The 52,032-nt window shown below is 20.7% G+C and overlaps 8 protein-coding genes across 8 annotated transcripts; 4 read left to right on the top strand and 4 right to left on the bottom strand.

Annotated features, from left to right (window-relative positions):
- Window positions 1–797: 797 nt before the first annotated feature.
- SRAE_0000048600 (Reverse transcriptase domain-containing protein) lies at window positions 798–1,710 on the top strand (the record flags this gene model as incomplete). The annotated part of the gene is made up of 2 exons (XM_024646382.1): window positions 798–1,071; window positions 1,268–1,710. The coding sequence occupies 2 exons, from the start codon at window positions 798–800 to the stop codon at window positions 1,708–1,710; spliced, it is 717 nt and encodes a 238-aa protein (XP_024500569.1).
- A 48-nt stretch (window positions 1,711–1,758) lies between these two features.
- Window positions 1,759–2,798, top strand: SRAE_0000048500 (Hypothetical protein; the record flags this gene model as incomplete). Its single annotated transcript, XM_024646381.1, has 2 exons — window positions 1,759–2,173; window positions 2,323–2,798. The coding sequence occupies 2 exons, from the start codon at window positions 1,759–1,761 to the stop codon at window positions 2,796–2,798; spliced, it is 891 nt and encodes a 296-aa protein (XP_024500568.1).
- Window positions 2,799–3,887: 1,089 nt separating this feature from the next.
- Window positions 3,888–10,139, top strand: SRAE_0000048400 (Hypothetical protein; the record flags this gene model as incomplete). The annotated part of the gene is made up of 2 exons (XM_024646380.1): window positions 3,888–4,008; window positions 9,541–10,139. The coding sequence occupies 2 exons, from the start codon at window positions 3,888–3,890 to the stop codon at window positions 10,137–10,139; spliced, it is 720 nt and encodes a 239-aa protein (XP_024500567.1).
- Window positions 10,140–10,190: 51 nt separating this feature from the next.
- Window positions 10,191–13,403, top strand: SRAE_0000048300 (Reverse transcriptase domain and Integrase,catalytic core domain and Ribonuclease H-like domain and Retroviral aspartyl protease domain and Aspartic peptidase domain-containing protein; the record flags this gene model as incomplete). The annotated part of the gene is made up of 1 exon (XM_024646379.1): window positions 10,191–13,403. The coding sequence occupies one exon, from the start codon at window positions 10,191–10,193 to the stop codon at window positions 13,401–13,403; it is 3,213 nt and encodes a 1,070-aa protein (XP_024500566.1).
- Window positions 13,404–31,982: 18,579 nt separating this feature from the next.
- On the bottom strand, window positions 31,983–32,468 carry SRAE_0000048200 (Hypothetical protein; the record flags this gene model as incomplete). Its single annotated transcript, XM_024646378.1, has 1 exon — window positions 31,983–32,468. One exon carries the CDS (start codon window positions 32,466–32,468, stop codon window positions 31,983–31,985), a length of 486 nt encoding a protein of 161 aa, XP_024500565.1.
- A 6,816-nt stretch (window positions 32,469–39,284) lies between these two features.
- SRAE_0000048100 (Astacin-like metalloendopeptidase) lies at window positions 39,285–40,568 on the bottom strand (the record flags this gene model as incomplete). The annotated part of the gene is made up of 1 exon (XM_024646377.1): window positions 39,285–40,568. The coding sequence occupies one exon, from the start codon at window positions 40,566–40,568 to the stop codon at window positions 39,285–39,287; it is 1,284 nt and encodes a 427-aa protein (XP_024500564.1).
- Window positions 40,569–41,363: 795 nt separating this feature from the next.
- On the bottom strand, window positions 41,364–41,780 carry SRAE_0000048000 (DNA helicase family and P-loop containing nucleoside triphosphate hydrolase domain-containing protein; the record flags this gene model as incomplete). Its single annotated transcript, XM_024646376.1, has 1 exon — window positions 41,364–41,780. One exon carries the CDS (start codon window positions 41,778–41,780, stop codon window positions 41,364–41,366), a length of 417 nt encoding a protein of 138 aa, XP_024500563.1.
- A 2,821-nt stretch (window positions 41,781–44,601) lies between these two features.
- Window positions 44,602–46,344, bottom strand: SRAE_0000047900 (Helitron helicase-like domain-containing protein; the record flags this gene model as incomplete). The annotated part of the gene is made up of 1 exon (XM_024646374.1): window positions 44,602–46,344. One exon carries the CDS (start codon window positions 46,342–46,344, stop codon window positions 44,602–44,604), a length of 1,743 nt encoding a protein of 580 aa, XP_024500562.1.
- Window positions 46,345–52,032: the final 5,688 nt, after the last annotated feature.

Below are 52,032 nucleotides of genomic sequence, written 5' to 3'. Positions count from 1 at the left end.
GAAATAGATGAAACCAAAATGAGCAAAAGGAAGAATAACAAAGGGCATTCTGTAGATGGAGTTTGGGTTGTAGGCGATGTGGAAAAGACGGAGTAAAGACGCGTTTTCGCTGTTCCTGTTAAAAAACGGGTCAGTGAAACGCTTCTTGAAGTCATTAAGAAGCACGTCGTACCTGGCTTGATAATTCACACTGATCTTTAGCGAGGTTACAACGGAATTGAGGATATTTTGAGATTCAAACACTATACGGTAAGCCATAGTGTAAATTTCAAAGATCCGGAAACTGTCGTCTACACGAACACTATAGAAAGAACATGGAATGGCTTCAAACTTCAAATTCTGGCACGAACGAGAACAAAGAAAGACATGGAGAAGCGTCTGTGGAAATTTGCTTTGCGCCGGGCAAATAAAAAAAAATAATGAGCCGGCTTTCTCGATGCCTTACGAGAAGTCGTTTATATTAAAAAATAATTCACTAATTTTTTTAATAATTTATTAATTTTTTTATAAATTTTTTCATTCAACCAATAAAATTTAAAAAAAGTCTTTTCTATTTTATTTTTGTTGTATAAATCAAATATTTATTAATTACTCTTTTAACTAAGAAGAAATAACTTGAAAAAAAAATTTTTTTTTTTTTTGTTTATCAGGAAGTATTAAAAAATAATAATTTTATCAATCTGATTAAAAAATTCATTTTTACATATTTTAATCAAAAAACAAAAAGGGGGGGACCAACTTTAAAGATCAACCAATACACCAAATTATTTCTCGTTATTTTAAATTGCAGCAGACAGATGATTCATGAGCAAGAAAAACTTATGAAACTCAATATACAATTAAGTTTTCATCAAGATGGGGTTGAAATAAACCACATATCCATTCAAGCAGAAGAAATCAAAAATGAAATATCTTTACTTTTTCAAAACATGCTGAGCTCAAACCGTTTTGATCTAGGCACATGCACAATTCACGCACTAAAAATGGAATTCAAGCAAAGCAAACTGTTTTCTAATCTCAGATATGACCCTAACCCTAAAATCAGAAATCAAGTACAGCTAGAAATAAATGGTATGTTAAAACATGGAAAAATACACCCTCTTGATCAATTAAATAAAATGCCAAAATATATATGTAATATAGTCCCAGTAGAAATAAAAGATTCAAAAGAATTAAGAATCACCTTCGACTTAAGAAAAGTAAATGAAATTCTAGTTGCATTTTTTTATTCATCCCCAAAATTATCTTATTATTTAATGTATTTTAGTCTTTACATTTATTTCGAAATTAGATTTAGTTCCAGCTTACATGAAGATTCCTTATTATCCAGACGACAAAGATGTCATCGGAAGACATTTTGGTAGCACAATATTTTCTATCCTACGTCTAACAATAGGAGGAAAAAATTCTAGCTTCATTTTCCAGTCAATCTTCGATAAAATTTTACAAGGCATGTCCGCCACTAGTTATCAGAATGACTGTTGGATCTTCACCCAAGGAACATTTGCACACCACAAAGAAGAAGTCTTCAAAGTATGCTATAAAATCAACCAACATTCTCTTAAAATAAATCTCAATAAATGTGATTTTGCAACGTTTGAAACAGAAATTTTAGGCCACATTATCAATTGTTCAGAAACAAAAATGTCTCTCAAGTTCACTCGAATTCTTTCTCAATTTCCAATGCCTACAAACATTCACCAACTTTAAAAATTTAGAGGTATATTTACCTTTGTAAAAAAGTATTTTTATGATACCATGAACGAAAAACGCGTCATTGATCAATACATTGGAAATACGTCAAAAATCAAAGAAAAAAATCCTACAACAATTTTCCTACAAGTACAAGAAGCTATTAAATGCATTCAAAATAAATCTCATTACACCAAACACCTAGCACATATTAATTATCAATTACCATTTTGTTTATTTGTAGATGCTTCCCTTCAAAGCACTGGAGCTGCTTTTTTTCAACCTGCTTCTATCGAAACCTTCAATGTAGCAAAACCTTTTAAGTCGACATTACATTGTGTTGCACTATATTCAAAAAAACATGAATATAAAGTAATTCCCTTCATTATAGCTTTAGAATTAAAAGCGATTTCAGATTCTCTTACCTTTTTTGGTGAATTAGTCGCCACCTGCTCCATACATATTTATACAGATCATAAAAGTTTGCTAACCATCATACGTGAATCAACATCTTTTTTTATGGTAAATACATATGGAGTATATTAAACTTTGCTCCAGCTTCCATCAATTGGATAAATGGAGAAAAGAATCACTTAGCTAACTTGCTATCCCGCGCGTATTCTTCTGTAGAAAAGAAAAGAATGAACATCAATGAAATTGATGTTAAATATCTTGAGTTACAAGATACAAAAAAAGAACATTGCTTTATTTCATTTGAATATGCTAGAAAAATATTTCAAGATGTACATTGTGACATGAATCACATTTGTCTTCAAAAAGTTTATAGTATAGTCAAACAATCTTTTATAAAAAATTATCAAAAGAAATCAAAAATAAAATCAATCCTACGATCACATAGAAACCTTATATCTAATTGCAAAATTTGTATTGAAAGAAATGATATCAAAAGAAAAAGAATTCCTGAAATGGAAGATTATCTACAATTAGAACCTTTTGAATCTATGGCAGTATATATAACATATGTGGACAACACTCCTAATATTGCTGCAATTTGCAGATTCTCTAAATATGTTATAATTAAACAGATCAAAAAAGCAAATGCGCACAATGTTACTGAATTCTTTACATATGATATCTTCGCATGATATGGCATACCTCGTAGAATACATTCGGATTGTGCTAAAGTCTTTCAATTCTTAGCATTTCGATCTTTATGCAAATTAAATAACATTTCTCATACCAATGTTGTTACAAATGAACATTTTTCAAATTAATCTATAGAAAAATATTTCCGTACACTTAAGTTGCAAATTTATAAACATAAAATGGTACACAATGGTACTTGAAAAAAAGCTCTTCAATAAATCGTCCTCACCTACAATTGCTTCTCTTTATCAGATTCTTAAGTTTCTCCGGCAGACATTGTATTTAGTTTCAAAGTCATACATCCAAAAACAGCGGAGTTTGCTGAAAGACTCCAACAGTCTAAAGATCTTCAGAAAACAATTATAGACATTTATCAGTTACCTTCTGCCATTGTCATAAGAGATTAGAATTCTAATAAACTTGTCAAACCAAAGAAAATTATTAACTTTAGATATATCACAGTCTCTTCGAATCCTAATGATCAAAGAAAGAATCAAATAGCTTCTCTTTACAAATTCCGCTCTGCATCAAATGGGCATTAACTGGAGCCGTGAGAGATTGCATAGCAACAAAAAAAAAAAAATTTTTTTATTATCTGTCAATCAACTTGGAGAAGGAAAGAGTTGAAATTTATTCCAAACTTTTAAAAAAAACGGTGATTTTACCCAATAAAATTTATATATAAGTAATGTTTTATTGTTATTTTATCATTCTTAAAAATTTTTAACTTATTAATTAATTTTTTTTATAGATATTAATAAATACTATTATGAGCGGTGAAATTTCAAGAGATTCTTTAAGATGTTCTTCAAGAAGTTCAATAAAAAATAGGAAATATAGTAATAATTATATCACTTTAGAAGACGAAATTGAAAAAGAGTAAGTTTGTTTTTTTTAATTGGTTTTTTAAATATTAATGAATTAAAAAAGATTAGAAAAGTAGAAAAAAAACTACAAAATAAAAAATTGGAAAAAGAAGACAAAGAGGAAGAAAAAAATTGTTGGTTGAAACAAAAGGAAATTTAATTGGAAAAAAAAGAGTCTATGAATCAATGATGAATAATAAACAATTTATTCTTTTTCAAAAAATGGTAAAAGAATCCATTGATGAAGGATTCCAAAAGTTAGATGGAAGAATGAACAGTATAGAGAAACAGTTAACAGATATGGAAAAAAAGATTACTCAAGCACAAACTGAAGACCCAAAAAGTAAAATCAGAAAGAAAAAAAAAGATGAAAGACGAAATATGGCATGCTGATTTCAAAAGGAGAAACATCAAGCTCACAGATACGAACTCTGAAATCATAAATGGCCTGGTAGAGGTGAAGCGGTTGATCTTTAGAGTTGGTTTTCCCTCTTTGTTTGTTGATTAAAACTACGCAAAACTAAATTTTTTTAATCATATTGATAAATTTATTATTTTTTAATACTTCCTGATAAAAAAAAATTTATTTTTCAAGTTATTTCTTCTTAATTAAAAGAGCAATTTTTAAATATTTGATTTATACAACAAAATAAATATAAAAAAAAATTTTTTTTTATTTTATTGGTTAAATGAAAAAAAAAAATAAAATATTAAAAAATTAGTGAATTATTTTCTTTATTTAAACGACTTCTCGTAAGGCATCGAGAAAGCCGGCTAATAAATTTGACTTATTTGCTCGGTGCCAGGCAAATTCCCACAGGCGCTCCTTCATAATTTTTTTTGTCTTTGACCGAGCTGGAATCATTAATTTGAATCTATTCCACGTTCCTTCCATGGTGTTAGTGTGGATGCCTTCTTAACCGTTAACACATTCTTCGGTTTCCAAAGCATCTGCTTCAAGTCGACAGAAATAGCTCAGGAATAAGCAAACAGTCTTTTTACTGACTTCACACTAACTTTTTATGGAGTTTACTGGATTTTTCCACAACCATAAATAAGTCATGTGAAGAATCTTGCGAAGCGGAAAGCACTGGCCAACAAAAAACGTTTCATTCTTGGCACTTATGCTTTTTCTGCAGCTTTTTTTGGTGCATCTGGAGAGAAAGTTTTGCTCTTCAAAAAGTAGTTGAGCTTCCATATGTAGAACAATCCATTTTCTTTTTAATTATTTTCTCGTCTTGGAGAAGCTTAAGAGCTGCCTCCTCATTGAAGCAAATGTTTCTTAAAGAATCCATTGGTGGTATTGAGGCCATTTTAAAAGCGTTTTGAGTAAATAAGTATGTTAAAGTTGTTAACAATTAAAATTTATGATCAAATGTCAATTTTCAAATTATTTTACATTTTTTTTTTTGCTTTTTTTCTCAGTTTTTTTTTTTCTTTTTTTTTTTGATTTTCCGTGTTTTTTTATGTTAGAAAAAGTAAAAAAATTTAAAAAAAATGTTTATTTAAAAAAATTATTTGAGGGAGAACCGACTCTAAAAAAGATCCTGAAGAAAAGTATGAAAAATTGAAAAAAATTTTTTTTCAAAGCAGAGCCTCCGTGACGCAATTGGTTAGCGCGTTCGGCTGTTAACCGAAAGGTTGGTGGTTCAAGCTCACCCGGGGGCGATTCAATAGTTTTTTGTAGCAAGAATAATAATATATTTTTTATAATTTAAAAAAAATTATATTTATCTTATTTTTATTTTATAGTTAAAATGTAGTAAAAATCTAATTTTATAATTTATTGTTGATATCTACCAGATTCATAAATAGAAAAAAATAAAACTAATTTAATTTTTATTAAAAATAAGAATTGGTAAAATATAAGCACTTTGGAATCCCAATAATTATTAAACAATTTATTAAATTCTACAACAAAACAAATTTTTTTGCCAAAATATTTAAATAACGAATATTAAAATTATTATTTTACTATTTTGTTTTTATAAACTTTTCTAAAGTTTCTTATATTATTGAGTAATTTCTCAATTATTAACCTCTATATTCATAATAAATTAATTTGCTTATATTAATAGTTTGGTATTAAAAAGAGAAAGAAATAAAAATGATTATTTTTTATCTTTTTGTTACTTTTATACTTAGTTTTATCGTTTCTGTTTAACTGTTTTTTATTTTATGTTATTTTTCTATGTTGATATTTCTCTGCTTTTGTTATTAAAAAATAATATATATACACTTAATAACATTATTTAAATTAATTAATATAATTTAATGTAAATGTAAAATAAAAATGATTGCTTTAAATTTTATTAAATTAAACTTTAATATAGAAAAATATAACTGTTTTGAATATTGATATCAAAATCAAAAAAAAAATTATCAAAATATTTTATTTGTATCTTTATATTTACAAAAAAAACATATAAATATATTACTTATATTATAAAAAAAAATTTACAATCTTTTGTTACTTTGATTTTTGTATAATAAATATTTTATTTCTAATTAGGCTTAATTTAATTTGTTTAAGAAAATTTTTTGATTCTTTCATAGCTTTAATGTATGGTTTATACAATTTTATAGCTTTTTCACCAATTATTTACTACTAATATAAAATTTTTAATAATGCTTATAATATACATTATTTGTTATATATTTTATATAATTATAAAAAAATTATCTTAATACTTATTTTAGAAATAATTTTATTTTATATTTAAAATAATTTTAATTTACAAAAATAAAATATTATTTTAATATTATTTTTTTTCTTAAGCTAATAACTTATTTAATAATAATATCTTATAAACTTTCCATTTCTTTGAAAAGAACAGTTTTGTTAGTTAGAAACAAGCTATGTTTACTCTTTATAAAAAAAATATATAACATATTATTAAAATTATAATAAAACTAATAAAAAAATTTTTTTTTATAAAATTATAATTATTAGATAGAATTATAAATTATTTTAAATAAATATTTTTTATTTGAATAAAAGTTATGTCTATTTAAAATTTGACTTTAAAAATTCGTTTAATGTAAACTTTAAAAATTTACTTTTAATAAATAGTTTTTTTTATAATTTTAAAAGTTACTGGTCATAACTTACAAAATTAAAGTAATTCAATAGATAATTAAAATATCTTCAGATAAATTTTTTTTCTTAACATATTTATTAAAAAAGTTTTGGCTATTTTTAACATTAATTGAAATATGATCGTGAAAATTTTAAACAAAAAAGGTTTATTTTTTTAAATTTTTAACATTAAAAATAAATTTATTGGCGAAAAAAAAGTTATATATAAATTTTAATTTAAAAAAGGTTTTGAAAATGTAATTTTTTAAAAAAAAACATTTTATAAAAATTTAAAAAAAGGAATCTTACCTGACTAACTTTAGAACTTGAAGTCTTAATTTTTTTAAATTTTAGCCATTCAATAGAAAATTAAAATACACTTGTTTATTTTTTTCATAAAATCAAATTTTCAATTTTGAACAAAATTACGTCCATTTAAATTTATTTTTGACCAAATAAGAAATTAAATATAAATCTTTACATTTTTATTATAAAAACAAATTTTTTTGTCGTTTGTTGTTTATATATAAAATTATGATTAAAACCTTTTCAAATAAAACATTTTTTTTTTGCTTTTTTGAAACTTTTTTAAATAAAGATAAAAATTTTTAATAATTAACTACATTTTTGGTATGTAGCGTGTTTTGTTCTCTAAGAAAAGTTTTTGAAAAAAAAATGTCTGAAAAAATCATATAAACTTAATTCTCGTTTGCATATATTTAAAGATTGACAATTTTTTTGTATTTTTTAACTGTATTATAATAATGTTTAAAAATTTTTTTTTTGAATTTATTAGTTAAACCATCCAGATAAATCAAATTAATTTTTTTTTAAATTTCATTTTTAATCAGATTTTTTTTAATAGAACTAGAAAATAAAATATAATTAACAATCATAAATAATTATATAAATTTGATTATAAACTTTAACCATAAACTTTTTTCGGTCAAATTATATAAACAACAATTATTATAATATATATTTTAACCTACAATTTTTAATAAATTAATCGTTTTACAATAATTTTTTATTATTGAGTGAATTCTTAATTTAATGTATCTTTTATAAAAAAAATATTATAGTAAAATATAATGTATTTTATAGCTTAGTATAAAATATAATGATTAAATTTCTTAACTTTTTTTTAGTAATCACTTATTTTTCATCACATAATTTTAGTGTCTATTTATTTTTGCTTAATGATTTAAAATATCATATAAAAAATAAATTAGTATTGATTTAAACACTGGAACATTGAAAAAATGTGTTTTAGTATTAAAAAAATAATTTTTTAATTATAAAAATTAACAATTTAGAAACAATTTAAAAACTTAAAGTATAAAAAGATGCCTATTGCAGGAATCGAACCTACGTCGCCACGGCCACAACGTGGAGTACTAACCACTATACTAAATAGGCCAATGAAAGCTAATTATATAGTAATTTAGAAAATTTTAATTTATTGTTTTTATAATTATTTTTTTAAAATGTTAAGCTTTTTACAATAACTATATTAATATATTATTTTAAGCTAACTTTTTTTTTGCATATTAGCTTTAAACTTTGATATTAAAATTAATATTTTTTAACAGCTATAAATATAAAATGTAATATTTTAAAAAATTTAAATTTTTATTGTTAGATAAAAATTATTATGCTACACTAATGTTAAAAAATTAAATGAATTTTGTTAAAAAACTGGCCGGTAGTAATTAAATTATAATAAGTATAAAAAGCTGTTTTTTGAAATTAGAACTTTAAATATATAAAAATAATGGATCCCAGGTTTCCATACACAAGCAAACTTTTATTATAAAATTTCGAAACCTTTGCTAACACAGCTAAAAAGAACAACTATACTACTATAGAAGTATTACTCTTCACTGATAAAATATACTTAAAACCTTTCTTATATACTATTTAAAACCTTAGGTGCTATAACCCATCACTCTTTAAAGTCCAAAAAGAAGAATTTTTTTTACTCTATTTTTTTTTACATTTTGAAGAGTTTCTAAAGACACTTTTTAATAACTGAAAAAAATATTAATTTTTTATATTTTATTATATTAATGGATAATAAATAAACAATATATGAAATAAAAAATTATGCGCATATAAAAAACATTTATTAATAAGATATTTTAAAATATATTTATTATATTTTTAAAAACATTATATGCAGTATAATAAAATTAATTTTTACATTAGTCTTTAATTTGTTGCATTATAAAATTTTTATTTTTTTAACTAGCTTGCTCTTATTTTTCATTTATAAAAATTAGAGTAAGAACTAGCTCTTAAAGGGATTACGTTATACCAACCCGATCCCAGTCTACATATATTCATAAAAATAATAATCATAAAATATTTAGTCATTCTCTTTTTACGTTTTTTTATATATTTATTTATTCTTCAATTTATTGTTAATTTTAGGGTAATAAATTAATTTCGACTTAGAGTTTCTACTAAACTCTGAACGCTAACTCAGAGTTTCGACTAAAACTCTGAATTTATTAGCTACAATCTTCAATTACGAGGGAGATTTAGACTTAACTGCGAATTAGACTTACTAAGACCCCGAATTTCTCAGGAACAATTCGACTTGGTACGACTCTACACAAAAAAAAATTTCGATATTACAACACAGAATTCTATAAAAAGAATTCTATTAAACAGCTATTAGTCTGGATTGGAAAGTTGACGCTACTTATACCCAACTTTTAACACTTTGGAGAACCAGTTTTCAACAAGGGCAATCAGAGACTACCAGACTTCACATACATCTCAGGAGTATAGCGAAGAGGAATACTCACATCTTGGATCTTACTGACACCAGGAGAGTGACAAAAGGCAAGGAGATCTTGCAAAAACACTACGATCTACTACAAGACATACAACCATCCACTGAACAGAGTATTCATTTAATGAGTGAAGTTACTACAGGAAGTGAAACTACTATGAGTACAAACGGGGAAAGGAAACTATCTTCTTTCTACACTAAAGACTTAGATGCTTTCAATCCTAAATTTCAAATTTCAACATACATCAGTATTCTAGAACGTGCAATGAGAAGAGATCACATAGAAGAGGAGGATGAGAAAGTAGATATATTATGTTTGAAGATGCCACCTTACATTTATGAAAGAATCTCGGACATTACTGACTATGAAAAGATGAAAGAATTTCTAGTAAAGAATTATGATTCAAAGATTACGAAAAAATCCGCGCAAGCCAAACTCAGGGTAGCAAAGGTTAACTTGAAGAACTTGGAGGAAAGTTTGAGAGAGATTGGGAAACTGGTAGAGCAGGCTAATCCTGAACTCAAAGGAGATTCTCTTTTGAACCAACAAGTTAACGACTGTACTTCTCGTCTTCATGCTGATGATAAATTATAGGAGTTTTCTGCTGATTTCTTACTTACTTCTTGGGAGCAGTACGTAAATGAAATGGCTGCAAAACAGATTCTTATAAATGATCACAGAAACCATCCTGATACAAAAAAATTTAATAATAGTAAAAGATTTAACAATACAAAGGATTCTTGCACTATACATCCACATGGGGCACACACCAACGCTGAATGCCGTTCTCAAAAGACTACAACGAATCCTAAGTTAAACACATATACTGTAGACAAAAAAAATCAAAAATTGATTTATGAAAAAGTAATACTTAAAACTATATCAAAAAAAAATCCACAACAGGTGAATATATGTCACCTAGAAGCCATGATAGATAGTGGTGCTTCACATGTCTTTATGAATGATGAACTAGCCAAAGAATTGAATTTAGAAATCTCCGAAGCTAGTGGACCACACATAACTACTGGTGGTGGAAAAATAAAGTCAAAAACAACTTCTACAGATATTCAATTGAAATTGCAGGGTAAAACTGTAACAATTGGAAGAGATGAGATTCTGATAATCAAGAGTGATATCCCTATAATCTTGGGAACCACAGGCTTGAGTAAGTTGAATTATTGCATCAAATTTGTCAATAATAGAGATAATTCTCAGGCTGCTTGTAACTTCTTAATGGGTAACGAAGAAGAACTTAATCTCAAAGAAAAACTATTAGAAAAGTATCCTCAGGGATTCTCAAAGAATAAATTTGATATTGGATGCTGCCATTTAAAGGCACCAGTTATCGAATTTCTCAACGCTGAACTTCCTAGTTTCAAGCGATATGATCCAATTCCACCAATGATTGGGGAATTATCCACACAAATTCAACAATTTGTCAATCTTCAAATATTAAAACCTTCTTATACAGTTCGTTATGTAGCAAACACGCTAGGTGTTAAGAAATCTGATGGTACAATACGAATGGTAACTGATTTTAGAAATGTAAACTCTATCATTGTGAAGGATAGGTATGTTTCTGAAAAAATTACTACTATAATGAGAGACTTACAGACTTACACTGTCTGCTCTTTACTGGATATTACCAGTGCTTATTCTCAAGTTCCCCTGGATGATAGTAATTGCGATACCTTAGGATGCCGTCTTAAAAGTGAAACTTTTTCTTATCAACGCTTACCTCAAGGGTTCTGCAATTCGCCGTCATACTTTCAGAGAATCATAGATCACTTGATAGGAAATATCAAGAACGTAATAGTATATCAAGACGATATACTAGTATTATCACCCGATATAACAAGCCATACTGTTACAATAGAAACTGTCGTGTCAATATTAGTACTTAATGGATTCAAATTGAATATCAACAAATGCCAATTTTTTAAAGAGGAATGTGAATTCCTTGGGTATAAACTGAAACCAACTGGAATTTCTCCTACTGAAAAATTCAAACTAAGGATAAAAACATATCCTGAATGCAACTTAATTGCTGATTTAAGAAAATTTCGAGGAATTTTCAACTATATCAAACATCTTATACCTAATTCTTCAGAATTAATGACCAATATCAATACCTATATAGGTAATACCCCTAAGAAAGAGGGGAGAACAAAAACAATTATACCAGAATCAATAAAGAATGACATAAAAAAAATGGTACAAGCAGCAATGGAAACCAATGGAATAAACTTTATTAATTATTCAAAACAATTTTACTTATTTTGTGATGGTAGCTCTATTGGGGCTGGAGCCACCTTGTGTCAATCAAATCTTATAATTAATACCCCTGAAGCTCACATAGATTTCAAACAATTTTATGCTGTGGCTTTTTATTCAACTTCTTGGCACCCGTATCAAAGGAACGCACCAAGTGTCCTATATGAAATAAGAGCAATTAGTTATGCGTTGTCTTATTTCTCTGAAATTATTAATAACTGTAAAATTGTTATATTAACAGATCATAGAAACTTACTGTCAATAGTCAACAGTTCTAATGACTATAGATTTTTAAAATATGCTTTTAACATAGCAAGTTATAATCCACTATTGGTGTGGATTTCTGGTACTTCAAACGGAACCGCTGATTGGTTATCGCGTCAAAATGAATCACCTTCTGAACCAGTTCCACAACAATGTCCACTTTATCAAAGGGGGGGAGACCAATTGCTCATGCAATTACAATTAAATCAAAAAAAAGAAAATAAAAACAAATTACATGAAATAGCAAAACATTATTTCGAAACCTACCATTCAAAATCAATTCATAGCAATATACAAAAAATATGGTATGTTATAAAAGGGAGGCTAGTTTCTAACAACTATAGTCCACGCGAAGCAAAAATGATACTGTCAAATATTAGAAAAATGATAGATCAGTGCGAGATATGTTTGAATGAAAATATTATTAGAAGAAGAAAACCAAAGAGCTCCTTCTTCACATATCCATTTGAAAAAGTATATACAGACTTAAGTTATTTCGAAAAAATCGCTGGTAAGCCGAATTCTGAAAAAGTCATAGTAATTTCAATTATTGATGGATTTAGCAGTTATCTTATTGCGGGAACACTGAATAATGCTTCATCAACATCAATCAATAAATTTTTCCAAGACAATTTATACAACCGTTTCGGATATCCTGCTCAAATACATAGTGACAATGCAAAATGTTATAGTGATGGGGAATTTGCAGAGACATGTAAAAAAATGGGGATAATACAAAGCTTTTCAATAAAATATTCTCATGCTACTAACCAGATGATAGAGAGATCATTCTCTACTTTACAATTAGCTATTAGGAAGACTTGTGCAGAAAACAATACTAAGCATTGGAGAGAACGTTTAACTTGGATTGTTTATCAAATAAATAATTCTTGTTTCGGCGAGGAAAGTTATTCACCAAATCAATTAATTTATTCCTATCCACATCGTACTACTGTAGAAAAAGCAGATGGAAATTTTATACAAAAAAATTTAATGGAATATCATGGAATAAAAAAAGAAATTCAAAAATTACCAACAAGAAAAATCTTGTTTAAGAATAATAACAAGAAAGGAAAATTAGGACAACAGAATAGTGTTGGAAGCACCATCGAGGTGTTGAATCCCGAATCAACACATCCTACATATAAAGTACTGCCCGAAGATTCTACTGATCTTAGAGAGTCCAAGAAAGTATCAAGTCAATGTTGTAGAAGTCCTTTAATCTATTCGAGCACGACTGGAGCTCAAATGATCATGGACACTCAACAGACTATAAAAAATCATTGTTCACCAAGAATTCTTATTGGAGAACAATCTTAGACTAGGGGGAGAGTAAGAACTAGCTCTTAAAGGGATTACGTTATACCAACCCGATCCCAGTCTACATATATTCATAAAAATAATAATCATAAAATATTTAGTCATTCTCTTTTTACGTTTTTTTTATATATTTATTTATTCTTCAATTTATTGTTAATTTTAGGGTAATAAATTAATTTCGACTATTAGTTTTAATTTTTTGATTTAGATTTACTAATATTTTTATTTTTTTTTTGGAAATTTGAAAGGTAAAAAAATAAAATTGTAAATATTTTTATTTTTATGTTTAACAATATAAAATATGAAGTTTTATTGGTTTCCAATTTCAGACCTTAGTTCACCTAAACTCAACACACATAAATATTATAAATGTTTATTTAATTCAATTCACTATCGAAAATTTAAAGCAACTTATACAATTTATTATAGCACAAAGAGATGCTACCTATAAGGCATATATACAATATTATAATTTATGCAATTAGTTACTTACAATCTTAAAAAAATATTATATCTTGTTTATAATAGTTAATACTAATGTCCATTTTTTGGGGTCTCTAAAATGCAATTACAAATAAAACTTTTTAAATAGAAAAATTAATAATACAATATTTATGCATATAGATTAAAATAAATTAATGTTAAGAAAGAACAATAACTTTATAAACAATTTCAATACATATTTATAGACTTTTATGTTATCATTATTTCGTTACATCTAAAGTACATCAACTTAAAAATAAAAGATCACCTAATATAGACTTCTATATTACTGTATATTTTTAATAAATAAAAAAATTTAATAAAAATTATTAGCAATATTTTTCAAAAATAAATTTAAAAGTTTTATATTTCTTTTATTTTATATAAAATAAATTTTTCACATTTTGATACTACTTTCATAAAAAAAAAATTAACTAACTTTATTTTTGTTATTAAAAGTGGTACTTTTTTTTATTATTTTAAGTTAATTAAATTTGTTGTATATTGAATTTTCAAATTAAAATATATTATTGCTAAATAATACACATTGAATGCTTTTATAAAATTTTTTCCAATATATCAAAAGAAAGAATTTCCATTAATATTTTCTTTATATTTCAAATAAGCTTTATTGTATTTTTTTTGTTATTATAAAAAAAATTTAAAAAGTTCAATTAAAATATAATTTTATGATAATTTATTTTTTAGAAAATAATAATTGACAAAAATGATTTGAATAAGACATATTATATACATAAAAAAACGGTTATTGTAAATTATGTAAAATGTATCTTTGTAGTAATTTTTTACATAAATTAAATACTAAAAAGATATATAAAATTTGAAAATTTATGATTTATAATTCTGTAATTTATTAATTTGAAAAAAATATTTGAATAAAAATATTAAATGTGTTTTTTTAGTTATATTCAATGTATAAAATAAGATAAATTTTCCGACAGACAGCAGCGTGGCGCAGTGGAAGCGTGCTGGGCCCATAACCCAGAGGTCGGTGGATCGAAACCATTCGCTGCTATTTCCTTCTTTGTTTCACTTTTTAAAATAAAACTATTCAAAAATACAATAAAATTTGTTAAAAAAAATTTCTTTTTTTATTTATTAAATGTCTTATTTTTATTGTTAAATAATTTTTTAAAATTCTTGTTTAAACTAATTAAAAAATGTTTTGAAATAATTTAAATTTATAAATTTTAAACATGTATCTAATATAATATTGCAATTTGTAATATTGTAAAAAATATTTAACAGAAGCAAGAAAATGAACAAGTATAGAAGAAAATACAAGAAGAAGAAAATGATAAATAATGACCAACTAATCAATGAATCTTTTTTTATAATTAACTTATTTCTATTTTAAGTTTTTCTTACTATTTATATTAAAATAAATTTTGCTTACAATATACTATGTACTTGTTGTTATTAAGTGAAAAGAAAAACATACGAAAAAATAGCTAACAAAAAAAGTTACATTAAAAGAAACTAGGCATCAAAATGATATTAAAAATATGCAGTTTGAAAAAAATTTGTTATCAAAGTAAAATATGTATTAGGAAACAAATTTAAAAAATTTTAATGTATTTATATATATTTATATAAAATTTTGTAAAAAATTATTTAATCTATAAATTTAATAAAATTTTTTCAAATCTATTAATAATTTTCCAATTTTTTTATTTTAGATAACTAATTTTATTGATACACATTAATATATTATATTTACATTCTTTACTTTGAGTTAAATAAGCGAAAAAAAAATTATGTGCATGTTAATTTATTATTTTATCAAATAGTTAAAATGTACTATTTTATTAAAATAAAATCTTATTAATAATTAAAATTTAAAAAATTTACGAGGTAGTAAAATCCGGTAAAATTTAGTAAATTTTAACAAAAGTTGTTAAATATACATTATCTAAGAAATATATATAATATTATATAAATAAAATTTTTTGTATTATATATATTTCCTATGTTATTTAACAAAAATTTATAATTGTTATTAATGTGGAGTACTGATAAGAAATACTCCAGCTTAAAGTTCAATTTATAAAACAGTAGTGTAAAATACCGTCTTTCTTTAGACATATAAACGATCTTCTTGCTACTAAGACTAGTCAGTCTTAAGTAGAATTATCAAATAAATGTTTATTAATTTACCCTAGTGCTATTTTACAACAAGTAAATAAAACGTTTACAGTAGTACATTTATTAATCTTTTTTTATTTCACAGCTCAAAAATTATACTTCTAATAATTTATATTAATTTTATTTAAAACAATAAATATAAACTGATTAAAACTTATTGAAATCTTTAAAACCTATCTAAATTGGCAAATATTGTATTATAATAATGTAAATTATTTAAATTACACTTCTAAAATTATTTAAATCTTCAAGACTTAATATTACAATGATAGATGTTTTTATTTATTGGGTTTTACATTAGTAATATCATTAAACTTTCAAAATACAATATAAGTACAATATTAACTTTAATATGGAAAATGTGATGAATTAACATAATTGAAATAAAATAACTTAACTAAATTTTTTTACTTTTATATATTCTTTAAAATAACTAAAATATTAAACTGTTAAAAAGTTACAATATCAAATTCTAAAGTTTACACAACTTTTATAGGTGCAGAAAAAGAGAGCAGATACAGTAATAATATATCACTATTGTTTAATTTTATATTAAAAAGAAAAAGATTTTAAATATTTAATTAACGTTAACTGTTTATAACATTTTAAATGTTAAAAAAAGTACTTTATTTATAATACAAATATATCAAAACTTTATAAAAACAGAATAAAATATATAAAATTAAATAAAACATTTGATATAAACATTAAATATAAGTTTATCAAAAATAAATCTAGTTTTTTTTTAAATATGGATTATTGTAAATAACTTATAATGTTAGGTTATAAATTTAAGTGTATCTTTACAAAATAATATACAATAATTGTTACAAAATACAAAAAAGTTGATTAATAAATATTTTTATATCTTTATCTAATATTTTATTTTTTTATTAACACAAAGTTTCACAAAAAAAATGTGAAAATAAATTGATTGTAACATTTGAAATACAATTTTTAGAAACTTTTAACATATACTTTATTTTTTTTTATTTAATTAGAAAAATATAGAATAATACCAATTATATTAATAATATATCACTTCAAATTAAAATAATTAATATTCATAGTAGTTTAGAAAATGTTATAATTATCTCGTTTTCTTTCTATTACTTTTATAGAAAATAAAATGATTATAAGGATTTAATGATTGTATCAAAATTCAAGATAATTACAGAGTACATAAAAGTTTGATATTAATATATCAGTATATTAAAAAAAATTGCTAAAAGAATAGCTAAATTTAAAGTAGTAGAGTTGGTTTCTTTTCGTTTTTTTTTCTATCCTTTAAAGATATAACAGAATAACAACACCAATGCTTTATATAATTTTATTAAATACTTTTTTACAAAAAACAAATATATATAATTAGTACCTAATCATGTTCCAATTTGTTTACACAAGAAGACAATGTATAACATCAATATTTATACCAAAATAAAAATCATTATTAATTGTTATCGAGTATTCAAAGTTTGGTTAATTTGCTAAATATTTAAGAAATTTATAAATATATATAATAGATTTTATCAAAAAAATTAAAAATAATTTATATAAAAAAGTTCTTATGTATGTTATATTTAATGATATTATAAATAAATATTAATTTGATTTGTCATGATGCAAAAATTATGTTAAAATATACGTTTATTATATTATTAATTGTTATATTCAAAAGTTTACACTTTAAACAGCAATTTTACAAAGTTCTGATTTTTATAAGAAACTTTGAAAATTAAAAAAATATTTTAATCTAAATATAATTTAAAAAATGTATCATTTTTAAAAGTACAAACTTTTTTTTTGTTAAATGATTATAATACATTTAATTTTATTAATCTTTTTGAAAAAATATTTTTTTAATATTGTTTAATTAAATGTAATTAACTAACTATTCTTATTTAAAAAGTACAACAATTTTTCTCCAATTTAAATTGTTTTTGATCCTTTTCTATTATTTTAGTACAGATAAAAAATCATTAACAAGCATCAATTTTTTTTTTATAAATATTAATATTTTTAATTCAGAAATTTTATTTTTTTAAATATAGCCTTTGTATTAAACAATGCCGAATTTATTTACAGGTAAATAAAAAAATAGTACTATGTTTTTTATTATATTTCGGCATCTAATATTTTAAACATTTTATTTAATAAATACAAAGTTAAAATAATTTTTTCTTTTGCAGTTTAGAGATAGAAATAAATCAAAAATAAAAGCTTTTTTCTTTCCGTAAAATTCAATTGCTTTTTAAAAATATTATTAAATTTAAAAAAAAAAATTTTGTTTGCAAAAAAAGTTTGCCGTCGGGGATATAGCTCAGTGGTAGAGCATGTGACTGCAGATCATATGGTCCCCGGTTCAATCCCGGGTGTCCCCTAATTATTGTTTTTATTTTAAAATAATATATCACAATTACATTTATCATTTCGAATTATATTCTAATATTTAAAAGTTAATACTACTCTTTTAATAATTTTTATTAAAGTTTACTCCTTCATACTTTAGTTTAAAAAAAAATTTTTTTATAAGTATCTTAAAAGATTACATAATAAAATAAAAAATTTTATTTAATATATTTTTAAATAGTAAAGTTATATTATTTAAAAAACATAAAAAAAATAAATATGTAATAATCAAAAAGTATATTAGTTGTAATTATAATATTTTTTTAACAAAGTTTTTATTCAAAAATTTTGACTAATTTAAAATTTAACATGAATTTATATTATTTTATTATTAAAAAAATAAATTAAAAAAAGGTATTAGTATCTGTTTGATAATAAATTAAACCGACTTATTATTTAAAACACATTTCTTGAGAATATCGAACAAATTTTAAACTATGGGATAAGCAATTTTACAATATCCAAATTTTATATGGTTAAATTATGCACCTAGGTGAAATATAATCTGAGGTAAAAATTAAGTATCATAGCTTCATTGTGCGCGGCAGTGAAGCATTTTGTTTCTAAGTTCATTTTTTTAATTTTCTATGTGTATTTCATTGATATGCATATGAAAGTATGACTTTATATACCTTATTTTTAACCATTTTTCATGATCTTTTTAACTAGCTACATAGAATTTAAAAATTTTTAATATAAAAAAAATTGAGTCTTAAAGTCATAAAAATTAAAGACCTCTCTTATTTTGGAAATATCAAAAATGAATTCAATATCCTTGAAAACCTTTTGATAAAATTTTTCTATATTTGATTTTGTATGGAGAAAAAAGTTATTTATAAAGCATTTTTATATATAACACTTGCATTTGCCTAATTTTTGTAAAAAAAGATATTAACACTATGTTTTAAGTTTTTAAAACTTGTTTTTAAATTTTTTTTTTGTCATTTTACGTTTTTTTTGTAACATCCTTAATGTTATATTACTCCCATATATTAAACCCTTTGTTTTTGAATTCAACGTCTGCTATTAATCTTATATTTTCTATTTTAATTAGCATTTAAAGTTTCTAAAATTTCATAATTTTGTAATGTGGTATTTAAATCTAGAATCTTCCATATTTGAAAAAGTTTAAAAAATTAGTTGGTGTTAAAACATCATTTTTAAAGTTATCTAGTATTTCTTTATTTCAATTAATGCTAATGTTTCCATTATCTCTTTGCATTGACATGTTTATTTTGCACTCTTAACGAATTACTAACTTTTTGCAATTGTTTCTATTTTTCGGAAACTAAAAGAATAATCTATATATTAAAAAATAACTGACCTATGTAATTTGCTATTTCTTTTTTGACAATTAATTGAAACCATTAGGACAAATAATTGTTTTAAATCATTTTCAAATGGTAATAAGCGTTGAGCATTAAAATAACTTTCTATTTTAATAGAAAAAATATTACAAAAATTTTTAAAATAATTTGTAACATTAAACAATAATATTTTATATGAAGAATGTTTTTTATTTTTTAAAATATACACTTTAATCATGGATAAAATTGACAAATTACTTAACAAAGATAAACTTTTTTTAATAAAATAAACTTTTTTTTGATACTTAAAAAGAATACCATTTGATATTTTTACTTTATAGCGCATATTTAAAATATTAAATAGTTTAAAAAAATATCAAAATCATTTTTAAATTTTTTTACAAAATTGCTTAATATTTAGTTTTATTATCAAGTTAAAAAAAAATCTTTTTAAAAAAGTTTAATGTTTTAATTATTTTATCAAAAAAAAATATTTATTATCACAATTTTTACCTTTTTCTAAAAACAGTATCAAAGTGCGTCGTAACTGTTAAAAAAACAAAATATTGTTAATAATAATATTTTTTAACTTACTTAATATAAATCTTTATTAAAATATAAAATGATTTAAAATGCTTTTCTATGTAGTATTAAAATTTTTATCAACAAATTGTTTTTTTTAGAAGTTAAGATAAAATAGAAAAAAAAGTAAAATATATAAAAATAGTTTACATATTAATTAAAAAACGAAAAATATTATTTTTTTGGTTACTGATATTAAACATTTAAACTAAAGGATATTTTTTTAGTCAAAAATCATGTAAAACATTTTTTTTAAATTAACTTAGAAAATAATTAAAAAAAAATAATATTACAATGCTTAAAAAAATTTTTTTTTATAAAAATTAAGCGTATACAAGTGTCATATTTAAAAATTTTTTTATAAATAACTTTTTTCTCTATAGAAAGCCAAATATGGAGAAAGTGTATCAGAAGGTTTTCAAGAACAGTGAATTCTTTTTTGATATTTCAAAAATGAAAAAGCTCTTTAATTTTTTGACTTTAAGACTCAATTTCTTTTATGTTAAAAAATTTTTAAATTTTATGTAGCTAGTTAAAAAGATCATGAAAAATGGCAAAAAATGTGGTATAGAAAGTCATATTTTCATAAGTATATCAATGAGATACACTTAAAAAACTAAAAAAATACACTTGGAAACAAAATGCTTCACTGTCGCGCACAATAGAGCTATGATGCTTAAATTATACCTTAGGTTATATCTTACTTAGATATATAATTTAAGTATATAAAATAGAGATATTTCAAAATTGCTTGTCCCGGACTGCTCGAGTTTCCCAAGAAACGTGTTTTAATAAATAACTACGGCATTGAAATATAAAACAACTTTGTTAAAATAAATTTTTTTTTATTATTTTTTTCAAATTAATTTTTTTAAACATCTTCTTTTTTTTATTACTACAATTATGTAGTAAAATTTAATTTAACCTATTACGATACAATGTTGTTGAAAAAAAAAAACTCATAATCTTAAAGTTACAAGTAATCAAATTTTCAATAGTTAATAATTATTATAAAAAAATTTAAAAAATGTGTTTTTGAAAATTTAACATTTAAATTAAAATTGACTTACAATTGATAATAGATAATTTTAAATATAGTGTTATAATTAAGTTACTTCCTTCAACATTTAAAAAATCAGATTATTTCGCCAATGAAAAAATGTATCAAATATCTTGTTTTCAATTATCTTAGTACAAATAATTTAAAAAAGTATACATTTTAATATGTTATTATTACTAATATATTAAAAAAGAATATAATAAATTAAACTTTTTTTTGAAAAAAGTAAGAAATTTACAAACATAATAAAAATATTATGTGTTTTTAACAATATTTTTATCACTACTACTTTTTTTTAATTCAAAATTATCTATAACAATGATTTTAAAGAATAGGTTTTTTACTTTATATTTATTAAAATGTTAGTAAATTAAAATATTTTATTAAATCAAATATAGTAAATATATAAAAATAAAATTTTAAAATTGATTATAACTGTATACATTTTTTCAAAATATTAAGATTAAAAGAAATTAACAAACGATTAATGCATTTTTCATTGGCAAAATCAGCCGAACTATAATGCCACAGGGGACTTAACTCAGTGGTAGAGTGCTCGCTTTGCATGCGGGAAGTCGCGAGTTCAATCCTCGCAGTCTCCATTTATTTTTCTTTGTTTAGTAAATATTTATAAAATTATATGTTTAATAATAATAAAATAATGTTATATTTTTTTCTTGCTATTTTTTAAATAATATAAAATTAAATATTATAATAAAACAAGAAATAATAAATTAATAATGATAATCAAGCGTTTATAGTTGCTTGTCATTAAAAGCATTATCATTTGAACTTCATTCAAAATAAAAAAATTATATTTTTCTTATTTTTTGCGTTGATATTAAGTCGGTTTTATCTATAATCTTCAACCAATTCTATTGGTATTTTAGGGCACATATATAAATAATAAAATAAAATATAATGTTGTTCGTAGCACTTAGATACCAAAAAATTTGCAATAAAAATATTTCCATAGACACATTACGAATAATAATAAAAATTTTACATCAAGTTTTTTAACAAAAATATATTATTTATTCAAAATTTTTTAAGAAAGCATAAAATATATAAGTGTTAACTTATATGTCAAGTACCAGCATTTGTGAAAGTAAGAAAAATAACAATTATTAAGAAAAAACATTTAATAAAAACACTCGTTGACATTTAATTGCTGATAAAAAAAGAAATATATAAAATATATTATTACCTACAAAATTTAAAATTTTGTTTATTAAGATTCTTGTTAAAAAAAATCTTTTTGTATAAATTATCTTCTCATATTGAATTTTAGAAAAAATAAAAATATACAATCAATTTTTTTTTGTCATTTTAAATTCAATTAAATCATTTTTTTTTAAAAACTAAATATCGAAAACTTTTAAATACTTTTATTAGTAAAATCATTTTACGATAAAATTTTGAACATCTTACTAGTAAAAAAGTATACATTGTGTAAGCATAAATTTAATTAAATTACTAAAAATTTAATAAAAATTTTTGTGTTTATTTATTTAATATGGCTTTAATTTAAATATAAATAGAAAAAAAGTAGTTGTCTTTAACTAGTATTTATAAAATTTTATTATTTTTGTTATATAAAATATTATATATAATCAAAAATTATTAAAAAATTTTAAAAAATATTTACGATTCTGGCAGGATTCGAACCTACAATCTTCTGCTCCGTAGGCAGACGCGTTATCCATTGCGCCACAGAACCGTTGAAAGAGTGTAAATTTAAATACATCATCAATTAACACATTAATTATTTACTTTATTTTTATTAACTTAAAAAGTTATAAGTATCATAAAAATTATTACAATTATTTAATATATAAATATAATCAAATATTTTTTTAACGAAAATATACGAATAAATTTTTTTAATTTTATATTAATCTATCTATATTTTATTAATTTTTTCAGTCTTAGGTAACAACTTTTATTGATATAATTTCATATTAGATCTTTTTTTCTCTAAGTTAATAAAAAAAAAATTAAGTGTAAGTTATATTTTTATTGTATTTAATTTGCTTAATGATAACTTATTTATCAATTGGACATTTTAATTCTTTATTTATTGTAAAGTCTGTGATATTTTTTTTAAAATCTTGAATAAAGAAATAAAAAATTAGTTATCAAAAATTTGCAAGTATTATGAATGTTTGGTATAATCATTAAATCCATATTGTTTTTTTAAACTATTTGATTGTATCATATGAAATATATGTTTATCATTGCGCCACTTTCTAGCTGGCTTTATTCAATAACTAGCTATGTTTTAATAAAGCTAAGTACTTTGTTAGATTCATATGAATCTCCTTTACATAATAACATACATATTATGCCAAAACAGGAAGTTAATTGTTTTTTTATTTTAATTTATTTACAATGTTTTCTAAGCGCAGATTTCACAAAAGTTTTCTTTTCAGGTCAAAATGGGGTAAATGATGCAAAAAAAAAAAATTGTTTTATGATAATCTTTTAGAAATGAGTTTTTTCATTACTTCTAATAAAAAAAAATAATTAAAAATATTTAGGTTCGAAAATAAGAAGCTTCAGAATGCGCAAAAAGTAGAATAATTTCATTCATCGTTAAAAACTTCTTGAAGCGCGATTTAGAAGCTTTTATTGACAAATAATTAGAAAAACATCTGAAGTTTCGGGAATTTCAAGATCTAAACTTTCTAAACATTTGTAGCTAAGTAAATACTTAAAAAGTTAGATCAAACGTTTACCATCAATGTTGAACTTAAAACAAACACTTTATCGTTTTGAAGTCTGTTTTTTCAACTTTTTAGATTAAAAATATTTCTTTTTTAAATAAAACATAATCTATAATACAAATTAGAATTTATGAAGCAATAAAATCCAATTTGAATAATTTTTTCATAAAAATCAAGTCATAAATTAAAACAAATTTCAAAACAAAAATATGGTAGCATTTTGGTAGTTTTTTGAAAAAATTGTGCACTAAAGATTCATGAAACCTAGTGAAATTTTTTGAAACTAAGAGTATTGAATTCAATTGTGCATATTTATCAAAAATGTTATAAAATATTCTTAGGAAACATCTCTTTTTAACATAAATAAACGGTTAAAAGAATTTTACAAGCAAAGTTTTATTTATAGATTTTAAAAACTATTTTCCAAAAACTGAAGAAAACGAGTTATGAATCTTTCTTTCACTCTCCATATACCTCCAACCTCGTCCACACATACTCTTATTTTTCAAAAATTTGAATCATTTTTGAAGAAGAAATTTCTTAAAAACTATAGGCTTTTAGAATCTGCTCTTGAAACTTCTATCGCTTCTAGTTTTTTAAGTTTTTATTCTAAACGTTTAAAAAACTAGTTATACAATAGAAGACAATGTGGTAAATCTAATGACATTTATTAGAAAAAAAAATATTAATTTTCCACTAAGCTACGCGCATTTTAAAAAAAATGCATTACATTTGATACAACCTAATATAAGAGTCTCTGAAGTACAAAGGTTATAGATGGAAAAAAATTTATAATAGTTTAATTTATCATAGTAAAAATTTTTTACATAATATTATAAGTTTTCATATAACAAATTTTGATATTTTTATAGTTAGAAATAACGCCTTAAAATGATAATATTTATAGTATATACTAGATAAACTTAAATTAAAAAAGTTATTTCTTATCTTTAACAATTTTTTATATATTTAGTCTTATTGTATTAATTATTAATTTATTTAAAAAAAATTTATAATTGGAAATAATAAATTAATTTTTTATTGTGACCACAATTAAGATTACGTTAAATTTAATATAAAAAGTAGTTCACAATTATATCACTACTATTGTGATGCAATTTACAAATGTGTTTCTTTAATTGGATAAAAATAATAAACGTTGTGATAATAGGAAAACAAAAAAGAATTATATGGTGGTGTCAGCTTATAAACAGAACACATCTTTACAAACTAGACATGGAAATTCTTTTATTTAAAATTTTTATTAATTTATTCACAATTTATTATAATAACTTTATTATTCTTTAAAGAAACGTTATTTATTAAAATATTATGACGAATTAATTGAAATTGAACTAATTTTGTAATGCTGCTTTATTTAAAACATTATAAAAAATAGAAAAAACTACACACATGAAATATAAAAAGCAAAAGAAAGGTGTAAAGAGGTACTTCAATACAAGAAAAAAATGACATATTAATTAATAACTCATATTTTGCATATATTGTTAAAATAAACTACTTAATAAATATATGGTGTTGTATACTAGATTAGAAAGCAAAGATACTCGTAACTTATAGAAATAAAAGCTGCACGTAAGAAATTAAATGCAACATAAAAACTCTCATTTGTATCAAAAAAATCTTAGATTTCAATAATATTTAAATAAATATATTCAGAAACTTATAAAATAACATTTAAAAATACACTAAAAAGAAATTGCTATAATAATTTTTAGATAGAATAATTACTAAAATGGCATATGCAAAAATAAAAATTCCAAAAACATATATTATATTTTATATTTTTTAAAATTATTCTTTTAATCAACTAAAAATTAAAAGTGTAAATTATAGGTTTAAATACGGCAATTTATAAAAAAAATAATATAGAAACATTAATCTTACTAAGATATTTTTCCATTACTATTGAAATGTTCAGTAATAATTCAGATTTTACATACGTTTATTAATTTTTTAAGAATTTACCTTATCAATTTTAAATTTTTTTTTTTATATTTTAATTGTTTTAGTTAGAATAAAAAATTTTATAAAACTAAAGCCAGTATTTAATTTTTAGTAAAAAAATTAAATTAAAAACTTTATAATTATAGTAAACGATCAATAGATCATTTAATAATAAAAGTGATTATAAAATATAATTAAATGATGATAAGTATAAGAAAAGTAATGATTTGTGATATATAAAAGAAGTGATTGTAAGAAAATGGATCATTTTGAAAATATTATAAAAAAATTAATTTTTTAGTTGTTAGTCACTATCATATTTTTATTTTTTTAAAGACTAACGGCTAAATCATAGATACTAGGTGCCAATAAATATTTTTTTATATAAAATTTTAAAAAGTATAGTAAAAGTTATTTTAATAAACTTCTATTTACAAAAAAAATTAACAAATAAAAAAGAATATTGAAAAATTTTTTAAAACACTCGTGTTTATATTATAAAGATAATGATAATTGATACACTTTCTATTGGTATATCATGATGATTCTCCTTCGGACTATAGCCTTCCTAGCTCAGTTGGTAGAGCGTTAGACTTTTAATCTAACGGTCAGGGGTTCGAGCCCCCTGGAGGGCTTACTATTTTATAATTTAACTTTTTTTATACAATTAAAATTAATTTATTTAAAAAATATATTTAAAATATTACATTTGTAACAAAATAATTTAAATGGAGAAAATAAAAAATAATATTTATTAAGAAACTTTTAAAACTTTTAATTATTTATTAAATTTATAAATGGTTTAATTTTGTTAAACGTTTTACATAATACTAATTTTAAATTGTATTCTTTTATTATAAAATTTACCAATATTGTGTTTATTTTACATTTTTTTACAATTTTTATTTAAATATATTTTATTTAATTTTTTGTTGTTTTTTAATATTAATATTGTTGATTTGTTAGTATTTTAAAATATAAATGCGTAATAGAATGAATTAAAAAACTATATTAAAAAAATTTATTGGATTACACTAATTTTTTAATTAAAATGTTACAAAATTTATTTTTTCTTATAAAAAAATATTATGACAAGTATGTGTCATATTAAGTAGTTAATTTTATAAAAGTAAACAATTTTGTGTTTCACAAAAAATTATTAAGAAACACAGCAAATTAAATAAAAATTATTGTTACATAATATTTCTTTATTTTTATCATTTATATTTTTAATATCTTAAAAATAAAATTTTTATAATAATAAAATATTAAATAAAATTGTGTTAAAAAATTAAATTTCAAAGTATGTTTTAATTATTTTAAAATAATTCAATGTTAGAAATTGTATAACTAATTCATTTTTGCTATATTTTTGTTGTATTCTTAACTATTTTATTCTTAGTTATCGTCAATAAACTATTATCAATATACTTTTCATAGCACAACTATAAAAACATTTTATTAAATATTTGTTATAAGAAAAAACAATTTTTTAATATTATCAAAAAATAGTCAATATTATCACTTCACATAAAATTTAGTACTTTTATCATATTATAATTTGTATAATTTTATGGATAAATTTATACTTATTAATCTACTTAATAAGAGAATATTATACATATATATATACATTAAAACAAGACAATATTTTGAATAAGTAAAATTAACATTATTACAATATATTATTATTATATTTAATTTTTTTATTTATTACATTTGATTATTGTGATGTTATTTGAAATAAGCAAATAAAATAATTAAATGCAATACAATTATTAATAAACTTATATAACTATAGTCTTGTGTTTTAAGAAATTATTGTATTCTTTTTAAGTTAATAACCAGTAACATTTTGATTAACATATTAAAAATATTACTTATTAAATTTTAACTTAAATTTTATTTTACTAATTAATTAAATTTTTAATATAAATTATACTTAAAAATTAGTAAAATTTTAAATTTGCATTACAAAAATTATTTAAGTAAAAGTATAGTTAATGTTGATAATTTATATGCGTTAAGTTGATTCTATAAATAAAATCATTTAGGATTGTTTTTTTAGATGTAATTTATTTATAATATTCTTGTACTCACTAAAAATAAACTAAATTGTTGTGTAAGATGGGATTCAGCTTATAATTTTAATTTATTTTAGTTTAAAAAAAATTGTTTAAAATGTTAATTTATAATAATAATACAATAAAATTATTATAATAAAGTATTTTATTTTGTTTTATAAAAGTTACTTTATTTTTATTTTGTAAAAAATATTTTTAATATAAATATATTTATTAAAGTCAAAAAATTTTTTGAAAATTAGGTCATTATTATTGTTAACTTTAATTAATATTATATTATTGTTTTAAGAAAAATAAAAAAACATAGAATCTTATATTATTGTAGGTTAATTTGTCAAAATCAGCATACTTTGGTACATTTAGAAATAGTGATGACTTCTATATCTATAAACAAACTTGCTTCTAATTGAATCTATTAACTATTATCATATGTACCTTTTTATTATCTGATTTTGTAGGTATTATATTTTAACTATTGTATAATTTTCGAGATAAAATTAATGTAAGGTCATAAACATCCGAATTATTGATATAGTTTTCTAATATTTTATTATTACATAAGATTGTAAACAATGTATTATAATTTCAGGTAGCATCATTTTTTAAAATATTGTCAAATTTTTGTATTAATTTTGTAACAAAATGATATAAATAAATAAAATATAAAAATTTATATCAGTGTTGTTAAGAATGTAACTGAGATCTGTAGTAGTGACTAACTTTCTAATTTAATTTTTCTAATATCTAAACGAATTATATTTAAATTTAATATACTAATATTCAAAATATTCTTATTTATTTTAAGTTATTTTTATTGTATTACTAAATTTTATTTGAATTAAAGATTTATTTATCTATAGAATAAACATAAAATGATATTTATATATTAATAGTTTTTTTTGTGAATATATTTAATATGTAAACTTGTAAATAGTGTAAGTATTCATAATTATAAATAAAATGTTAAAAAATATTAATAATTTTTAATAACATCTATTTGTACATTTACAATTGTAAAACTAATTAAATAAAATAGTTTGTATAAATAAATTTAAAATGACGGATTAAGAAAATTAAATTAAAAAACTATTTTCAGAATTCTAAATCTACAAAAAAATATATATATTTTGCTTAATTTTAGGGATAAAATGATTGGAAAAACTTAACTTTATAAAATAACAAATTTTGTAATAAAAAAAAATTACTTATCAACAAGCGTTTATTAATTAATTGATTGGTTTTATATTAGGTATTTTTTTTGTAAAAACATTTTAAAAGATACAATGCTAAGCAACACTGATCTTCCCAAAGAAAAAGCTTTGTATTTATAGTAACTAAAGCGTACTTATCAGTCAACATTTTTAATTATTATCAGATATTTTTTTATTTTATAAAATAAAATTTCATAAAGAAAAACATTTTATTAAAAAAATTTAATAATAATATTTAATTTAATATTTGAGTAGAATGTGGTATACTAAACAAGTTGTTTGGTATAAATGAATATAAACAACCCTATATTTCTTTTGTAAAATACATTTATAAAAGTGATTTTTTTTTTAATTTTAGTAACTTATTGATATTGCAAATTATGTTTAGCAACTGAAATTTTTACAATAATTTTAAAGTTGATTATTTTAAAAAAATTTTATATTAAACATAATTTTTAATTAACTTTACTGTTTATATAAAAATTTAAAAACAAAATTATATTTCTATTGGAGAGTGCAAAAGTTTTATAAATAATCTTTATAAAAGATAATACGCCTTGAGCAGGATTCGAACCTACGCGGGCAGAGCCCAACAGATTTCAAGTCTGTCCCATTAACCTCTCTGGCATCAAGGCATATATGCCAAATTTTGCGAACAATTTAAAAATAATGTAAATTTTTAAAAAGAAAAAAACTTTATCAAACTTAGCTTATGTATAAAAATCGTTTTTTTTTCAAGTCTTTTATGATACTCACTACAAATTTTTTATTAAAATTACAGAACAAGTTAATTTAGTAATCAAAAAAATATTTTAGGCGAGAATTAAATAAAAACATTTTTGTATTAATTTTTCCTAAAGTAAATAATGTGCAAATTACAAAATGTATATTAACTTTTTGAAAAAATTACATCTTTATATAGATATTGAAGCAAAAGCTGCAAATGTTTTATTTACTGCAACTTTGAAATTTATTTTTTATAGCAAAATTTGACATAAGAGTAAAAAATTTGGGGAAAATATTTACAATATTATTTTTTTGAAAAATTTAATTTTGATGTGAAATATGATAATTTAAAGTTACCTAAAAACGTAAAATAATTCAAAAATTTTATAAACTCTGCAAATTTTTTAAAAAAATATTTATCAAAAAAAAAATGAATGTGGAGGAAATTTTTTTCTACATTTGAGTATTATATCATATCTCTATTATTTTTTATTTATAAACTAGTGCTTTTTCAAAAGAAATAAATATGGCATAAAACAAATTTTTTATTCTTGAAATGTTAACAAAAACATTTTTTATTTTTCTGTCTATATTTTGAGCACTATACGATATCAATACCATTTATTGTTCATGAGATATTTTGAAATATATTTTAAAGTATTCCAACAATTTTATCTTTTTTATGCCTTTTTTATTCTTAGTCATATTTTGAAAAAAGTTAATTGTTTAACATAACAGTAAAAAACGATCTATGCAGTTTCTGATGCTTTTTCTAGTATAATAACGTTCACTAAAAACAGACATTACGTTCTTGAGATAATCTAAAAAACTTATTTTTCAATCCTTGGATTTTTTATTTTTTTAACTAAATCAACTAACAATTAAACTTAAAGAAAACAACAATAGTTCAATAATTATTTATATAAATGATAAAAAAAATCATTAAAAATTCTTATATTAATAATTATTTTTTTTTTAAAAAAATACATTTTGTCACTTTATTACTAATATCTTTATAAGTCAATGTATTAAAATTATTATATATAATAAGAAATGATGATAGAATGTGAAAAAAGATTAAATATAGTGATAATATTTAGTATAAAAAGAATAAACTTATAACTAAAAAATCATTTCTTATTTTAATTTTTCTATAGATTTTACTAGCGTAAAGCACACTAAAAATAGTATCTATCGTTATAAATTTAAGTTTTGGAGATTTATGTTATCTTAGAAATGTAAGTAATATATATATATATATACATATTGTAACACAACTTGCTCAAAATTTAAAAGCGTTTAAATGTTTATTATAAATAAAAGTTTAACTGAAGTTTAATTATAAAAAAAAAGTTTATATAAAAATTGAAATGTGATAAATTTTAAAATGATAAAAGCAGAATAATAAAGAGAACTACTGTTCTTTATATTAGACTTTATGTTCAGTATTTCTTATCAGTAATCCACATCAACATATATTACAATTTTTTTTTAAAAAAAAAAAAATTAACTTAAATATTAATGTTGCATTATATTTACTTCAAAAAGTTTATGAAATTAGTTTTATAAAATTTAAAAAATATTTAATTTTTTTAATAGAATTTTTATTAACTCAATGAATATAATATAAACGTATTTGACTTACACGGTTATTGCTTTGTATCAAGCGTGTGCTTCGCTTATCCTTGTTTATATTTAATAAAAAAATGCAGTTGAGAAGCAAAACATATTTTTTTAAGAGAGAAAAAAATTTTATTATTTAGTTAAATCACTGGTAAATAATCTAATATCTCTGTTATCTTATTTATGATTAATTGATATTACTTTTGATTTTCAAAATTATGACATTTATCAAGATTATGGATTTGATTGATTTGGTGAATTATTTGGATCTGCTGTTGATTGATTTGGATTTGCTGTTGGTTGATTTGGATCTGCTGTTGGTTGATTTGGATTTGCTGTTGGTTGATTTGGATCTGGAGTTGGTTGTGATGATTGTGTTGCTTGTGTTGGTTGAGTTGCCTGTGTTGGTTGTGTCGCTATCTGCGAAATTTGGCTTTGAAGAGATATCACTTGTTGTTGTAATTGTGAAAGTTGGGCATTCACATTAGCAATAGCATTTCTTAAGTTTCTTCTTTGTCTATTTCTTCTTCTTTGTCGTCTTCTGTTTGGTTGTCTTTTTTGTATTGTTTTTTTATCTTCTTCATCATTTAAGATGACTGGTACTTGAGCGTTTTCCAAACTCAATGTTTCAGCTAAATTTTTGTCATTAAATTCCAATGATCTTGATGAAAACAATGAAATAAAGGATAAAAATACTATTAATAACAGTAAGTTATTCATTGATAAATGTTTCAATTGAAAATTGAATAATTTTATTAGAAAATTGATGCTTTTTATTACTTTTGAGATTATTTGATTTGATTATAAATCATTTTTTTTAGAATTTGAGCAAACATTACAATTTTTTGTTAAAAAAATGTTTAATTTTTAATAATTTAAAAAAATATTTACTTTTATAAAATTTTATAAAATTATTTAATATAAACTTATTATAAAAATTTTCATTGAAACATATAATTTTAATTATAATTATACTATGTTGTTAATCTTAGATATCCTCTTTTTCGTAAGTATTTTATTATCACTTTTAAATTTTTTTCTTTGATAATAAACAATATTTTTGTTCTATTTTTCGTTTAAAAAAGTTAGATTAATTTAGTAATATTAATGTAGATTTAAACTTTAGAGAATATATACGATTACTTTTTAACCAATTTATCTTTTAAACTATTGTTATGTTTTTTAATCATATCATTTCTTTTGATTCTTGAAATTTAATTTTTAAAATTTAAATGATTAAAATAAAAATATTATCAATTTTTAATATCTTTTTTTTTTATTACAAATTTTGACTATACTTAAAAAAATTTAATATTAGAATATAGTAAAATAATATAAAAAGAAATAATTACAAAAAATAAGTCATCATTTCTAAATATATTTAAGAAGTAGAATTTTATAAAATGTTATTAGTTTAACCATATTTTTTATCTTTAGTAGTCTTTTTTGTGTTTTTCTTTATATTTTATATTTATAGTAATTTATTTGTATAAGAAACATTAGTATTTTTGTGTGTCAATAAAAATATTTTGTAAAAAAAGTAAGTTTTATTAATAATAATTAGCATGTAATTTATGTTTTAGAGCGCTTTATAAACTGTGCCTTACAATTTGTAATTTATATATATATATATAATAGAATATTTATAAATGATCAGTTTCTTGAAGTTATAACTAGAAAAATCCATAGTAAACTTATTTTTATTTCTTAATGTTAATTTTAAAAAATTACAAACTGTATATTGTTATTTATTCATGTATGTTTGGCATTTTATTTTATATTTATAATGTGAAGTTATTTTTTATATTTAATTTGAACAAATTTTTTCATTTTTTGTATGTTTGTTTTTATCTTAACAACGCAAATTTAAATTAAATAATTTTTTATTATGAAATATTATTTTTGAAGCTTGTTTTTGTTAAAAATTAATTAAAATACAAAATAGTATATTTTTTCTACTACAAAAACAATACTTTTTTTAGCACTAGTAAAATTGTCTATATAAAACTTTATTTTTACATCATTATTCTAATGTAAATAAATTATTAAAATTAAATTATACATATTTATTTTAATAATTATATTATACAAGCACAAACTTTGATTGTTTTTGATACTTTTAGTTAATATTTAATTTATTATATTTGAAAATACTAAAATTTATATTTTTAAATGTTTGGAATGATTATAAATGATTTAAAGCTTATATCTCAAGAAGATATTGTTTATATTTTAGGATATTTAGTTCATTAGAAGGAACACCACAAAATACATAATTCACCTTCTACATTATATTAAAAATAAGTTTACAAATAAATATTATGATTTTAATGTAAAAAAATATTAGAATTAATACAACAAATTTTCTATTAAAAATTATATAAAATAAAGATGGTATAACATTTAAATTAAAAAAAAAATATATCACTTTATTTATTGTTTTTAATTTTATTTTTGTTGTAGCTAATGAGTAATTCCTGAAGAGTCTCAAAGATTATCATTATTATATTTATAAAAAAACAGTTTTTTATAAAAATAGCAATATATATATATATATATTATCATTTGATGATAATTTGCATATTGTTTTTATAACAATTTAAAAAAATTCTAAAATTTTTATATTAGTTTTAAAGTAAATTTTTACAATTATAATAAATCACAAACATTTTTTTCAACGTTTTTTTTGCTTTAAAACGCAATTATACTTTAAAATTACTAGTAATTATTATTTTGAAAAAAATATTTTTTTATTATTTTTATTTAAACATAATAATTTTAATTGATTGCTACTTTTGTTACCAGCTTTTTTTTATCTTTGAAAGTTTATAAAAAATAAAAAAGATTTTTTATACTTTATTTTTCCATTCATACATTTAGGATTTAACTTTTAATCTTTGTGAATCAGATTATTTGTTTTATTGTTTCTTATTTAAAATCAAAATAAATTTTTAATTTCTTCAATTAAAAAACAATTATTATAAAAAAAGTGCGATTTCAGTACAATATTTTAAAATAAAAATTTGAGCAGTAAAATATTCTTTTTTTAAATTTTTTAAACTTTTATTTACACATTTAAAAATAAACTTTTATGTTTATATATACAACTTTATTGTAATTTTTAGTATAAATCACAATATAAGAAAATAGAAAAAAGTTAGAAATAGAAATTCTTTCAAAGAGTTTTCCATTTTTTTTATGTTTAACAAGTTTTTCCTCTGTAAACTTTGTGCTATCGCTTTAGCGCGTACAATAACATAAATTAAATAAATATATATGCTAAAAATAAATTTTATAATTTATGTCTTATTAAATTGTAGAAAATTTGTTTTCTTGTACAAAGTTATGACAGCATTTAATGAGTAAAATGTTTATTGTTTAATTGTATTTTATATAAGAATAGACAATAATTTTAATAATTAAATTTTAGCTCAAAGAAAAAATTTTATTTTAAAAAAACAATAAAAACACTAAAATCTATTTGAAAAAGTATCTAATTTATGTATATCAAAATCTTTTTGATCAGATGTTTCCTCACTAAATAATTTGCTTGCAATTTTTTTATAACGTTTTCTAGCGTATCTTTCGACTTTTAAATGAATAATTTTTACATTTTTTGAAAATAAATATATCAATTTTACTTAGTATACTTTAAATAACTAAAATAATTTTAAACATAAATAGTTTTTGTTCAAGTTATAATCAATAATAAAGTAGTAATATTATTGAAATAGGAATCAATGGTATTAATAAAAACCAATTATAAAATACTCAATGCTGTGTAAATTTAATATACACCAAACAAGTTACATTTTTTTGTCATACTAAATGAATTTTTTGAAAAGACTGGTAGATAATTACTTTACACAATTGGTTTTTATCGTTGTTTTCATTACTATTATAAACTAATAAATATTCATCTGCTTTATTATTGCATTTTTTAATTCTGAATAAAAATGTAATTAGTTTTTATTATTTGCATACATTAATTCCCATTTTTTGTAATATTAAACATAAAATTATAGTATACTTTTTTGACAATATGATCGATAAAAATTTTAGCTTCTCCTACTGTTTTACATATTATTCTTCAAATGCACTAAATTTATCAATTTCTTTCGCATGTAACATCACTTATTTTAAGGTATGTTCTAATTTTTTTCCAATGTCTTACTTTTTTCAATATCAGTAATCATCTTATTGTTTTCACTACAAAGATATTAAAGTGTGTAATTTGCAATACCGTTTATTATATTTCTTATCAATTTATATCCTTCTTTAATAGTAACTTTATTATTGTTCAGTTTCAATTCAATAATAAAATAAAAAATATTAAATAATTTATTATTCCTTTTTATTTTTTTTAAATTGTAATAAAAGAGATTTTATGTTAATTGAAATTGTATTTCTAACAAAATTAATTTTCCGATAAATTGGTGTTTGCAAATAATCAAAAAAAGTAGATCATAAGCTTTGTTGTCTAACTTTTAAGTTGACCAAACATCGTTTTTGCTAACAATAATTTAATATTCATTATTAAATTTAAAATAAAGTTTGTTTGATGATAAACAAAATATATGATCAAAAAATTTATTCTTAGAATGTATAAAAGAACATGATTTTCATTGTTATCATTTTTATTCAAAACAATTAAATATTTACTTGAAACGTATAATAATTTTAATATAGATGCACCTTTTTAAATAGAATTATTGAATTGTACATCTTGTTTCATTTCCTGATGTCAAGATAACTTTTTATTATTTATGTTTAAAAAAAACTCAACATTTTTTTGCCTTTGAAATCTAATTGCCTGTTTTTTTTTTCTTTTTTAGTATACATTGAAGTTTCTTTTTTTAAATATTTTTAAATTTTTTTTTCTTTTGAAAACATTTTTTAAAAATTAATTTTTTTCATTTTATTGAAATTATTTAATATAAAATCAGTTTATGTATCATTAATAGTTTATCTTTTGTTTCTTAACATTTATCTATGGTATTTTCATTGTCTTTTGAATTATTAGCAATTTCTTTAAAATCGACAGTGGAGATATTATGAATAAATATATAAAAAAAATTAAACAAGCTATTCACAAAACAAAAGATGATCCTATGTTGGTAAAGTACAGTCAAATTAAAAAATAAAAACATAAATTTATAATAATTTAAAAAAAAAATAATAACCAAAAATATCAATAAAGCTTAAGTCTACTGAAAACTAAAAAATTAAAATACAACAGATAAAAAGATTTTAAAGATAAAAAATATCGAGTTTTTAAAATAAAAAAAAGAAACAAAATTTCAACAATTTTAGAAAATATAATCACAATTAATTTTTTTTTTTGTAATTTTCCTGCCATTATTTAAATATTTATTTAAAATAAAATATTTTTCAGAAATTAAAAAAATTTAAGTATAGGTAGTATTCAAGAGATGGAAATTGAAGAAAATAATAAACATGCAGTTAAAAATTTTTTTTTTATTTAACACTTTACAAAAAATAAATAGTTGTTACGGATGAAAAAAAAAGAAAAATATTTACATAACAAATAAAGATGCCATTCATGAAATAAATTAAAAAATAACAAATTTGAATATTTTGAAAAAAATATTTTATTCAAACATTTCACTCTACTATTATTTGTCATTAAAAAAATTTAAAAAAATATAATTTTAACTGAAAAAAAATAGACAAAAAAACCAATCCAAGTTGTAAAAAAGATTTTGATTTTGTTATGGAGATTTATAACAAAGTTTTTGAAGAAATTAAAAAAATATACATAGGTAGTTGAAAAAAAATGTCTAAGTAGAATTGATATATTAGATATGTTATAATTGATAGAAAACTTGTTTTTTTTATCTCAATCATCCTATGAAACTATAAGTTAGTAATATAAGTTAGTAATAAATTGTTAATTATAACTATCAAAATACATTATTTTATACAACTTATATAAATTACAATAATAATATTTGACTTTCAGAAGTTTTTTTCGTTTTTTATATATGAAGCTTATGTAAATATAAAAAGTGATGGTAATTGTGTATTTCATTGTTTGAATAAAAAAATACGATTATTTTAAAGGAGATTTTATGGCAAGAAAAAATGTTTAAATTTTATGCAAAATTTGATTGATAACGAAAAAATATTCAAACTAATAAACGGATTTAAAAATAACTTAGTTAAGATTATATTTACTATCATGTTAATCAATTGTATTATTTTAATAATTTTTCTAATGAATTTAATTAGAAAAAAAAATAGATAAAAGTATTTATAAATTTCTTCATAAAATACAATTTCTAATTTTTGTTGATACAAATATAAACATATTTATCAAATGTTTGGAGAAATTTTGAAACAATATATAAAGTAAATTTTGATATACGTAAATTAAATGTTTTTCAAATAATTATAATTTGTTTTTTATTATTTTTTATAAATATGTTATATATTCTGAAAATAATAATAAAATTTTAAAATGAAATATAAAAAAATAATTTTAAATATATAAAAAAGTTTTTTTTTAATAAAATTATAAAAATAATATTTTATTGTACAAATTTTTTATATTTATAATAGACTATTTGTACATTTTATTAACTTTTCAAATTATCATTATTTCTTTAAACAAAAATAGTTTATTATAAATAATTATTTTATTGAAATAGATATATATATTCTCAAAGAATAATATAGACTTTTTTAATAAAATATTGTATTTCTATCTACAAAATTAAAAAATTTTTCCTGTTTTTAACTAAGATGAAATTCAAGTGCATTTAATAGAATATATTTCTGAATGTCAAATATTTCAAAATTTCTTACATTAAAATTTTTTTACTAAAACTTATTTATTTTTTAAAGATTGAACGACTGTGTAAAACCTAAATGTTGATTAGACTTTGATGTGATATTTATTATACTTTTTTATTATTTTAAAGTTAATAAATTAATTTTAAAATATGAGTGATATTATTGTATAAATTATTTTAAGATGATAGTAATTTTATACATAATGAAATGTTGTATAGATATAAATTAAAAAAAAAATTTAGTATTTATATATGTAATAGATTTTAAATCAGAGATGTAAATCATTTATTTTTTTTATTTTTGACAAATAAGTAAAAAAAAGAATAGATTTTCTGCTTATTGTTCAAGCTTATTTGGATATATTTAAGTATAAAAATTTTAATGTTATACATATATGATTTATGATTGATAAAATATAATAGTTATTTTAATCTTATTTTAATAAAAATATAATTTTGTCTTTAATTTCTTATTGATATAAAGTGTTTTTTATTATAACTTATCTGAATAAAAAAAGTATTCAAATAAATAAATATTTTACTAATAATTTATTTTAAAATTTAATTTATTATAAAATAATGTTAATTAACATTTTTAAAATATGATATTCATTAAAAGTAGTTAACAAATTGGAAATAAATTTAATTTAAAAATTACTTTTACAATTTGTAAAATATATAAATTTTTTAAAATTAAAAAAAAATATTTTTTTAAATTGAATTAAACTGAACGATATTTAAGTTCCAAAAAGTGATCTTGACGTGTACCAACATAATGGATAAGCAATTGAGATCCTTCAGCAGTTATTTGTTTATTTTGGATAGATCCACAAAATGTTGGACCAGTAATAGTTACATCTTTATTAAATTTAACTTCAAGAGCAATTCCAGGGAAACAACGTTCTGTTCCATTGAATTTTCCTTTTTCTATAACAATTTGAGGTTTTTTACCACCTGTGGCACCAATGAAAAAGACACAATCTTTAACACCTTGAAGTTTAAAATTTTTAAAAGAATCAGATGCTGATATACCATTACCTTGACCACATTCTGATGGATTTGAACGAATCTTGTCACAAGTGTTTCCTTCAAACATACTTGGACATTTACATGTACCACAGTTTGTTGGATTTTCATAACCTCCATTTCTACATTTAACACCTCCTTTACATCTTCCTGAACATAAAGCTAAATTAATAAGTTTAATATCATTAAATTGCATTTTGTCAAATTGTCCAATTGTATTTAAATAATCTTTATTTTTTGGAATCATAGTAAGTCCACCATTTGAAGAAAATGATTTTTTATCATATTGCATAACCGAACCATAATCATAAGGAAGACCAAAAGTTTCAGTTGAAGCAATTGAAGATTTATCATAGTTATATCTTTGTTTTGGTAAAACATTATTAAGATTGAGACCAATATAATCATCTCTATCTGGTCTTGATTGTTCATGAAAAACACCTAATGCATGTAAAACTTCATGTTGAACAATACCATTCCATTCACATCCATTACCAATACTTACATCTTGTGGTTTATTATCAGATTTTGGTCCTATCCATGACCAACAACCTGGTCCTTTATAAATTCTAAGACCTGGTTTATTATTAAATGGAGCAGATTTTTTAAATGTAACACAAGTTTCTTTTGCAATATTTTTAAGAGCATTATCTACAACAGTTTGTTCAACACCAGCTTCAATAAAGTATGGAATTGGAAAACTCCATTTGGAACGTGAATCTTTTTTGTAAGCTCTATTTTTTTTAAGTTTTTCAACGATTTCTTTATCAACATCACTTCCTGTTTTATTTGATTTTTTTGCTTCTATTTTTAATTTTGCTTCATCAATTAAATAAGATGCTTGTTGTTCTGTTAAAAGCATATCTCCTTGATACAAAGATGGATTTCCTCTTGGTGTTATTTCAATTTCTTTTTTATCATCTGCACTTGAAACTTGTACATTATTAAGTTGATTACTTAAATTAATTAATTCAGCCATAGATTTTGCATGTTTATCAAATGCTTTTTTTGAATTTTCGCTCATTGAATCACGAGTGTTTTGTTGAATTTTCAAACTAGTAAGCTAAAAAAAACACTTTAATTTAATTAATCAAACTTACACCTCCAAAAATGAATGGAACACAAGTAAGAGCAAATAATATACTAAATAAAAACTTCATTATTAAAAATGATATATTTTTTAAATAAATTTTTTCTTTATATACCAAAATAAAAGATGAATATTTAATTAAATATTTACAACTTTTTTAACTGTTAATATTTTCTTTTGTAAATTTAAATATTGTTTAATTTAATACAATATAATAATAGCCTAAAAAAATTTACATTCAACCATTTTTTGTTTTAACAAATGCTATTATTGAGACATTTATTTTTTTTTTATAAAAATCAAATAATACAAAATAATCAGTAAAAAAATTTCAACTATTTGTATAAAGTTATATATTATTATTTTGTTTATGCAATTTTTAAAATTTTATTTTTAAAATAATTAACAAGTGCGTGCTTAGCACGCGCTTATCCACAAGACATGACTACGTTTACCTTATTAATTTTAATTACGGTTTTTTATAGAATTAATTAAGTATATTAAATTAATTATATTTTAATAAAAAAATGTAAAAATGTTTTAATTATTACAATATTTATTTATTACCAATATTAAAATAGTGATATAAAATTTTTTTATAATTTATCATTATACATTTTAATAAAAAAATATTTTACTTATATGAATATTGCTAATTCATGCAACAGATATATCAGAAAAATCTTAAGCAAGTGGTTTTTGAGAAATCGTTTTTGTAACAAGTTTTATTATTTTTTTTATAATAACATTTTTATCTTTGCTTTTTTTATTTGGAAGTTGTTGGTATGACCATTTAACCACAACTTCAGATAATGCTCTAACACGGCTAAGTGCAACATATAATTGGTCATGTGAAAAAAGTCTATCTTCATCAAGGTACAAAATGATTTTATCTAAAGTTCGACATTGTGATTTATTGATAGTAATACAAAATCCAAGTTTTACTGGATACTGATGTCTTGTAAAAGATCTAGGTATTTTTAAATCTAAGGAGGTATGTAACATTTGTTGAATAAAAAAAGTTTTTTTACTATCTAATGTTTTACACTTTAATAATTTTTGCATATTAACTAATGTTTCAATAGTTTCTTTGTAAATCATTTTTATTTCGTTACATAACCCTTCTTTAAAATTTAAATTTCTTAAACATATTAAAATACAATTTTTTGTTAATTATATTTCATGCAATGGATATACAGATGGATTAAATGCATTATGTAGATCAGTTGTGATTTCTAATTTATCAGCGCTTATTTCAAATTCATTTTCTAAATAAAAATTGTCAACAGATTAATGTATTGTTTGATATTATTGCTTTGAAGTACCTATTTAGAATTTTTTCATTTATAGTGTTAACCATATTATTTGTTGTTGCCAAAATAGCTCTATTTTTATTTTTTACTGAAAAATTATTACTTCTTTTACAAAATACATGTTCTATAAATTTATAAATGAATGCACACAATTTTAAAGATTAAAGTTTTATTGGAAAACCTGTTAATCTCTCTGAATCACTCTCATAATCTATTACAAATATTCCTCATATTTAAAGTGATATTATGTTTTAGATTTGCATCTGAAACACATTTAGTTTCCCACAACATCAATTACATTCATTTCATTGTATGTTTACAAATTGATCATCACTCCCTTCAAAAACTATTTTGTTAGGCAAAGTGACAAATTTATGATTGTCAAGTCTACCATCTAAGGTATAAATACCAATTTGAATAAATAAAACGTTAGTTAAAATAAAACTTCATTTTGTTAACGTAAAGTGATTCAAACAGGAATCACTCTTTATGAATATTATATCAAAAATTTATCTTTTTTTATAGGAAAGTTATGTTTATATTACATTATAAAACATATCTTGGTTTCTCATAATATTCATTAGATGCATTCCAATGTATCTTTATATTTCTTCACAAAGAGATATTAAATATTTGGTGTAAAGGTTTCTTCATTTTCAAATATGTGTTAGAAATCAGGCAAATTAAGATTCTCTAACACTTACTCTCATGGTTTTTTCTAAAAATATTCTCTTTATTTGATTTCTATTTGTAAAATATTTCAAAGCAGGTATGGTGGATGATATTATTTCTTAAGTGGTTGAATCTTGTATAATCGGCAAACTCGCTGAAAATTGCCACCTATTATTATTAATTTACCTCCAAAAAAATTTATTATAAACTTTTGTATTATACATTAATGCCATATTCATATATGCTAACTGTTTAGCAGTTAGCATTGAAATTTCATCTATAAAACTAGCAGAAACATTTCGTAACCTGAATTTATTCGAATCATTCATTATTCTAACATTTTTTTTTCAAAAAATATTCTTTTTGAATTTTTTCTACTTGAGATTACGCATAAAAAATTTCTTTTAAATAAAATTTTTTCACTTTTTTTAACATAAAAAAACACGGGGAAACAGAAAAAAAAAGTTTGAAATTTTGAAAAAAAAATTTTGAAAAAAAAACTTTATTTTTCACCTAAAAAATTATAAAAAATGTATGTCCTTTAACATATACTCAAATTCCTCATTTTTATTCTTTTTCCGCCATGTAAATTCATAAATGTAGCTTTCTAACATGCTTCACCATGTTTCCCTGCAAATGTCTTCAAAAAAATATTGCTGCGTTATTTTTAGCGGCATTTTATAATATTCATATTTTTGAGAAAAAAAAATTATTTAGTAAAAATCAAAGATTGATTACCTTTTTTTTCCTTATTTTCAACCAAAAAAATCCAATTTTATTGTTTATATAATTATTTATTAAAATTAAATATCAATTACCTTTTTTTCTTTCATTTTTCATTTAAAAATTTACATCAAACTTTATTTTTTTTTCATTAATTTATAATAATTTTTAGAAACTATCATATTATATTTGAATATTCAAAAAGAAAAATTTAAAAAATTTTTAAAACAATAATTTTTTTAGAAATTTAAAAAAAATAAATAGATTTTAGAAAAATTTAAAAAAGTCTTTTAATTTTTTATTATGTTATAAATATCAAATAATTATAAATTGTTTTTTTAATTGAAAAGAAATAACTTGAAAACAAAAATTTTTTTTTAAAAATTTTCAAAAAAAAAATTAATTTCAACGTATTTATCAATCATAAAACTATAAAAAAGAATGAATATTAGATTACTTAGTATAAGACTTTATTTCTAAGTAAATAATGATTCAAACAGGAATTACTCAAATTATATCTTAATATAAAAATTATTTTTACTTATATACTAAATTTTTGTTTTATAATATTATAAGTTTGTTTTGGTAATCAAAATATACATTAGATGCATTCCAATGCATCTTTACAAAACTATGCGTAACCTCAAGTAGAATTCAACCTTCTTTTTTGTTTATATTTAAAGGCATCTTCAAAAATAAATGAATCGTCTGTCTTTCAGGAAGTAATGATGCAGCTATTTCTGTAATTGTTAAATTAAGATAAGTTTTGCTTTGTGTTATTAAATATGATGAAATCTATTAATATACATATGTTTTTTCAATTCTGGCATGTTCGTCATTCATTAATACTCTTGAAACCTGTCTAAACCAAGAATTTGTTTGAAGAAATTAACTGCATTTATTTGATTTTCTGTTGCATTATTTATATAAGTTTCTAATAATTTCAAATCATTTTCATTATTTCTTTCATAATTATCAATAATTAAACTATAATTAATAGTTTCTAATGGTAAATTTGTTTTTGGTAATATAAAAGTGGAAAACAAAATATTATGTCTTTATTATAAATCTTTATTGTAAAAAATTGGTGATTCGAACAGGAATCACCGCGTATATATATAACAATGTAAATTTTATGTATTTATTTATAAATTATGTTTTAGTTTACACTAAAACATCTTTTCTTTTTCCATAACATGCATTCCAATGCATCTCTACAATAAGTTAAAACCATTTGCAGATAATTTTAAACTAATATCATAAAGCAAATGATTATTAGCTCTATATTTTACTATTTCTTCATTGATAGAGATTCCTAAATTATTTTCACTGTATCTTCTTATATAAATTTGATTCATAAAATCTTTATGTAGATCAAATATTTTTTTATGTTTTTTAAAATCAGGATCAAAACATATGTAAATAACAAATGCATTGATAAATTCTTGAAGAGTTAATAAATTTTTCAATTCAATAAAATGATTTAACTCTAAAACACCATGTTCCATTAAATTTAAATATTTAGCTGCATCTGTGTATGTTGGAAATTCTATATTCTCTATAGTTTTCAAATCCTCAAAAGATGTAATACCTTTTCTATGAATTAAAAAACTTCTCATTGCAAATAATTCTTTATTTTCTTTAGAAATTGATACTATACAACCAATTGCTTTTCTTTTATTAATTCTTTTAATCCATGCACCTTTTTTATGGCGTGGTATTGTATTATCATCTTTTGGATATAATGGATTCCATTTAAAGATAGTTGAAACATTTTCAAATGTTAAATTAAGAACACTTGTATCAGGGTTTTCTTTATTTTTTTCATTTTTTATCAAATCAAAATATGCCATTAATTTTGATTTACCAATTGTGTTTGCTGTCATTAGATGAATTAAGGCATCAGTATCATTATTAATATCAGCACCATATAAAAAATCATTATTTTCATTTAAATATACTTTACTATTTTCATTTTTGGGCTTTTCATGAATATATAATACTTCAACAGTAACTGTGTTGCATACAATTGGAAATTCAAATATTTTCCATGTTACATCAGTTGGTCCAACACATCTTACATTTTGATATGCTGATACTTCATCCTTGTTATTATCATTATACAGCATTTCTACATTTACTTTATTTGTTTCTCCATCTTTTACAAAATATTTGAATAAATAAGAAACAGCTAAAACTTGATTAACAATTTCTACATTTATATGTGAATTATAATATCTTAATAAAGTTGGATTATATGGCACAACATAACTGTTGTCAATTTTTCTATTATCTAATAAAATAATATTTTTATTTCTATTATCTCTTCTTTTATAATGGACTTTTCCACTTATTTTATCTATATATGTCTCTTTTACAAATTTTTTTGGAAAATTTTTTGAACATTTATTTTTTGACAAATTCCAACGTGTAGATTTTTTTTTCATTTCATTACAATTTTGATGAAGCATGTTCTTAACAACAATATCGTATAAAGCTTTATCATGCTTAGAATCAGATATTTCAGCATAAATAATTTTGTCAATTGTTGAAGTGTTTTTTTCAAATTCTTTTATACGAAGAAGAATATGAGCATGAGGAAGACCTCTTTTTTGTACTTCAACAGAATAGAATAAATATTCTTCTTCTCCAAAAAGACCATGCCGTAACATTGTTATTAATTCCATAAGTTTTAATGAAAATACTCTAATAACAATGTCCGGCCTACCTGTTGATTTGAATCCTTCTGGTAATGAATTTATTATTTCTGGCCATTTTGGATTGCATGTAAATGTAATAAATAGATGTGGTTTACCAAAATGGCGTTGAACAGCTAATGCATTCTGTTCTTTGAATTTATACCATTTGGGTCCCCCAGTTAATGATTTTAAAATTCTTGCTGAAGTTTCTCTTTCAGCATCTGGGTTAAAAATGTCTTCATTATTGTTTCTCCTCATTTACTTCAATACCAACATCAATTACATTGTTCTAAAAAATATTAAAATCTGATTTATTATGCTTTCCGTTTTTTTTATATTCTTCTTAAATGTTATGACTGTAATATTATTCTCATAATAAAAAATTTATAACATTTTACTTATATCAAAATTACTTACATAATATATATATGATCTTTGAATCATATATCAACAATATATTTTTATCATAAGTGTTATTTTAGATAATTTATTCTTGTTCTAGAACATTTTATTGCAACATTAATACCTCTTTCAGTATATCTTTTATAAAAAAAAATATTTTTATACGCATCAAACTGTTAAAAAAATGAATAAAAATATTTTTATTATATGATATATTTAAATATTCGAAATCTATAAAATACTACATATTTTTTCAAAACTTTTTGGATAAAAACTAATATACTTTATAAAGTATTCGCAAAAAAATTAGAGATGGAATTAAATATATGTTAAAATCTTAAGTTATGATTTCAAAAGAAATAACTTACATGTTATATTAATATTTTAACTGTTATATAGTTATAAAATGTTTAAAAAGATTTCTAAACATTTTTATTTTCTCATAATTTTATTAAAATAAATCAAACATTCCACATTTGCTTATAATATATTCTTTGTTTGATCATTTATTTGTGGTAGATAGAATATAATTTTTCAATTTACTGTCTTCATTAGTTATGAATCTGAAGTTATATACTACTGTGTAATCATAAATTATATCATGAATGTCAATATTGTTATAAATTAAGATGGTTTTGCAAATAATTTTATAAAATTGATTAATACCTAATAGTAAAAGTTAACCCTTTATTGACTAAAACTTGTGATTCACTTGAAATCACACAAATTAAAATATTACATAAACATTCTTTACTTGTATATTATTGATATGTTTAAAATTCCATTTAAAAATATTACCTTTCTCAAAATATTATTACATACATTCCAATATATGTTTACAGGATATTTAAAACAAAGTATCTTAAATATTTCAAGAATATTTAGTATTTTTTTAACATTCATTATTGTTTATAATATATTTATTTAAAATATCTATCATCTCATAATATCATTTAGTTTTGCTAACATTCTGAGAATGCTATAAAGTAATACGAAAAAATAAAAATAGTAAAAATATATATACTTTACCTAAACGTAATGTAGTTTTATATGATTTTTGTGAATCATATGATATAAATTTTATCATTTTAAAGTAAAATAAAACATCTATATAATAGAAAAGATTTTTTTTAATATATTCCTTAACGATAACTTTCTATTTATCTTACAAAAATTTTTTTAGGTATATATATTGAAATTAAATTTTGATTTATTCATTCATAGTCAAAATAAAAATATCAATAAACCAATTTTTCTATAATTCTAAAAAGATTTTTTTCTGAAAACTTCTTGTTTACAATTCAAGAACTATTAAGTATAAATTTTTCAATAGATAAAATAATGTTTAGTCTGTTTTAAAAGAATATATTTTTTTGTAATAAAATTTCTCTTCTTTAAAATTAATAAATTTTATTTTTTTTTAAATTCCAAGTATCATTTTATAAAAAAATGACATCTAATTTTAATTGTGCTGCTCTTTTATACACTTTAATTTGTCTCACATATATTTATAATAAAGCTTTAATTGAGCTTTCAAAAAAATAATAATGTTTGTAGGTTATTAATTGTAAAACAAAAAAATCTTATCTAAGATAAGATAAGATTAGTCATAAAAATTGCTAGCATTTATTTTGTTATAGGGAACATTTTTTAACAATGAAACATGATTTTAATGTAAGCTATATATTATTATTTAATTTGATTAATGAAAAAAATAAAAGTTTGAAAAAAAAATTCAAATACTTTTTAAATTTATTTAAACCATATTTTTAACACTTAAGTTAATTATTTATTTTTTTTGTAAAAAAGCTAAAAAATTTTTTATATATAAAATAATAAATATTTGAAATTTTTGATAAAAAAAATAAAATAAATTTACAATTAAAAAAAATGTATCTTTTCTGATTTAACTTGCGGTTTCACTTACACTTTTGTAGTGATGAGGTAAATTGAATTTTAAATTATAACAATTTTAAAGGAAAGAATTTTTTAAAAATGATTATAAAAAATTTTTTTTTTTTTAAATTATTTTTAATACACAGAAAAGATTTTAAAATAAATGATTTTTTTTTAATAAATATAAAAAAATTTTGCAAATGGAAAAAAATCTTAAATTATTTTATTTTATAAAAATATAACTATAAATATTATAAAATTATTATGTTTTTTTAAATTCAATAAAAATTTTAAATAAACTTTTTTTTTAATACGACAATAAAAAAAGATTTTTTAAAAATATTTTCCAGAATCCCCTCAAAATTTTTAACTCATTATAACTCAAAAAGTATTAATTGTAACATAGGGTTTCTGGTACTCAAACTTCCGCTTTTTTGAAGATCTATCTACTGAAAGTGGTTTCATGACAAAATATTCATCCATGTTCATTTTGATACTTTACAGAATGTGATTAGTGTATAATAATACAGGCAACTTTTTAGGGTAAAATATATGTTGCTGAAACCATAGGAAAATGAAGATTTAGAAGTCTAACAATGAAACCATTGTAATCTACATGAAAAATTAATCTAGAATCAACTTTTTTATTTTAATATATTTAAAATATTATCATTTAAGTCAAGATTTAAAAATAAATATATTTTCAAAAATTGTCTTTAACTTTAACTCATTATAACTTTTGAAATTTTATCATTTCTAACATTAACTTCAATGAATTTTATTTATCTTGATTTTTAATAATTAGTATTTCAAATTATTTGGAATAAAAAAAAAGTATTACATTTTCCCATACAACTATTATAACACTCACACATATATATTTTAATTAAAAAATATCGTCCTTTTTTATAACCCAAAAGGTATAGGTGTAATGTAATAATATATTAATGGACATACATACATACACCTATATAAATAATTTTAGCCTTTTTTATAACCCAAAAGGTACAGGTGTAATGTAATAATAATATAATGGACATACATACATACACTTGTATAAATAATATTTAGAAATAATTTTAGCCTTTTTAGTAACCCAAAAGGTATAGGTGTAATGTAAAAATGATTTTAAGGACATACATACATACACTTATATAAATAATATTTAGAAATAATTTTACCTTTTTTAGTAACCCAAAAGGTATAGGTGTAATGTAATAATATATTAATGGACATACATACATACACCTATATAAATTATATTTAGAAATAATTATAGCCTTTTTAGTAACCCAAAAGTTATAGGTGAAAATGTAATGTAATAATACTATAATAAACATAAATATATATATATTTAGTAGATATTTATTATTATAAATATTATAAAGATTATTTTGTTTTTTTTTAATTCAGTATTAATTTTAAATAAACTTTTTTTTCAATATGGCAATAGAAAAATATTTTTTAAAATTTATTCACTAGAATCTCGCTCAATTTTTAACTCATTAATACTCATAAAATGTTGATTTTCAAATAGAGTTTCTTATACTCAAAATTCATTATTTTGAAGATTTAGAAGTCTAACAATGAAACCATTGTAATCTACATGAAAAATTGATCTAGAATCAACTTTTATATTTTAATATATTTAAAGTTATTGATACATAACTGAGTCTTTAAAAAAGTACCAGAATCCCCTCAAAATTTTTAACTCATTATAACTCAAAAAGTATTAATTGTAACATAGGGTTTCTGGTACTCAAACTTCCGCTTTTTTGAAGATCTATCTACTGAAAGTGGTTTCATGACAAAATATTCATCCATGTTCATTTTGATACTTTACAGAATGTGATTAGTGTATAATAATACACACAAAAAAAAACGCTCAATTTTGATCCTCTTAGATCAATTTAGTACATGCAAAAAATCATTTTCAGTCCTAGTCATTTTATGAATATTCATATTTTGAATTCAAAAATTCGTCTATTAAAATGTGTTTTTTTCGTTAAAAGATGCGACGTTTTTCTATATGCAAATATAAAAAAGGATGTTATATTTTTCAAGTATTAAATAAAAATTTTTATTATTTTTTAGCAATTTTAATAAAATAGTTAAAAAATTCTATTTAAGTTTTTCTAAAATTATTATAATTAACTATTTTATTAATTACGCTAAATCAAAACTTTTTGTTTCTATTATTCTTTAAAAATAATTATACTATAAATTAACATCACTTAAAAAAATGTTTTACTGGGAGTAAGATTAGAAATCATATTTCAAATGATTATTAAACGTATATAAAAGTTTATGAAACCAAATAAATATTATTTTATGTATTTTAATTATATCTTCTTAACTTTAAGTAATACTATATTTTATATATTTAATTGGCTAATTATAAAAGTTGTACAAATTTGTTTTAATAAAAATTTCAATATATAAAATATTTTTTTTTACCATATGCTAATAAAAAAAAATATTACTCAAAGAAAGTATTATATATTTTAAAGAGAATAAAGTGTGCAATTTTTTTCATCGCTTTGCGAAATTTATTGTTGTACATTTTGTTAATTAGTAAAAAATTTGAATAATTTTTTCGATCTCATTTTGCATGTACTAGATTGATCTTAGAGAATCGAAAATGAGCGTTTTTTTTTTTTGTGTGTAATTAATTTTATTTTTAAATAGTAAATATTTTTATTTTTTTAAAGCATATAATAATTATTAAATATATGTTTATATTTTAACTATCATATATTAATTGTTATTTTATAATTTTAATAGTTTAACTTTAATTAAAAATTTAAAAAAACTCTATTTTAAAATATTCATAATGACTTAAAATATTCAACTATATTTATAAAATTAATGTATCTGCATACAACAATATCGTAACCACGATTTTAATAAAAGTTTTTAAATAAAAATTAAAAAAATTAACTTAAATAAATAAAAAAAGTTTTTTTTTTTATGAAATTATAAAAATAATATATTATTGCACAAATTTTTTCACATTTTAAATAGACTATTTATATATTTTATTATCTTTTCAAATTATCATTATTTCCATGACCAAAAGTAGTTCTTTTTTAGAAACAAAAATTGTTTATTATAGATAACTATTTTATTAAAATAAATATATATTATATAACAATTATATATACACTTTTATATAAAATATTGTATTCCTATCTACAAAATTAAAAAAAATTTTCCTGTTTTTAACTAAGATGAAATTCAAGTGCATTTAATAGAATATATTTCTGAATGTCAAATATTTCAAAATTTCTTACATTTAAATTTTTCTACTAAAACTTATTTATTTTTTAAAGATTGAACGACTGTGTAAAACCTAAATGTTGATTAGACTTTGATGTGATATTTATTATACTTTTTTATTATTTTAAAGTTAATAAATTAATTTTAAAATATGAGTGATATTATTGTATAAATTATTTTAAGATGATAGTAATTTTATACATAATGAAAGGTTGTATAGATATAAATTAAAAAAAAAATTTAGTATTTATATATGTAATAGATTTTAAATCAGAGATGTAAATCATTTATTTTTTTTATTTTTGACAAATGAGTAAAAAAAAGAATAGATCTTCTGCTTATTGTTCAAGCTTATTTGGATATATTTAA

The sequence above is a fragment of the Strongyloides ratti genome, scaffold srae_scaffold0000003 (assembly GCF_001040885.1).
Source record: "Strongyloides ratti genome assembly S_ratti_ED321, scaffold srae_scaffold0000003".
In the NCBI taxonomy this organism is placed as follows: domain Eukaryota; kingdom Metazoa; phylum Nematoda; class Chromadorea; order Rhabditida; family Strongyloididae; genus Strongyloides; species Strongyloides ratti.
This window is presented reverse-complemented; position numbering and strand designations above follow the sequence as displayed.